Raw genomic sequence first — 72,089 nt, forward strand, 5'->3', positions numbered from 1 at the left:
ATAAAACCCTCTTAGAACTGAAAGCTTTCATCGACCTATTCCCTCTGGCTGATTTTTTCCCCAAAACTCTCTTTTCCCAGTGGTTCCTATTAGAAACACAAATAGTTTGCCTCTCTGCATAGTGAAAAATGTCATACTTACTTCTTTTAAAAAGACTATTAAGTTATTATTACGTTTTAATATGAGGATAGCACTACTATGCAACCTGTACAGCCAAATACATTTCACAGGAGCCCTTGCACTGCCTGGATTGTCAGAGGAATGAGAGTTGCCAGTAGCTCAGATGTCACTGTTTATTAGGCCAAAGGGAGCGGCCTAATAAGCCAACCAACACAGGTGTAGGGCCTGCCAATAACAGCAGGAGAAGATCTTTGTAGGGATTGGCACAGAGGATCCTTGCAGCCTCTCCCGTACTCTACTGTGAAAAATTTATGGGTAGAAATTGATTCTTGGCAATACAATTATGAAAGAATAAGGAAGATAGCACCCAGTGCCTCAGCAGGACGCCGAGTCTTTTGTTGTTTGTGATGTTTTGTGCCATTTGTTGTTGTTTGTTTTTTTTTTTGGTACCTCCTGAAGTCAAGAGCCCCAGGTGTGTCAATGACAGGGGTCAAAAAGGGGCAGCTGAAGCTCCATGGCTGGTCTGAGATGTGTGTTGTCATAGGGATCTCAGGAACCTGCTAGGAAAACCTGAGAGACTGGAAGGCCACAATGGGTGGCTACAAACTCCTTTGTGAACATAAGGAGGGAAGTAGAAGAGGAAAAGTTGCATTTTAAGTAACAGAAAAATCTGAATGTATGAAGGTGAGCTGAGACCACAAGAAGTCCAATGAGTGCCTTCGGGTCAGGACTAGTGGAGTCATCACCGAGGGGGAATTTAGGTTTGGTGTCTGTTACTCACCCCCTAATCACAATGAATGAATGATGAAATCTTTCTTCAGCTGCTGAAAGAACTCTTGGACCCACAGAACCTGGTGCTCAGGGGTGACTTCAATTACCCAGGCACCTGTGAGAGCAGCACAGCCTGGCAGAGCAGCTCCAGCTGTGGGCTCTGGCATGGCAGGGATCATCCCTCCAAGTGTCTGCTCCTTTGCTCTGATGCCTGCACTCTCACCAACATTTCTCATTTGAGCCTGAGTTTGCCCATCCCAGCAGCAGTGGGGGTGTTTGCACCCCGTTGTTGTGTCCTTAGAGCTCAGTGCCCCAAGTCAGAGCAGGCTGTGCTGCTCTCTGTGCTCCCTTCAGCTGACCTGCACTGTTCCTAAGGCACTGCTTGCATCAGGAGCACCTTCAGGGGAGCACAGAGAGCCCCTGTGAGGAGCTGCAGGATGTGTTCCACACAAACTACACCAGAATCCTTAATGAGAACCACTAAACTGTAAACTCTGAATTCATTCTTAAAGGGAAGGAAATTGCTGCAAGCCAGGGCACACGAAAAGCACAGGAGATTCTCCAGATTGAAGTATTTGCTATTTATTTTGTAACAACTTCTCTCTTACGCTCCTCCTCAGAAGATTTTAAGTACCCCAATTCCTTGTTAAGCTGCGCCCAATAGAAGCACCAATTTCTTTGTGCCTTTGCACTAGCGATTTGTAGCTGAGCCCTTCTCCTCCTTCACTCCAGCCTGCTTTTCCCAGGGGATGGAAGTGTCTCTGACTGCAAATTCCACGGCACTGCGAGCCCAGCAGGCTCAGTGCTGTACCCAGCCCCTGCCAGACTGGGCATGGAGCCTCTGAGCAATGCCAGCCTGAAACAGGAGACAAGCATGGTGCTGTCGCACAAGTCAGAGCTGCATTTCTTATTTTCTCTTACACAGTCAGTATTTTGTTAGCACTGTTGCTTGTGTCAATCATATTTAGGAATTCCCATTCATATGTGTGCTTTTCATTAAACACTAAGGTCATGGTCCATCAGGAAGATAAAGTGAATTAAAATGCTGTGCATTAGAAAGAAGAATGGGGTGGTTTCACTTGCTGAAATCTCGCCTGATTCAGCCAAAGATATTAAAAGCACATGAAGAAATGCTAGCTATAACCTTCTACTGAAAGATGCTGTTTGTATAGAACATTAGTAAACAGGGAAATGGCTGCATGGATGTGGAAAGTCTTCATCTTCACTGCCCAGTTGCTGAAAAGTAAAGAAATCAAAAGCAACAAGCTCCAGAAAAGTAGAAGCTTACAGGAAGGATGAGAGGGAAACTTGTCATGGAGAGATTGCAGATAGTATTCCTACCAGAAAAATGTTGGGAAAGTAATTTCAGAAAGATCCAGGTCTTGGCAGAGAGCAGAACAGGTAAGGGAAAGTCATGAGGGAACTTCTCAGCACCATGGCAAGCACCAATCCTTTCTGTGGCACCATGAACAGTGGGAAGTGTAAATGACATTCCCTAATTAGTCTATACTAAAAGACGTTGTTAGAGGGTGAAGAGGGCATGGAAAGCATCAGGGCAAACCAGAAGTGATCCAGAGAGCAAACTTGATACTGGGCATGGGGGAGAAAGGGGGAAAACACATATAAGAACAACTTATTGAAAAGCTATTAAAACAGCCAATCACTGTTAAATTGTGATTGGAGGAGGAAATATGCCCTGGAGGGAGTGCAAGCCACAAGATTGACTTCTTCAAATGTAGAGCTGTGGTGGAGCAATCAAATAGCCCAATGGCAGCTTTCCCCTCAGAGACGAGACAACCTGGGGCCATATGACCTCAACCTTTGATACACACAAGGAGAATTTAATGAGAGGCTTGCTATAGAATCTGGTGTCTAGAAATGACAAATTGCAAGCTTTGCTGACCCCTCGTGAAGGCAAAGTTTCAAACTTTCATCGGCAAAATTGAGCATCTAGGACGAGCTTGGAAACTGAGACATGAAAGGAAAGGAAAACTGACTGTAACCAGACACAGATTGACAAAAACAGCTCAATTCCACATTCTTGCTAGCTAAAAGTGAGATGGCAATGGAGGAACACAAAACAAACCATAAGAGCATCAACACATGATTGAGATGCCATCATTGGCTGGGAATATCAATTTGCTTTCCCCCAAATCAACACAGCTTGAGAAGAGGTGCTCTGGTGATTTAGTCATTGCTAAATTCAGGTAGAACCAGGAGGCACCCAAGTGTTCACAATCACAAGAAAATAAATTAGATTAAACTCTCCCAAGCTGTCACAGCTTCCAAAAGGGCTTACTTTGGATTTTGGCTACAGGATAAAGCACAGGCACAGCACAAAACAGAAAGCTTATCTTTAGGAGCTTGCATCTTTGTAATTGCCAGAATGTTAACTGTAGGAGATTGCAGCACTCAAAACAAGTCAGTTAATATTTCCAAGTGCCAGAGATTTTACCCAGATTTCTGACACCATATCTCATGCAGTTAATAAGTTTCATGCTGATTATTAAACTGAACAATACAGAATATCATGCTGTTGGCAAAAGTCCCCATTATCATTAATAAGATTAGAAATTTGCCTCTAAAAAGGAAGAAACAGCTCTAAGTAATTGATCCGTGCCTCCAGAAGACTAATAATTTGAAAAAGCAAGTGATTTGTCCCATCAGCCTCTATTCTACCTCCTATTCTAGCAGCAAAAGAACATTTCTGACAATTTAAAATCTCTACAGATGGAGCAAATGTTAACTTTGAGAAGGTTTTTTTTTTTTGCTAGATCAGAGCATGGTATCTGAAACACTGTCCCTTACAGCCATCATCACTGACAGCTCCAGAACAGAAAGTAACAGAGAGTCAAACCCAAGGATTTGGGGGGTTCTGCTGGAGGCAGAGCTTTCCTAAACAAGCTGAATCTGTGTGTGCCAAGCACTGAGCCTCTCTGGAATGTCAGGTTAGGTACCTGAAGGCAGGGACACCCAAAGTCACTAGCAAAGCTTAAAAAGTGTAGGCATAATTCCCAACACCCACACAATCTCTCTCTCAAAAAAACCCACACTGGCAAATTGAGAATAAATCACTCTACACAGAAAGTCTTAAATGACAGGATTTGGCTGCAGTGCCTACAATTCTTCACTGAAATGTTACATCATGTCACTTTTTATTGTCCTGTGTGCATGCAAATGTGTACGAGATTAGTGCTGCTGCTGCAGATGAGGAGATGAACAACTGCTCTTCCTAAGACTGAATCCTTTAAAAAAAATCATTGATATAATGAAATCTAATTAAGAACAAGCTTAGTGTTCTTTTTTTTTTTATTTTAGGAAAAGGGGAAGAAGCAGAACTCAGACAAATCATGTGCTAAAAAACCCAAAAAACAAAGAAACAAAAACAAAAAAAAAACCACCTAGAAAAATAACCCCTTTTCAGTGTCATCACAGCAACAAAGTTTAAGAAAGGAAAACATATCAGTAGCAGGATGTTTTAAAAGTTCTCACACTAAAATCCAGAAACAAAAACCTAGAGGAAAAGCAGATTTAAAGGTTCTGAAAGGTTCTGAGTACACTCTCAAACTGAGACCGACCAAACTGAGGGTTAACAATCAATACTCTTTAGGCATGTTAAAGCTTCACCTTCTAGCTATAAAAAAATCCAATGGTGGCTCCTATATTGGTATGTGGAATTTTGACAGCAGAGCAGATATATCTTCATCAGCACTTTGTGTCTGCCTGCCCCCTCACTTCAGTTCTTATTGTCATTTTGCAATATATTAATGATCCAAATCATCGAGTGATTCCAGTTAGGCTGCAAGAGGTTCTCTGAAGTAGGCAGCACTCCTTATAATGATAGATTGCAGGAATAATGGCCTCTTCACTGAAAGCAAAACATCAGAAAACTGCCTTAAAAATGGCAGAAGAGGTGGGACTGAAGATAGCAAGTGCTTCATTAGCAAAAATGGAATCAACTGTTTTAGAGGGCAGCATAACTTTATCCTCATTTCTGCAAGGCTTACTTGTGTATTAATGATCATGCAGACATTAAACATCACACACCTAGGAATGTAAAGTGTTAAGAAAAGACTATTAAGGAAGAGATGGACTTAAATGATCTTAAAACTTAATTCTTAAGAGTTTTTCTGTACACCTGAAAAATATACACCCAAAAAATATGTGTTTTTCTTTCACCGTAACTCCTAAACACAAACATGTAAGTTTAATAACTTAATTTTAGGGACTCTGGAGACAAGAGGAAATTGTACAGGTAATGAAGAGATTTCTTGAGCATGACCTGGACTGGAGCAACAACCTATCTCTCTGAGGCTGTTGCTGGTTTGGCACACCTTGAACAGTCTGAAACTTGAAGTGTTAAATAAAAATAGCATAATTCACAGGTTGATTAAAACAAACTGTGATTTTCTCCTTTCCTCTCCATTCTCCCTCCCTTTTATTTCATTGGACTTGCTGCAGAACTGACCAAATCTCATCCCTTTCAACTGCCCTGAAAAGCTCTTTAATTGCTTTCTGCTACTGCAATTAGTAAATGCAACATGGTGGCCATTATTATATTTCCAGGTGCTCTACAGATTTTCTGACAATAAACTGGACTGATGAAAACCATGAATGCACAAACAATCTGTAAAGTTCAATGCTTCCATTCATTAGGCTATCCGAGTAAGAAAAATAGCATTAATATGGATAAGTCCTTCAACTTCCCCCATTAATAGCTGGTCTTAACTCACAGGTGCCTTTTTAATCTCTCCTGAATTCCTCTAGAACCTAATGAATACATGTAATAATAACATCAATTCAGAATTTAATCCTGATTCTAGTCTGTCTTAAATTAGACCTCAGTCATTAAGAGATTACAGGATAGTGAATGATAGTTAATCAATGTGTTTAATTTGGCCCCATTATTTATTTGATACACTTTCTCACATAGTGACTATAAATCTTTCCCCCCCCAAGCTCGGCCATCAGAAGCAGTCCTGAAATATTGAGCGAAAAAATATTAGATTTGATGATCCTCTTAAGCGCAGGTTAAACTATAATTAATCTCTCTGCATGTGCTCAAGCCTTTCAGACCAATGCATATATGCACATATGTAATTCATACATAGCAAACACTTCAGGTAAGATTTATTGTGCTTTATTTTTTGTCTCTGTTAACTCTTAGCCCTATCAGTCAAGATTTCCCAGCACTTACCACAGCATTAGCCCTAAGCATCAGGAAATCACATTTCTTGGTGCCAAGGGTTTAAAAAGATTCTAATTCAGCTATTAAACTGGAGGCAGCGTGTGCCGGCCCCACAGCGCATTCACCCATTAATTCTGTCCCCTGGAAAAAATGACTGCCTCTTGCACCAGGCTGATAAAATGAGGAAACATGCTGATTATGTCTGTGGCAGCTATTCTTGACCCAACCAACAGTGACAGTCATCAAACCGCAGCACCTAGAGCGCTGCAAGCTGTGTGAGCTAACCCGAGACATCATTAATTCTAAACACCAGAGCTCTCGTCCAGATACTGGAGTTCAGAGAGGCTTAAAAACAAATCCCTTTGGTGGGTGGAAATTCTGTGTGCTGCTCATAATCACTTCACTGACGGCATTTGGAAGTTATTTCTCTAGCTGGACAGGCCAAACATGAGAAGCAAAGTGCCAGTGTCTTTCACTGGATTGCTCAAAATTAGGCCTCAGATTCAATTAATAATGTTAGATGGACAGAGAACAAATGGGTTGACAGACTGGCTCGTTTTTTAAGGGTTTTTTATCACGTTTAGCACAACAGGATAGAGGAAACAAAGTAGCTGTGAATGCTGCAGATTGAGTGATTTGTCCAGCCAGGATCTGAACATATACACGTGTTCAGTACAGGAAAAATATAGGGGGAAAACCAACACAGAGCCCTTACAACCTCATCCTATCAAGTCTTTGGGAAGACACTAACTATTCAGAGGGGTCTTGGGACGTGAATTTCTTGGCAGTTAATGCATGAGATATAATCAAGGAGGTGTCCCATAGGATTAGTGTACATTAAGCTTCTATTGTAGGTTAATGAAGGATTTGCTCCCCCAAAAAGGTCACGTACTTCATGCTGGTGTGTGCACTGTGTGACTTGCTCTTAGACAGAAAGTTACAGCTTACAGCATTGTCATGAGGCTGCAAAAGACACTCTTGGCTTGGAAGACACTCTTGACACTCTAAGGCTTGGAAGTACAGCTCTAACATGAAGGGCAGGGAAGGATGGAGGAGAACCAGCCCAAAGCCAGTGGCTTTCTTCTCCTTCGTGTCAGAGAGGTAAGGATTTAGCTGTATCATTATGATATAGCTGATACCAAAGCCTTACCTTAAGCAAAAAAAAATGGCTTTGGCACATTTATGTTCTCATCTCATGCAGGTTCATTATCATTATTTTCATTACAAGGTTTAATCATAGATCCAAAGCATTCGTAAGACAGAAGATCTCTGTATAGCCTCCCAGAAGCCAAGAGTATTTTGGATACAAAATGTGGTTTTTCATTAAGTGCTACCCTAAAATTTCTCATTTGTACCTCTCTGCTCATCTGCGAACAAAAAATCCCCAGGCAGACACACGTGCATTTTTCCATGGAGGTGAGTATCCAAATGGTATCCCAGAAAGTATTTAGGTTATGGACAAAATACCATGTACAAAATACCATGGAAGTGCACTATTCAGACTTTCCAGTTTGTGTTTCTAAAGACAAATGTGTTAAAAGCCAATGGCTGAGTCCTGCATAGAGGAAAACCACTAAATGTTCCTGAGTATCTTCACATCTTCATCTTTCCTTTCAGGCATAAAGAAAGTAACCAGATCTTCAGAAGAGCTCAGGATATTTAGTTTGGCAGATTGTTCTGAAATACTGGTAATAAATATGAGCTAAACAGCACTAAGCTCCCACAGTAACATTTCAGTCCATTCTGGGCTCACTGGGTACTCCACCAGTTTAATCTCTTTTTATTTCAATAAACACATTCTGAACTCCTTGAAAAATATGGCTAATTGGAATGGGAATAGAATCAACAATTCAGTACAGAAACATCTCAGGCAGACAAATTGTTTGAATTTTTAATAATTCAATTATTCTCCTTTAACCAAAATTTTGGGGGGCTGCTTTCCAGTAGCAAGCATTTTAGTTTTGGATAGTCTTGAAATGCTATTCAGATTTTTGTTCATTTTTTCAAAATGGCAGAACTTGTGTTGCCTTAGCAATATAATTTCATGCTGTGCTATTTTCACAACTTCTGCATTCATGTTTATTTGCCCACAGTAGCAGAGCTAAGAAATTTTTGCTTGCTCATTCTCCTTTTAAGAAATTTTACTAGTTAATAAATAAGGCTTAGCCTTGTTGCAGGGGTCCGTCCCTCAATAGTTACTATTCTCTTTCTGACTCAAAGACCAGCTGCAATGAAAACAATGCCCTCTCATTCCTCCCAGCACTTAAAAAGGTTTATAGATCTCCAGCCTCCTACAACTCAGCAGAAAACTGCTCGCACTTGACAGTCTTCAGAAATCAGCATTGTTTGCACCCTCACTAAACCTGTCAGGCACACAAGGTCAGGAAATGAGGAGAGCTGATGTCACCTGAATCATTACTACCTCTGCTCAGACCTCTTGCCACACTCCTCTCTTCCAGAGAAAGCCACTATACCCAAGAGTAAAGACTTTGAAGTCTTTTAAAACTGTCATAAAATAGTTTCTGGAAACTGTTTGGAGGACTACAAAGAACTCGAGCACTTCAAATCCGTAAACTCATGAATAGTTTCTTGCCAGAGTTGTCAAACTGCAACAGTGTTTTCCAGGGGGCTCATGAATATGAGCACCTCTGCAGTAGCCTCTAATAGGTGTTTTTATTTTCTGGATGTGATTCTACAAGGACAGCAATAATGAATTTTTCAAAACTATCTAGACTGTACCTACTAGTCATGCTAATTAAGAATCACTGTGCAAGTCTGTGAGACAGCTCAGAGAAAGCAGCTTGCTCTCCGAATAACATGGTATGTGTTCCTAAAAACAATATCCATCGGAAAAGAGGAAGATTGATTCCATCATGTGCCTTTGAGACAGAAACATTGTTTCTGTTCTGTTTTAAAAATCATAGAAGCTGTTCGTGACAGAATACAAGCAAAAGGCTTTTTGTGAACTGAGGTACTTTCTCTGGTACCTGTAGGTACTTGAGATGACCTCATGGACAGTAATCATAGTTCCAAGACAATGAAGCAGTTCTAATTAAAAAGGAATATGCTGCATGCCACTGGCTGCCACAACTCTACAAAATGCACTTACAGGTCTATATCTATAAAACCAGCCACAAATATATGATATATATATATATATTACCCTGGTCTCCATATGAGAGCAGCATCATTGCTCACCTGAAATCCTGATCTTTTCCTCGCTAAGTTTTCACAGAGATGAGCTTTTTCTCTGCAAGGCCTGGTGGGTTGAGTTTAGCATCGTGCTAACACCCAGAACATGTACCAAACACCAGTTCTGGTCCTGGCATCCCTGAAATCTGCTCAATTTTCCTTTTAACTTTACTTTGCCAAATCAAATCCATATTGATTAAAATTCTCCCTTCGTTCAACAGGAGTTTTTGAGCTGATTTCAGCTGTGGTAAGTTTAGAAACCCCATGAATTTTCTTTGGTCAGCTACAGTCCTCCCCTCCCCACTCTAAGCAGACCACTTTATAATGCTGCATTCACCCTTTTGTTAATGATAACGGTAAAAAAAGAAATCAATGGCTCAATTAACAATCAGGAATGGAGCTTCCAGGCAACAAGCCCCATGATCAATAACTTATGTTCAGTGAAATTAAAGGTACTTGTTAAGTCAAGTGTTAAAAGCTGCACACACTTAATATGGGAATATCAGTCACAAACAGTTTGGCAGTTTAACTTGAGAAAATCAGTAAGTACAAAGTTCCCATACTATGTTCCACACCAATGAGTAACTAATGAAGCATAAATATTCACACAAATTTATTTATGTAATAAATTCTCTAATCCCCCAATACACAGCAGCAGTGCTGAGTCGACAGAAGCTTTCACTTTTGTTGTGAGTTACACTTTTAAAATATGAATCCAAAACGAAGTTGGCAAAACCAAATTCGCAGCTTGCACAAAGGTAGTTCCCAGTGGTTTGAAGTAACATCAGTGCTCGATGGCCTGGCTGCTGCAAATGTCAAAATTTTCCATCAGCATAAAGGGATCTGCTAAGATTTCTCCCAATAAATTTCTCTGAAGCTGCCAAAACATGTTCAAATGGAATAAAATGCATTCATCTTATGGGACAGGTGAAAGTAAGGATTCACATATTGAAATCAAGAAACCTCTGCAGATGTAATCTGACTTATCCTGTTACAAAAATTCCTACCACATTTTGTAAGATGGTGGTTCAGGGGGAGATTTTTCAAAGGCATGAAGGACAGTGAAATGCTCAACTCTCAGTAGAAGCCTGGGTAAATCAGATGTCTCATTCTCATCTATGCAATCTAAAACCTCCCGCTTAACTTTTATACATCTGCTCTCAGTAGAGCTTTTCTTTGACAAGAGAACATTTAGAGCAATGTCAAAATTGACTCCTACATCAAGCTTGTGACAAAATTCATCTCATGGTCAATAGCCTTGTTTTTAGAGCTCCACTGATAACAGATGATTTAGCAGCACACTCCTACTCTGGGAACAGCCAAATTGAAGGCTGCTCTTCCGATTACACTGAACTGCTTCTACTCAAAGTGGGGAATATTCAGAGGATAATTTATCCTTGTTCAAAACTTTTAAAAATAAATAAAATAAATGAAGAGAAATCACTGCATGTCTCATTTTGCATATCAAGGACTCTCTCTTACTGCAATGTGCTGTATACTGCGCCCTTTTCCAAAGAGCACAGAAGCCTCATGAGGCCAGAGTTCCTGAAGCAGTAATAGAGAATATGGGAATGGGGCTGTGATGGCAGGTTGATTCTCTTTGTTTAATGAGTTGCCCCTTTCTTCAGTGGGCACTGCTGACTGCACTTTAATGGGTACCTAATCAATGAAAATCAATCATCTGAAATTGCACAGACAGTATTTCATCTCCATCAAAAATCATCTTCCTACATAGCTCCATTAATCTCTTTATCATTGTTTAACTCAAGAAGAAACTTCTGTTTTCAGAGATATCAGCCTTTGGTTTTAAATTGTAATTAAAGTTGTGCAGTGTTCGCTTTGCAGGAAGCAGTTAAGGCTATGGTAAGTATTTGGTTTTCCAGGGCAATTTTCCCATGCAGAAATAACCAATGCACCTTGACTACATGCAGAGGGATGAGCAACTGATAAATTTGAGTGTAAATAACCGTATTGCTAATAGAAAAACACCTCACCCTTTGATCTTGCTCAAGGAGCACATTCTCAGCCCTCATGAGCAAACCTCCTGCCTTGAGGGAATCAGAAGCCCAACCCCAACTGTTCCCAGGCCAGGCTGGGAGGCATATCCATGGCAGATGGGTGGGTAGCTTCTTTTCTACAGGCTACAGATAAATGTTAGGGTAGGAAGCAGACTGCTGTTTCTCAAAGTACAGGTCTTTCATACCTGCCTCTCCAGTAAGCCCTTATAGCCCAGCCTCAGCATCCCATAAACTTTTGGCTCAACCTGTTTTACAGGAGCACTTTGAGCCCTTACTGCACCCTATTCTACTGCCCTGAGCATTTTAATCCAAACCCCACAGTCCCTAATGTTGTTTTATATATTAAGAGTTCTTTTATCATTATAGTGCAAGGATTCCATATCACCAGACTTTCATACCTCTTTGATATTTCTCACAAGCATCTCCTCTAAGCACTGACTGTTCCTGGTCCTTGCAGTAGTCATCATCTGACTCCTGATCCCACCAATCCACTCTTTTATAACACTGTTCTTATTGGCTACAGGTGTGGCCTGTTAACATTAGGCCTGCTCCTAATTTTTAGTAATTGGTGCAGCTGCAACTCTTTGGGGGATAAGATTCCATTCTATACCACCTTCATACTGTATCCCCCTACACTCTAATCCTCACCCTCCTCCCCAGAATCAGGAATGCAGCAAAGGACATTTCCCAGCGTGGGTGGGGTGTGTTAACCCATAAACAGGGTGAAAGAGGCACAGTGGGCACTAAGAAATGCATCTCTGCTGGCTGGTGTGTTGGTGGTGCCTGCTCCAGAATGAAGGGTGAGCCTGGTCTGCTGAGAATACCCTGGTATGCTCAAGCAGAGAAGGTATTTGGAAAGCAGGTAGCAAAAGACCCAGAAAATGGCATATCTAGGTCAGTAGAAAGACTGGGAGAGCAGCAGGAAACCTGCTGACAGCAGGGAACAAAACCTCAGCTGATGCTTGTCACAATCCAGCAGGAATCCTTGCTCTGCCCAGTGGCTGCACTGTGGCCTCTCAGCACAGCTGCCCTCCCTTTTCACTGTGCACAGGCTGTCCTGCACAGCAGGGGAATTACCCAGAGAAAAAAGCATCCTCCAAAAATTAGGATTCCATAAGTAACCTAGTGGAGAGAGGTGCTTGCTGCTTCTCCAGTCCAGATTAACACAGCCCAGAAATGTTGCCTGCAGTGAAGATTTACAGTGGTATGGGCCATCACCCACAGGGCCAGTTCTGACTGCAGCAGCTCTGGAAAGACAGTATATCACAGAGAAGGAAAAAACAGCCCTGTGACACAAAGCCAGCAGTGGGTTCAGCTGTTGTTTGCACTGGGAGCAGCACTGATGCTGCCTCTCATGCCTCCTCTGCTAACAAAGAAATGGGACTGCAGCAGGAGTTATTACCCGCCTGCCCTTTTTTCACAAGCATGGGACAATCTGTGAGCTGCATAACTCTCCACTGTAAATATTTAAAACAAAGCTAAGCCATTGAACAAACAAACAAAAGCACTGTAAAAGAAGTGAAGCCTAATTCACAGTAACTGGATCTAAGAGTTTCCTCAGTCCTCAACTCCTTCACAGCACTTTCCTCTTGAACATGGAACCAGTACAGGGATGTTCCACATTAATACATCTAAAGGTGAGTTGAAGAGGCAAAAAAACCCAAACAAAACAAAAAACCAAGGACCCTTGCTGCTTTGGGAAACAAAGGACTGTCTTGAGTGACCCCTGGTTTAATCTTAGTATCATCCAACCACAACTACTTGACTGGAAACAGAATTTATTTCAACCAGCTTCTATATCCAGGACTATATAGGTCAGGATCACTACAACAGCCTTTTCTAAGCTTAAGATATCTAATCAACACAAGACAGAGTTTATAAACACTTGAGCACAAACAACAACCTGCCTTTGTCAATCCTCTACCACCATGATCAACAAAATTAAGCTAGACACAGCTTTTGTGCATCAAGCTAAGCACAGAATCTGTTTTTCAGAGCTATACACAATACCTTTGACTGACTTTGACAGCACTTTTCAGTACGCAGTGTTTGCTGATGTACATTGCAATACCTGCTCCAGAATTGTTCATGTCTGATAAACTCCCTGGGAACAAATCTCTCAAATGTGCCCTTCCCTGGAGGCAAGGGAGAGGTTATTTCATGCTCAGGTTATTTTAAGCTCCTCCTAATTGTACTTTTGAAAGACTTTTCACAATTTTCACTGATTAACTTTCAATTTTTTGGGAAAGCAGGGTACCCTTCTTTTCCTGTCCTTGTGGCCCTAGTGAGAAATATTACTCAGGTGTTTTATGCATTCATTTCCATGTTTCTCCCAGGAAATCTGAGGGAAAGCTAGCAGATGCAACTTGAGCAGTATCAAACCTTTACATGGTCTGTTTTACTGCCTGCCTTTCAAACAGCAAACAACAGAAGCAATTTCAGTTTTCAAAAATCACAGCTGCTCTTTGGGCTTGTCAACACAAGATGGCATATACTTTACACACATCTGACAAGCATGATGGATACTGGAAAGCAAGAAGCTTTTCTGTGTATTGGTTTCACACTGCCCCCTTACAGAACCGTCTTTCTGGAGTTGTATAATTTGTGGTCTGTTAGAAAGTGGAAAACCAGATTATCAAAATGCTTTTAAAACATAGAGAAGCCCCAGACTCAAACAGGTCCTGTTTTGTCAGGGCCTTTTCCCGGCCCTTTGCAGGACAGTCCCAGGCTGTTGGCATAACAACCTCCTCCAGGTACCTTGAGAGTGAGCAAACATCATTCCTGGCAAACCTCTAATGTCACAGAAACAAATCAGGATGTCAGTGCAGAAAATTGGGACCCAAGTGCAGGAGCCATAAATCTGTCCCATCCTGATTGAATGAGTTGTGCCCTGAAGGATTGCAGAGTGCTGAATGGCTTTTCCCTGTCAGCTCTCTGATGCAGGCTGAGGGGGAGCAGAGTTATGGAGAGAGGGTAGAGGTGAGCCCTCTAAAGGGCCCAGTGGAGAGAGGAGATGAAAACTCTGAGTCTAGACCAGACTAGCTGAGGAGAGGAATCAAACAATAGGACTGACTGGTATATTATTCAATACGATATACTTCAGATTGGGTTTTTTTGTAAACCACTTAAGGATGTAAATGCATTATGGAAAGGCCTGAAGAAGGAAAAGAGAATAATTTACTTCCCAGCAGACTTAAGCAGAATTGGTTAAACAGTGAAGTCTCCACAAAGACAATGTGGCAGTGCAGCTGTGAGTTAAAACAACAGCTTCATTTTTTACTACGGAAGAGGTATTGCTTATTTTAAGCTACTGTTCAGTAACTGATGGTTCACAGAATGACAAAACTGCTTAATAACAAAGAGCTTCTAGGATATCTCCTGAAATATTTAGTGAGGAATGCATGTAGAGTGCAGCTATCTGTTCTGGTGTGGGTAGTCAGAGCTGATCATTTATTTATTTAGAGAGAAGAGTGGGAAAAGCAATTTGGATCTGTAAGAGAGAATGAGAATTAAGCTTGAAAATTCTTGAATCACTTTGGAAAATAAGGCTTAAGTATCTATGTCACATAAGGCAAAGCCAGACACACTTGTGCAGCCCTGGTATTTCTACAGCTGATGGCAACTGCCTGCCTGAACACTCCCAGTGTCTTCCAGGGCAAAGCCAGGCATTTTATTTTAAACTTTTTTCTTAATTGGCTCAACTTAATCCAGTCTGACAATCTGTTATGGTGGCATAGCTAATAGGGATTGTAACAAACAGCAGGGGGTTGTAACATCTTAAACAAATGCATCTGTTCCCAAACTGTATTTGCATGTGATATTATTATGTTGAAAAATTGATCTTGCAGTCTTACTTCATGCAGGTTATGAGTTTTAGGGTTGATATTTTGTGCTTCATGCAGCCTCAGTGATGCTGGGTCTTTGGATTCTTCCTTTCCCACAAAAATACAGAAGAAGAATTCAGGAGATACTATTTTTACAAGTTTAAGAAAGCTACCCCTCCTGAAATTTGAAGTATTAAGTAGAACATGGCAAGTCAGTATTATTTTAAAAATTCCAGAGGGAAATACCGCTGGAAACATCAAAAACTCAAGCTTGTTCTCACTACAGGTAACAGAAATTTTGCCATTAACTGAGAAAAGGAAGTAGATTCTAGTAAGGCAAAAGGGGTATCTTTTGGCCTGGTGTTCCAACTGCTATGTAATAACTTGCATATGTCTAATGGAGAGCAGAACTGGCTGGAGAAATACCTCTGAAAGATCAGAGGTGTTATATCAGATTTATTGGCTCTCCAAAAATGAAACAATTCTTGGGAGCCACTGAATTTTCACCAATGCCATTGATCAGATTTTTCCTACCAGCTCACTCACTGCATGGCTCCTCTCCCAGACATCTTCTGTGGAGAATAAATCCAAGCTGGGCACCCTTGAGCTCCCAGGAACTGAATTTCTTCAATTTCAGAGAGGCAGGTGTTCTTGAAATTAGCTATAAATATCTCCAGTGCAGCTTCCTGTGTAGAAAAGCACAGAAAGTGGTATCTTGTACTCTAAGGAGAGCTGAAGGAGTCTGAGGAGCAGACTAAGCAGTCTAAGGAACTTGACCAGTGACTTCACAAAAAGTTACTCGTATGACACATGAATGCCAGGTTAGGATGCCTAAGCTTGGGGATGCATTGAATAAACAACACTGTTTAACACTCCTATGGCACTGCACAGGTCCTCAAGCTGCAATATTCTCGTCTGTTGCAGACATCTTTTTATGGAAAATCCTTTCCTTAGGATTTTTCCTCCTGAGAAGCTGAGAGGCCTCAGGAACAAAATGTAAACAATGATTATCTGCTGCTGTGGAATGCAACAGGTGGATCTGTGATTGGCCCATGTTGGTTGTTTGTAATTAATGGCCAATCACAGCCCAGCTGGCTCGGACAGAGAGTCTGAGACAGCTGCCTTTGTTATCATTCTTTTCTATTCTAGTCTTAGCTATCCTTCTGATGAAACCTTTTCTTCTATTCTTTTAGCATAGTTTTAATGTAATATATATGATAAAATAATAAATCAAGCCTTCCGAAACATGGAGTCAAATCCTCGTCTCTTCCCTCATCCTGGGAGACCCCTGTGAACACGGTCACACTTGTCAGGCTCCTCTTATCAAACCAAATCCCTCCTTGTGGGCTGGGCACAAAGTGCTGAGCTCCAGCTGCAGCCACCACCAGGGATGTCCTGCTGCATGAGCAGGATGAACAGGAATGGTTCTTTACCAGCACCCTCTGAAAACCTATTGGGCTGCACAAACCCTTTTCCTGGGTTGAAAAGAATTAATTGTCTTGAATCATTCTGCATTAACAAGGTTGATTTACTCAACACAAGCCAATTACTGGGCACAGTAACAACAGCTCTGCAGTCATCCCAGTGCCTCCTTTTCTGCTCCTGTTTCAGTGATTCTCATCTCCTTTTGTACATGACTACTACAATAAGATGAAAATTGGTAAGCAAAAACCTGGGTTTTGAAAGGACAACGTACAGAAGCATCTTTGTGCAGTTTCTACTTTGCTCATGGAAGCCAAAGCCTTGCAAGGTACCTGCCAAAACTTGAACACTGTGAAGGTGAGGCTGGAAAAAGTTCAACAGAGCTGAGCACTAAAACACTCGACATGAAAAGATGATCTTCCTTACTGTGGCAGCTTTTCTGTTTTTATCTTCTCCTCTATTTTTCCTCTGCCAAAGATGTAGAAACTTGTTTCAGATATGCATTTCTAGTTATTTTATTATCAAAAAGACACTGAATGCTATGAATTCTTGTTTATTTTCATAAATTTTTAACTTGACATATATGCAATTTTCTTGTTTTGAATGGTGGAACAGAAGAAAAGATATGAAGTGATGAGTGTGCACACAAGGGAAAAAGAATGGACAGACAGGAAGATCCCTCAAGGCCAAAGGACTCTTCCACTGAGAGATATTATCTTTGAAAAGCAGGTCTTACACCAAGATATTTTTATGTCACTTTGGCAGCAAAAAGGGTTCTCAACACAAAGAATTGGACTCCTGAGAACAAATCCTGCAAGAAGAGTGTCAGTAATTGATGAAACCATGTCTGAAGTCTCCTCCAGCTTTGCAGCCAGTACAGGGGTTGGATTAAAATGAAATCTGAATGTACTGAGCTAATGGCTTTTCTTCTTCCCTGGTAGAAAAATTCCAGCAAAGGGGCAAAAACAGATGACAGGCACTGAGATATCAGGGAAAAGAAAAGCCTTTGTGTTTTTTCCATGTCCAAGTTGAAATCACAGCACAGCACTTTGGTTTGCATTTGTTCTTTGGCCACAGCACTGCAACATTATTTGGGAACCTGAGAAAGGCCAACCCCATTCCAGCCCCACTGCAGCTGCAGCTCTGGCCTTGCCCTCCCCGAAGCAATTCTGCAATGCCTTGCCTACAGAATATATTCAACACTGTAACACAAAGGGATCTCAAACTCCCCAGAGACTGTCCCCTGAACCTGCACCCTGCAGAAGAGTGGAGAAAGAACACAGGAGAGGCAAAAGAAGAACCTGCAATGCCAGCAAAATGATTACAATTTAGAAGAATATTTCTAGAATTATTTTCTTTAAAAACATCCAGGAAAAACAACAGATGTACATAACAACTTTTAGAGATCTGCATTTTCTCAGTTTTATTATTGCTTATTCCTTTTAAAGAACAACACACATGCTCTACAAGATCCTTTTTTTCCTCTACTCTAATCGCTAGAAAATCAGAATAAACTGCTTTCCTTCAATTAGGTTTAATTGACCAAGGGAAAAAAATTTTAAAAATATATAAATATATAAAAGTAAAGCTGGATTAAAGGATTCTGCCTTGACTTTTGGAAGCTTCATTCACAGCAACTACCTAGCAAGTCCAAAGTGCTTTTCTGCCTCAACTAACCTCAATTAATTACTGCCCAATTCTGATATAAATATATGATGAGAGAGGAACTTGAAGGTTAAGGTACATTCACCCCAACCTGGACATAGCCACGAATCTGAATGAACTAAAAGCTCCCTTCAGTATGGAGGTTTCAACTTAAACCAACAAAACTGTGAATGCTTCTTTGATCTTTTTTCTGTCATGATCTAATTATTAACACACAGACTCTGATTCCTGTCTTAGTTACACTGACTCACACCAGCAGTAGCACCACTTGTTTTAAATCAAGACCAAAAGAATGTTCTGTAGCTCTTTTCAGAATCATGGCATTTTTGTGTTTGGAAGGTGTGCTGGATATTTTCCTGTGACCTATAATTGGAGCAAAGCACCAATTTTTATGATATTGCAGCTTTAAAAGAGATTCTAAGACTCTCAAAGGTTTTATCTGTCATTGCATGGAGCTGTGCCTGAGCTGAGCAGTCCTGCATAGAGCAGGAAAAAACACTGAGGGTTGGTGGCCATGAAGACACAGCTCTCACTTGTAATTTGGTAATTTTTTTCCTCTCTGTCATAGAGCTCCTATAAGATAAAAGGTTTTTGACATCAGTTTTCTTGGTGATTACATGGATATATTCTTTTTTTTTTTTTGGAGAAGCTGAAATGCGTAGAGGCTGTACTCTGAATAACAGCACAAAGAAACGTATTCCCTGAAAAATCAGCCCCAAAGATCTCCACAGAGGAACACAGAGTTGGTTGTTACTTCAGTTTTTGGCTGATTTCAAAGCACATTAGCTGCCTGTGCATGGTGCCTCTGCCACCTACTCTTGGTCAGTCTCTTTCAAACATGGGACTAAGACAAATGGCCCAGGAAGTGCCAAGCCCCATCCCAGCTGCTGTCTCATTTATGTCAGATGATGAAAATTTTCAGGGCTATGGCTGGGATGACCATCTCAGCTCCATTTGCAGTTACTTGATCTCAGAACAGTTCACCATCCATCTCAGAACTGTTGTTTCCCTGTACCTTGTTTTCTTCCTTCCTCTTTCTCCTGGAAAAGTGTCATTTTTGTGTTTGTGGGAAGGTAGAGGCAGTGAGTGACTCCCATAGGTGGTTTGTTTTGATTTTTTTAAAATTTTTATTATTCTAGAGCAGGGCTTTTACATTTTAAAACAACCTTTTTTGTTAACTTCTGTAAGACATGAAGGGAGCATTTCAACCACTTCCACAATCTTCCTCTTCCTAAAATATCTCTGTGTTATTTCTTCTACATAAGAGTTACATCAAAACTTTCCCTGAGCCTCTCCAGAGTACTTTACTCAGAAAAGCAGCTATCAGATCAAAAAGTACTTCTGTTTATTAGTTCAATCTCCTTCATTAGATTCCCTGAATCGTGTGTTTTCCCACACAAACAGTGATAAAAAAATCTGCTAAAATCCACTGACAGCTGTGGCTGTGATAGACTTTTCCTTAATCCGATTAGCTGCCGCCTCCCTGTTCGCACCAGTTTCTGTGAGCAGTTACCATATTACACTACAATCTGCTGATTTCATCTGCACTGGCATCAGGCAGCATTCAAAGAAAGTCTGGCCTCATAATAACAGGCTTTGAGAGCTGGGAATCTCCTCTCCACACATATGCACAAGCTGCTGTCTCTCAAATTGTAAAAATCAGACTGATCCAGGAATTCAGCTCTGAAGGAACAGGGCATTCCCACAAAAAGCCACCTGAAACTGATGTCACCCAAACAATTCTCTGCTCAGGCTTGTCTTTTTTTTCAGCTCTTTCATTGTGATGCTTAAATTTGCTGAGATGCTGAAAGAAAAACTCATCCTTGCTTGGACTGGTGGCTTGTGGAAAAAAAAAAAAAAGAAATGTTTCTTCAAATTGGAAGGGAAAAAAGCAGCTTATGTTTGAACACAGTAATCTTACTCATGTCTGCTCAGCCCCTCACTTGTGAGTGCTTGCATTCACATTTCTTGCTCCCAGCAGTCCAAAGGGATGCACTGAGTGCTCCTTCTCTGCACGAGTGCACCAGAAAGGAAAGGCAGGTTTTCAAACTCCTTCCTCACTCACAGCCAGATTCTGGGGGAAAAGGCCATAAACAGTTGAGAAGAGGGCTTGAACAGACCTTGACTTAACAGAGACCAGGGGGCATCTGAAGAGATACAAGTTTAAATAGAACTTACAGATTTGAGGTGGATCTTGAAAGAAAATTCTTCTGATCATAATGATTTTGCCCTTCCAGCCTTCAGCTAAAAGTCACAGACGTAGCTCCCCAAAAAAATGATACTTAATTTTCTTTCTCCACCTACCAATTTTGCAAGCTTTTTTTTTTAATTTTATTTTATTCCTATTGCTTAAAAAAAGAAAAAATGGCAGAGCACCGAGTCACAGAGGAAATTTTGAAAGAGATATGGAAATTATGGCTCATCATACAGTATATAAATGCTGCAAGATGCCAGTTTAATGGTTAGGAAATAGGCAGCAGACTCATTCCAGGGAAAAGGCAACGTAGTCATTGTTCCTGAATGGTGTAACAAAGATTTTTCATCCTGTACATGCCCTTGGTCCCTGAGCAAGTAGTTTTCTTCTGAATCCAAGGAGCATGGCTCTATCAATGATCCTGACATGACAGCATTTACCTTTACACTGTCGGGGTTTTTTAACCCCAACCGGCAAAACAAAAAAAAGAAAACCAAACCTGTTTAATCTTCAGAACTGTCTACTCATAAGAACCTTTGGCTTTGCCAGTTTGAGCTTTTGAATTTTTCCCAAAATTATCAAAGAGAAAGCTCCACTGAGAATGTTCCACATTCTAATGCAAGAAACAATGAGATGCATTTATTGCATGTATTGATTTATGCATTTATTGTTTCTGGGCAATGTCTTGGCCCTGAGCAGCTGGGCCCTCAACCTTCCCAGGAGTTCAGGTGTGGCAGTGCAGTGATGAAACTCTTTAAAACTTCACTTGCAGGAGAAGAATAAGCACTAGAGCAAGAAGGTACAACTGTACTCAGAGGATCATTTAACATTAACAGTTTCTTCTTTGCCATTTCCCACTTCTTCCAAAGCAGACCACAGCTCTAAAGAGATTACAACCTCAAAATTCAAGTCTAAGTATTACATGCTATCAAGCAGGATGGTTTAACACTGTCAGCATTTTCCTTGTCCTAGTTTTTAGCAGATTGAGAATTTCAGCACCTTTGATATCTGCCATTTTAGCTCTCCTAGAAAAGCAAACTCCAGCAAAAATGGCCCTACCAAAGTGTTTTCTAGCTAGGTCCTAGCTGGTAGTTTAAGAGCCTTAAAATAAATATATTATGAAGCTGAAATCTCTTATGATTACATATTATTATTATTACATAATATGCCTTATTATAATATTGTCTATAATATACATTATTATAAGGATATTATAGTAAATAATTATTATAATAATGCCTTATTTTCAGTAGGGAAATGCACATAAGGTACCATTATAACTCACCAAAAATGTTTAGACTAATAACTAGATTTAGACTTGACACTGAGCTTCAAGTATAGAAGAAGAAATTGAAAATTTCAGTTACATTATCTGTTGTTCTTGGAAAAGAAACTCTCTTATGAGCATGCTTTTTACTCAGGATCTAAACAGAGTCATTGAAACAACACCAAACAAGTACTGGAATTATTGTGAGGGCAAAAAGTACAAAATTGGATACTTATTCCCCATGGGAACATGGGAAACAAATGAGAAACTCAGAAATAAAAAGATATGATTACAAAAACTAAGCACTAAAATTAAATGCTCTGACAATGGAAGGTTTCAAAATCATTTGTTACTTTTTTTAATTCCATAAAACAAATTTGTATTTGAGAAATGAGATTCTCTGAATAATCCAAACAAGTCTTTCACTGTAGCAATGATTATTATCCTATTTAAATAAAAGACCTATGTTTCTGTAGTAATTATCATACCATATCCCTAATTAATTATTACTCAAAATATCTGTTAAAATTCTTGCCAACCATTTAGAAACAGGCACAAATTATTCCCTTTGATCAGACTTGCATTGCTAAAGGCAGATTAAAAATACAGAGACAGTCTGGAAAAGCCTTACAAAATTGTCCATAAAACCAGAATTGTGTTAACTACTGCATGAGCCCTTACTCTGCATATTCACAATTTGATTGCACATGAAGACAATTACTGGTTTTGGACAAGAGGTCAACCCACACCCTCAACATTAACTTGCATACAGTTCAAAAGAAAATAATTGCCCTCTAATTTGAATACATTATGAAAGAAATTAAGGAGAAAAAACACCACAAGATTTGTGAGCTTCGAATTGTGCTACAGTTAAATAGGCAATAACAACTGCCCAGATTCTGCAAGGCTGAATTCGACCTCTGGATGTTTAGCACACTGCCAAGCAGTTAACGAAGAGAAAATCCTGGCCAGAGAATGTGATGCTCTGCTCCTGGTCCTTTGGAAAACTCTACGGATCTTTAATTCCCATGAACAGAATCTCATTTTTTAAATGATTCCTGTGAAAGACCCATGACAGCGAAGATAGCTGCTTTTCACAATTCAAATTTGTGATGCTGCTGGACTCGGTCTTCAAATCTCTAATGTTTCTTTCACTAAACCTCCTCTGGAGTTGCAATTTCTATATCAGGATCCTCATTTCTAAAAGAAATACAGGCATGCTCGCTGTGCATGTTTCCACAAAAGCTTTGAAACCAGTTTGAGAAGGTACTAAATCCACAGATGAAATGGGTAATGTATGAGAACTCAGTGCCATCATCCTGTCAACAGCTTAACACCCTTTTGCAAAATTATTTTGCCAATTTCCATGCAGATGGTCCCAGGTCATTAAAGAATTTCTGATAGTCTCTTAACTGAGAATAAGCAGACTAAATTGAAACATGAAGCATGCTAGACATGTATTGATATCGAAGAGCAGTTGCACCTACCAGGGTCAAACTCATTTCACTCAGAACTTACAGAAAGTGTGGAGGCATTGGAGATGTTTTCCTGCCTATGTCAGATTGCAGGCGCCACTTGGCACTGTCAAACCAGCCCGAGTTGGCACTGGTGCTTGGGTCTGGGAGGCACGCTGCGCAATGTGGAATTTCAGGAGCCAGCGGTCACTCCGGCCCACAGGCCCCTGAACACCAACGCTGGCCCTTTTCCCAGGGAAACAAAACTCACCATCCCCGGTTCCTGATGGCAGATTGCAGGAAGCGCTGGGAACTGTCAAAGCAGCCCAAGTTGGCAGTGATGCCAACTTTGGTCCGGGAGGCATCCTGTGCAATGCAGAATTTCAGGAGCCTGCTGGCTGCTCCAGCCCACAGACCTCTGAACACCAACACCACCCTTTTCCCTGGAAATCAATACTCACCAGTTCCTCTTCCTGATGTCAGATTGCAGGAGGCACTTGGCACTGTCAAACCAGCCCGAGTTGGCACTGGTGCCAGCCTGGGTCTGGGAGGCATCCTGCCTATTGCATAATTTCAGGAGCCAGCCGGCCACTCCAGGCCACAGGCCCCTGAACACCAATGCCAGTCTTTTGAATCCAGGTTTTGAAAATCAAGGAAAATATGCTTCATATCTTATGTCATCCTGTTAAAAAAAAAAAAAATTACCCTTTAATTTTTTCAAAAATACTTCAGTTAATCAAAAATACTGTTGTAGTCTCACACAGGTTAGATCAAACTTAAAACCAACCAAAATTGTCAAGAATACTGATCCACATTTATGCCCCTCATTCTCTTGGTACATATTCAAATCAAAAATCCCCCACCTATCATAATATAACCTATGGAAAAATCCAGTGAGATGTAATCCAAGGAACAAAGTAGTTTCCTAAATTATATTAGGCCAACTTTTGAACTAAGTAGAAAGAACTCTTTCTTGTATCTAGTTCAACAAAACAAAACCGGAACACCTCCAAGGCTCTCTGGAGGTCCTGCTTAATTATGCAGATATTTTAGGCTTTGTACTTGAACTGCACAAGAGAGCTGCAATGGATAGATCTGTATTTTAAACCTTGATAGAAGATGTTACCACAAAAGAATATTTTAATCAGCTGCTAATAAAGTGCTTGAGATCCTGAACTGCAAAAATAACCAAGTACAAATTTTAGAAGGAATATTTTCCTGTAACAACTGTTGCAGTGCAGTAATGAAGCCATGACGTTTGTTTCAATATAGTTACCCATCTGAATTATTCTAGAAGCAGGCAGGACTGCCCTACAAAACCCAAACAAAAATTACCAACAAAAAACACACCCTAAACCCAACACAGATTAAGGGGCTTCTCCCTCCACCCCCAATATATAACATGTGATGCTAATGGGAGTTTTGTGCACTTCTAGAAAAGCATAAAAAGTAATTCCCATATGCTTCAGTTGCCAAAGGGAATTTGTTGCATTCACTGATGTTAAATTAGGCCATTGTGTATACACTTCAGAAACAGAGGCAGGCCATAAAAACTCCTACAGGTTATTACTTGAGCATTCATTCCTCAGTTCATCTCTTTGCTGATATTAAAGTCTGAACGTTGTTCATCAGAGAGTGACTGATAATAAAGGAGTGATTGACAAACTTATTACTTGGCTTTAAAAATAAGTTCTCCCAATTCAAAAGATTCTTCTCAAGTCTAGGGAGACATGGCTTGTTCTTTGTAGCAGAAGGCTGTAATTGGAAAAAAAATATACACAGGGGGGAAAATAGGCTTGGTTTGTATTTAAACTGTGCAAATAACTGGATAGGTGGTTCTTAGTTGAAAGTATCTAGCGTGGCTTAGAGAGAGGAGTAGGAGCTGGGGCTGGGAGTTCTGTTCCTTACTTCAGCATCAGTCTGAGTAAGTGGGGTCACTCCATGGCATGCTGTCCAGGAGCTGCTGCTCCAGTAGAGTCAAATGTGCGCAGCAGCACAATGAGATGCTCCTTACTTGTCACCTGGGGCCCCATAACCCCTGTGCACTTCCATTTAAACCCACCATGACAAAAGCAATGATCCCCCCCTTCCCTGTCAGTCCTCTTGCTTGTCCCCAATCCCTTTTTGCTGCCAGTGGCCAGGGAGCTGCATAGGCGCCCTGCTGCTGAGTGAGGGCAAGAAGGGCTGAGCACGAGGGTGTGCTGGGACCAGCCTTTGGCAGCAGAGCTCAGGTCCATGCCTGACTAATGTGACTCCATCTGTGCCTTGGGGGCACTTCCCAGATGGTCTGTGCAGCCTTAAGGCTTCTCCTGGTCATGATTTCCTGTCTTTGGGTGAGGACAGGACCCTGCCAGCAGATAACAATTCCCTGGTTATACTACACTTATTTATCACCTTTTTAGCTCTCTGAGCATCTATTGCATGGTCAGAGAAGCAACAGTGCTGTCACAAGGAAGCAAGAGGCAACTGCATGAGCTGCAAGGCCAGCCATGCCTGCATTGGAGCAGCCCCAGAGCTCCGACTGCAGAGGTGCAAATAACCCTTCAGTGCCAAAGGCCTGATTGAAGACTGCTTTTGATTCATTGGGCTCCAAATTAAGGTCAGACCTGCTCATTTTTTACTTTCAGTGAACTTTTAGCCTCAGGTACCAAGCAGCAAACACTCCAGATATTTTGCACATAGACTTCACTTCAGCAGCTCCTTCTCTCAAGCACACTGTTGCAACAAGGTCACCGAGATTCAGGTAGAGGATGGAGAATTCTGGCTGGCAAAATCCACAGCCAGAAAGTGCAGCATGTGCATAGGTGTTTGCAAAAGCACAGGCAGTCTTCGAGTCTCCTGACCTTGAGATATTTTCCTAGAATATGCCTCTAAAATTGTAGGCACTAAAAGCAAAACCAGCTGAAAACAAAACCATATTATTAGAAATTGTGTGATTGGATAATGCCAGCTCATTTCATGAGCTAAGTTCTATCCTTTCAGTCAAAATAACCAAGTAAACAATCTTTCTCAAGTCTCTCCCCCACTTCCCATTTTCTTTTAATTCTGGGCCAAGCCCAAATCCCCTGTCAGCCGTGTGCAGCTAACCTTCAATTCCTGTCAGCATGGTTTACCATCAGCCTGAAATCCTCAATCATGAACCTACACACTGTTACCTGAAGCAGCTGCTTTTTTTCTAGTTAACCTTTTAAACTATCAAAGCTCAATTTTTAGTTAGGGTCATCTTTCCCCTTCCCTGATCCCCTTTTCTCCCTCACCCAATTACTCACAGGTGAGCTTAAAAGCATGTTAAATAGATTTTTTGGCCCATCCTCTTTGACTCACTGGCCTTTAAATAAGCAGTAAATATTTTGCTATTTAAGATAAACCATTGCCTTTCTGCATCTATTTGTCTACTTATACAGCTGCATTTTCTTTTCAGTTTGGATTATAATTTACAACTTGGAACTTGGTTGCATAGCAAGAACTGAAACCATCTTCCTGTTTGCTCAGGATTCTGAAGGAATGCCAATGTTGCCAATGGTTTTTTAATAGTGTCCTGCCACATCCATACACAAAACTATAAAGCACCTCATATTACCTCAGACTGCAACAATAGAAAAGCTATTTCTAGGGAAGTCTATAACAATGCTTTGCTGTCTAGGACTCCAAAATTACAGCTCCATCTCAGCAGCATGCTTCAGATTTTACTCATCTGAAGAAGAGCCAGGCCAATTCAATGGCACAATGCAGCTTTTTGCAGTCACTACAAGGTGTGGTGCGAACAAGGTTTCTGACAATGAATTAGCCTCGGAAAAGAGTTTAGTTTTGGCTTGGAAATCACCACAGATGAGTATCTTCCTTTAATATAGGTTAAAAAGAAATTATATGTTTTGAAAGAAGTAGAACCCTTGTCCTGTCTTATTCAGAAGGGAAAAACAGTAGGCAGCGTTTTACTTGAACCCCTGCCCAACCTCTGACTTGTCTTTTAGGTGACTTTTATTACTCACACTAATAAAAAGACCATTACCTTGAAGTTCAGGTACACAATTGAGATATTTCCAGATAGTTCAATGACATTCAAAATAAGTGGAAAAATATGCATATTGATTTTCCGTTTTGACAGCATTAAGATTTATTTACTCTTGATGTTTCAGTGACCTCTAGTTTGTCTTGGTCAATACATACCTCAAGGGTTGATAAACCTTAATATTCACCTCCATGAGAGTCAATATCCACTTTATAATATAAAAGCCATCCCATGGGACAAACATTAATATTGTCAAATGGATTCTGTCCCTCACCTCTTTCTTCTCTTAATGTGAAAAATGACCGAGCTTGGATCATTGGCAAAATTGAGGGGAAGGAAAAAAAATGGCAATGAATTCTGACAAACTAAAGAATGTGCAAAATGTATCATTGACCTTTATCTAAAAGGACTCTGGATGAAATAATCATCCAGATCTGGGCATTAGAGAAGAGTCAGGCTGGGTTTTACAGGATAACTTCAAACTTGTTCTTGTAGAAATTTACCTACTACTAAAAACTCAAGGTACAACTCACCCATTTCTAACTGTCTTCTGGTGATGCTCTCCCCAAAAGGCACCAACAGATGGAGTGGGATGTTGAGGTTCTTCCCAGAATACAACAACAGCTGGATGGGGTGTTGTTTTCCTAGTACCAGCGTTAACTTCTGGTTGATCATGCAGCTCCCAAAAATTCATTCTGGCTATCATGAATTATAATTACCAGTGCATATTTGGGAGTTTCCTACAGAGACAACCACAGTCCAGAACAGAATATAGGAATATTGCAATTGCATCTCTCTTTTAATCCTTCAGGTTGGCTGCTTTACCACTGGGGGTATCTTAGGCCCTATAGGCTGTGCTCATTCTTGTGAAGGAAGTTAACCAAGGGACAGAATAAGTTCCCACGCTACAGAAGAAGAGTGTGAAGCCAGTTTGGACTGACTGCTATTGCCATTAAAATATTAGGTTTTTTTCCAAAGCCTACTATAGTAAACATCTGGGAATTCTTCTATTCAGGTAGCAGATACTGTGAGGTGAATTTTTTGGTTTGGTTTTTTTACAGAACTGCTGTCTTCCTCTGTGAGTGATGAACTGGCACTAGGCCAGGCTGACACACATCTGTGTGTGCATCTTTTAAGTTGAAGAGAGTTATCAATGCAACTGAACTTTCTGATGATTAATTCCTACTTTTGAATTTTCTGGTGGGGAAAAAATCCCCTGCAACAGCTGCAGCAGCCCAGAAAGGATCCACTGCAGGAACGTGGGCAAGGGGAAAATGTGTCCTGGTGTCCAACAGACTTGCAGATGCCAGAAGAGCTCTGAAGATTTTAAGAGATGATTTATAATTTATATTAGGATGGTTATAACTTATACTGGAAACTGGACCAGTGCCCAGGGCTGGGCTAAGTGTCATGAAAATCTCTGTATGTCCTCCCACACATTTCATTGTATGCTCATAAACTGCTACATTCATGTCAAAAAATGTAAGATTTTTAGTAAAACACATGGTGTAGAACCATTTCCAGTTCTGCTCCACCACTAAAAATCTTAGGCAGTACATTTTTTATCAAATATTCTTGCAAATTATTTGGGGAATTTCCAGATCTATTTTTACTATACGTGTTAAAGCAGATAATTTATTTCCCAGACAAATTAAAGAACTAATGAAGTTTTCAGGAGGTCTATTTTAGTTGCAATCTTACTCTTAACTTCCATTAATAATACAGAGCACGAAAGTCTTCAGTTCATTTTTATGCTGATTATGGCATTTTGTATTCAATGGGTACCTCTTGGTCAGCAATAATGAAGATGTAACAATAGAAGTGAAATAAAATTCAGTGAGTATTTTCAGGTATGCATTCTTCACTTGTAATTAAAGCTCCACTAATCTCTTTTAGAAGGAGTATTACCTGCAATATTGCTAGCACCTCACCTAAGTAGAAGAGCTGTAAATCAGATAGTGAAGCAAATCTCATTTTAAAACTACTTGATTCTATGTAAAGCTATTCACTAAACTTAAATACTTACATTGATTCTTCAGAGCAAGAAGGAAAAGAATCAAATCTGAACTGCACTTTAACAATAAGTCCCACTGGACACAGCTGAAGCAAAATCTGGCTTGTGAAAATTGCCAAGTCAATGCACAACATTTTCTATTGCCAAAAGCTGGGGTTCTGCTCCTCTGCTATGGTCCCTGACTGAAAGCTCTTCCAGAACTATCCTTGTGATTAGGAAACCTCTGTTAATCTCCAATCTAAAATTACTGATAGCCAGTTCAGATTAATTGATTTTTCTTATCAGCATTATTTGGTGCAAATCCTTCTTTCCTGGAACAGACCCTGAGCTGTTCTGCAGGGTTATTTTCCTCATTGCCTTAATTCCTTTACTCTGCATCACATCAGATTTTCCAGCGTCAGAAAGAGAGGCCATTCATCCCTTCCTTCTTGTAACAGCACCTTGGGCACCTCCTCCAGTTTCTTTCACTTGAGGCCACAGCTGCTGAGTCACAGGGAGAATTCCTGCTGGATTCTCCTCCTGGACATCAGTTTTCATCACCAGGCTTCCACAATTGAGGGTTAATTTCTGTCCCTGTGCCACTGATCACACACAGACACAGCAGCATCTGAACTTTAACACGAATTTTCATCTATCTGCTCCTCTCCTTTCAAAGCACACCTTTGAATTGTCTATATATGTTCTCTATCCGGTGTTAAAGGTGCTGCTACTTTTCAGTTGAAAACCAAAAGTGTTTTTTTGTTGTTTCAATGGTTTGCCATTGGGCTGGGCTTCTTATGTGAACAAACTTACATAAATTAAAGAATCTTCTCCTAAAGTTAAAAATAATTACTGCTTTTCCCTGGGGAATCCAGCACGTTTGCCTCAAATACAGATTTTGATTTTGTGTTACTTTGGAAATGACCAGGTTATACCATAACAAAGCTTAGAATTTTCTGTGAAGCTAGGCTTGTCTCTCAAACATCCAGTTCCTCAAGAATAGGTGATATCTGGTGATTTGGCTCCTTTTTGAGACACAGAAAACTGAAGTTCAAGGGTTTACACTAAACCAGAGTGAGAACATTTGTAAAGTATGACATTTTTCACAGGATAAGATGTCATTTCCTGCCCAGATCCACGTTCATAATCTCTTTTTGGCACAAGAATACAGGAGTCTGAAGAAACACTTGTAGTTATTTTTTGTGATGTGTATTTCTGAACACAAGCTCTGACATTAATCTAATGTATGTCCCTCTGCATTAACCAATCAACAATTCTTGAAATATTGCATTCCCAAAACTGAGTGCTGGAGGTTAGACTGTACCTAAAATGTCTGCTGATAATATGTTTCTGTTCTTCTCGCTTGGGCAGGTAAAGTCAAAATATTTACACTATTTGGTACATAAATTGTATTGTACTTGGAATCATTCTGAAGTTCTGCAGCCCAGATTTGTTCTAGAAAGTTATGATATTCAAAAAAGTTTACAGTCAAACACTAAAATATACAAACACCTGTATATATATAGATGCAGTATAGATTTTGGTTGCTGAATGCTGGTACTAGTGGCCAAAATATAAGAAAAATCCTAAATAGAGAAATTTTTTCCCCAGATCACTTTAACAAAGAGTCTGGAGGAGTTTAGAAACTCAGTAGTCCACAAATCTGCTGCCTGTGTAACTGGTTCCCCTACAGATCTGCTGCAGTCTGCTTGCTCTCTTCTCTCAGAGCAATCTTTAAGGATCCAATAAATCCAGACACCACTGAGAACAGCCTCCAACCTCATACTGAAGTCAGAACTGTTCCAAGGAGAAGCAGCTTAACAAGAGAAGACAAAAGCTGCACAAAACATTTGCACTTCCATGCAACATCTCTGTCAGAATGTAAAAATCAGGAAATGGGACCAAAACCCCACCACTAAACACAGCAGACATTCTCACTCACAGTTATATACACTCGATAATTAACAGGATAGATATTAACCCAGAACTTTTAGAGAATTCCCACTTGGCTTTCCATGGTATCTCATTAGAAATAAAGGTGTTCATGAATTTCCATCCCAGCTGCTCAGTGTCCAGTGCTTTAGAGCACAGGCACAACAGAAGGACAGAATTTCAGTTTCCCATCACACTGGTGTGGAACGTGGCTCTTCCAGCAGCTAAATCCCATGGAGGGATGAAGATGGCAATAATTAACTTCTCATCCAAACCTCCAGACTTTTGCAGTCCCTTCATGGCTAAAGACTCCAGGCAGGTTTTGGAGGGTGCATTCCTCCCCAGCAGAGAGTTGGGGGAGTCCTTTTTATAGCAAATCCCCAACCCCCAGGGAAGGAAATGCAGTAGTCCGTAGGGCACAGTGCTATGGGAAACACAGCCTGCAGCATAACCCACAAGCAGGACAAGAACTGGAGTTTTCACTTTAAGGAAACAGCCAGAAATCTGCATTTATACCATGGAACCAAATGTACAAAGGTGGCTAAAAGGCACTAAACCATTTTTGATTAGTATCCTGGAGGTGTGATACAGACCAGATTAAAATACCTACAAATTTTCTATACAGGACTTTCTAGAGATACCAAACAATAAAGCAAAGTAGCTGACATTAAAAAAACACAAGCAAACAGAAAAGCTCCCAAACATCCTCAGGAACAAACTTGGAAGAAAAATATTTAGACTCGTACTCAGTATAGCAGGCTGAGTTCATGCTGGCACCATCTCTGCTGCTGAATTATAAACCTCTCAGAAACCAAGGCTATAATTACAGCCGGGTGACACTTGAACTTTCCATGGCCAAACATTTCACAGGACATAATTTCTGCATGAGATTTCATGGCACATTGTAAAGCCTTGAACTTCTTCCATCATAGTGGAATTTTGTGATCCTTTTTTGCCAAGACATAAATGAATAATTATTGGTAAGTAATGACAAAAATTAATTACTTTCCATTTTAAGAGCAGAATCAGTAAGAAAGCTGAGGCAAAGGCTGGAGAAGAGTGGCCAGCAGTGTTATCTGCAATGTTTTGTTACAGTGAGTGATAGCTCCTGATTTAGAGGAGAGGGCATTTCACATCTTCTTTTTTTTCAATCACATCTTTTCATTAGTGGTGACTGAACCTCAAACCCAGCTGGAGATGGTGCAGGTGAGCACTTATAAGCATGGATGGTTATCTGGAGCTTATCTGAACGACTTTTATCAGCAATATTGCAATGGGAATTTCAGAAGAACAGCTTTTCTGGTTCTTCCTTTGCCTGATTAGGTACTGCAGGAGCTTGTCTGCTGCTGCATGCAAGACCCAGCCTGCTGCCTGGCTGCAGTCAGAATGGCAACAAAACCAGTTCATTTCATCTGGTTTCCCAAGTGTCTTAGGGGATGCAAAATTAGCACTGAGGCAACATCGCAGTAAATATAGCTATTCTTAATTTCCAGGCAAAAATCAGAAAGATAAAAAGGCTCAAAAACTACAATCAGGTTTCTCTAACTCTCCTTTCCCTCCTGTTCCCCTTTCCCTTTTTATGCCATAAAACTAGGAAAAAAGTAAATTCAGATCAGGTATGGGAAACAGCTGCTAAGATTTAGCACAACTGGATTGAAAAACAGAGGAAAATGAAAGCCTGGTTATTTGGGTCAGTGGAAATTGGACAAAGCAAATTAGTGGAAAACAGAATATAGAGAGAACAATTTTGAACGGGCTGGAGGGTAAATACAATGACTGAGGCAAGCATGCATTTCCAGTGTGTTGAATTCCCCTGCACAGCAAACAGCTTTTACCAGCATCAATGGGGACAACTGGACAATCAGATGCTCAGTTAATGCTGGTTTCCCTTCCTGTGGCTCTGCCCACCCAAAGCAGCTCCATCCATTCATGGGTGCTGCCAGCTGGCCCAGGTTTCTCAGAGAGAGGGAGGGCTGAGGCTCTGCAGGTCCCTCCCAGGGACCAGACTCCTGCCACTGCCACCCGTGGCTCAGACACAGCAGAAGCCCCAGGGCTGCTCTGACCCATTTCATCCCACTTCTAAAGTCAGCACAAAGTGGATCACGCCTCTGACAAACAGAGGCAATAAAATTGTTTTCTTAAATACTTTTAAACAGGCTTAAGTCACCTAATATATTTAGAAATTAAGCACCTTGCAGTACTTCCCTTCCTTTTTTATTGGTTTTTTTCCCCTTGTTTTGTTGTAGGTTGGTTTTTTTTTGAGGAAACACATCAATTAACAGATATTGCCAAAGGCAGACTTTTTGCTCAACAGATGTTCTTTCACTCTAAAAAAGCAGAATACATTGCAGACAGAAAAATTCTCCCTCACTATAGGCTGGAGTTAGATAACAGAGACCAGAAAGAAGTTCCAAGAGTGATCAGCCTGATACTCATTTTGTAAAAGTTCTTTTCCCTTTACATTGATTTTTCTCCTCTGAAATGTGAAATGTAGTTCAAAATATCCCATGTGGCATGTCAACTTCATTTACCCACTGCATTTCTAATATGTTTTCTCCATACTCTTCTATCCCATCACAGCAATTGCTGTATGCCACAGCATGCTATCATGTTTTATGCAGAATTTCACAGTGAATTCAATGGTGACTAATGCTTAAAAAGAGCTGCCACAACATGGTCCTACCTTCTATTATAAAAGCACCTACCTGGGGTGTGAGATCTGGCTCTTAAAGAGGAACAGTCCCCTAATTTCTATCGTTAATTTCCAAGTGCGGGAGGAGACCCAGAGCAAAATTCAGCTCCAAATACCCATCAACGAGTCACAATCCAGATCTGGATTCAGATTTAGGGTTTAGAATAACCTTTAAGTTATTCAGGTGTTATTATATCCACACCTGCAGAACAGGTACAGATTCCCTGGCAGGCAAAACTCAGTGAGGTTCCCCCATGAACCAATGTCACTCCCTCTAACACCTTTCATGACAAATCCCACTTCAGTGGGAGAGGTTGAGTTACTCCCCTGTGTAGAGCAGGAGCTGACAGTCTGTTGCTCATCAGTTTGCTGCTGGTTTTATCTGCATTCCACTAAAATCTGAGCAATCACAATTAAACCCCATCGACATGGCCCAGCCAATATCAGACACTGCAAACCATATAATCCCAGTTTATAAAAAATATTACAGCTATTAAGAGAACAAACATTTTCACATTTGTTAATCACATCCAGCAAGACCTGCAGCAGGGTTTTGCAGTGCAATAAATATTCAGGAGCTGGGAACTGGCCATGTTACCAGCTTTGCAAACACTGCTCTTTGGAAAAGTCCTTTCCAATGGGATGTAGGTGGCAGTGTCTTTTCTTCACTGACTGTGAGGGAGTACAAACAATTAGCTCAGTTGGGGATGAATCATCCTTAATGCTTCCAAACAGGAATTTGCCAAATTATATACAACATTGATTACGTTTCCTAGTGCAAGAAGATACGGTTTTAATTATATGACAATTTTTCATTCTTATTGCACAAAATTGTTGCTCCAGACAAAGAATGTCAACTGCTATTGTGACATTCCCTAATTCTTGTCTCTTATCTCATATTAGCAAAGACCCCTGAACAAAAGGGAGAGTGACTACATTGACTTTTTAGTGCAGCAGTATTTAAATAACAGGTAAAATTTAATGCTAGCTGAATTTAAACAGTCTCAGCAGGTTCATAGCAGTAAATCTCTCCTCAGAGTTGTGGGAACACTGAATGTATACCTTTCTATACCAAATTTTAATCTAAGAATCAAATGTGGTTCCTGCCTTATCATCTTTCTCTGTGCCCCCCTACTCTGACAAAATAGAAACAAAGATAAAGCTACATTATTTTGTCTACATCTGTTCTTGATGTGTGTGGGGAGGCAGGAGCAAAACTTCTGAGCTACTCATACATTTTTATGTCTTTAAGATTTTGGAATCAGTTGCTCTGCATGGAAAATAACAGCTCTCAAAATAGTTCACTTTGTTGGCAGATAAATTGCGTTATTTGTGTCTGTAAGGTGAGAAAAGGCTGATCTCCTGGACATCAGAGAGGGAAAATGGTGGCCGTTATGAGTAACTGCTTGTAGTAAAAAACAAAAGGAGGCACTGTCTGCATTCCAAAATGTGGAAGTAGATTACAGGGTAGGGAGCTGCCACTGGCATCTGAAGATGCAGCAAAAGGAAGCCACAAAGAAATGGAAACTCAGAAAGAATGATAGTCAAGGAAGAAGAAATAATGTGGTCAAAGAGAGAGAGAGGATTGAAAAACCCAGAACTGAACAAGAACATAGGCAGCAGGAAGATGGGATCCAGTTCTAGTTTAGGCTGTGTGCTGTCTGCTGTTGTATTCCAACAAAAAGTGAATTTACTGAAATTTTCCTATTCAGTTGGATAAGAAACAAGGAATTACTATATCAGACATATTCACCAATTCTTAAACTTTTTAGATGAGCTCAGATTGACCTTCTAGTGTTGAAAGGCACAAGGTACATATTACTGGCATTCCTGTATAGAGGTGGAAACACATGCAGGTGACATTCATCATGCCTTGTTAACTGCATTTGTAGTCTCCCCATGTGATATCAATGTCTGAACTCCCACAGAGTTGGATGGGAGCAAGATCAGGTCTGCTATCTGTCACATCAGTAATTGCTACATGCATTAAAAATTAACCATCTAATTTGAAGGAGTGGTTTGTGAACAGAAGCTTTATTGGGTTGAGAGCAACATTTCCAGCAAGAAACATGGTTTATCTACTGCTAAATCCACTGCTTCCCATTACTGTTCAAATGAGATCTCTCTCTCCCATCTGCAATATATAATCTACAAAGTCCCTGCTCCAATGATATTCTTTTAGAAATGAAAGTTTAGACTGATGTTTTGCTTGAGATATTACAAAGCTTTCTATTCCCATCAGTAGAAATTCATGTCCTGTCAACACAAAATTGACTGTTAATGTACTCAAATGATTTAGTTGGGAGAAAAGACAACTAATGCAATTATCCCTGAATGGTTTAGATATTAATGTCTCTGGAGCATACTAAGTGCCCCAAAAGCCAATTGTAGCTTCTTAGAAATAAACCTTTAATCCTCTGCACCCCTCTATAAGAAAGGAAATCCCGCTGGGGGCTTAAAAAGAGAGAAGCAGCCAAATTTTTATCCACATTACTAGAGAAGAGCTTAGTTTACACAGGCTATTATTTTCTCCTTGTTTCTGAAACTCAGCAACACACTCAGAGGTAACAAAATGCACTGACCTTTTCTAAAACATTTTACAACTTCATGATCATTCATGCCATTCATACATGTAGATTACCAGTCTCTAATTAATATTCCCAAACCAAAATCAACATAATCCTAAAATTTTTTTAGGATTCCTAAAGACCTAAAAATGTTTATCCCCTTTCTCTGGAACCTCTTAATGTCAGTGTTTTAAAAAACAGAATCTTGGGATCAGAGCAGAAGATGGAGTGAAGAAGGAGGCAAATTAAGGCCTTTATGTTGCTGATACCCTTCATTGTGCATTTCACACATATATGTGTGTCCTATGCACTTGGGCAGCAGCAGCAGCTGTGCGCAGATATTTGAAATAAAAGCTCCCAGAGAAAGCACCATACCTCTTAATTTGCAGTAGGCAAAACAAGGTGGAACCAGGCTATGTGCAGGTGGTTTGATTGAATCAGCTGCTAAAACTCACAGCCAGTTCCCAAACTGTCTACTTAACACTGCCTCCAACAAGCCCTGCTGTCCCACAGTGCTGTGCCATCTGTGCCTGCTTAGTGTGCAGCTTTTCCTCCTCCTCTCTCACATGTTTAGATTGTACCCCAAAGCCTGGATTTCCTGGCCCTCCTCCCAGGGTAGCTTCTTGTTACAGTGGCAGCACACAGGAACAGGAGGAGAAAGGTATGTCAGCCTTATATCCAAAATACAATTTCTGCAATGAATATGTTTCTTCAGGCAATTCCTTACTCTTAGCTGCTCTGCTGGATTTTTAGGATTACTGTTTTAAGTTGCAGTATATTAAACTGTCACTTTAAAAAAAAAAATCCTAATGAAAAATGAAACAGCTGAAATTGATGAGCAGTAATAAGAGCTCATCACCGTGGAGATGAAAAAAAAGTCAGTGGTAGCACTGGGCTGCACAGAGCACACTCCAGCAATTCTGTGTGCTTGATTCCCAGTGCTGTAGGTGAGGGGAGAGGAACTCCAGGATTTGATCAGCTCTTGAGCTGAAGCAGCTGAGGATTTCTTCACCTGCCTTACACAGTCTGCACCACAGAGTTTTTATCACCCCAGAAACACACGCTCACCTGCCCACTGTCATGCAGGATGGTACTGCTCTGTTTCCCAAAGACACAGGCATTCCTACAGCCCTTATGCTTCTAACTTTAGGAATTTTGGAGACCTAGCAGGGAGAACATCTCCAGAGGATGTCCATGCTTCACTGACTCTGAAAAAATCTGCAGCTTCAGGCAGAGCTCACCCCAAACCACAGTTCAGCCCCAAGGCAGAATTCCACAGCAAAAAGATTTCTGTCAGTGTATGGTTTGAGGTTGTGGCCCACTGGAAAACAAGTGGCTCCACAGAGCAAGTCTGGCCTCTGAAATTGCCAGAGTACCTCATTTAGGAAAAAGGAGAGGTCCATGGGATCCAAAAGAATGTAGGTTCAAATTCTATCATATTTTTCAAGTATAATTTTTCTTTGTATGCAATGCTCCTGTGGCTTCTTGAAAAATGCTTTAGTTGACCATAGATAATAAGGAAATAGTATCTCTGAATTAATTTTGTGTTCTTCCTGCCCTTATAGTTTCCCACTTTCCCACCAGCAATATTCCCCTTATTACTAAACACCCTCTAAAAACTCATTACTCAATAGCAGCAGAAACTTTATCATTTTATAGAATGTACACTGAGGAAATGCAGACTTCTCAATAAGGCTAAACAAAATATCCAAGCAGATGATGGCTAATCTTTACATGCAGAAAGCCACTGCAATAACTGTGTAATGATTTACATTCCTGAGTAATGCCACATATTAAATTCAGGCAAGCAGAATTCTGAAATGGTCAAGTGAATGCCTCTGGACAGGTTTCATTAAACAAAAATGAAGTATAAGGAGAAAACCACATGCCTGGAAGACATTTGATTATTCTATAAAACCTGTGAGTAAACTTGTCCATGAATTAAACTTTAGTGTGTTTTAGGAGTGGTAACTTGAAACAGATCACTTATTGACCAAACTGTGCTTCCTTAAAATCAGCAGTGGACACTCATTACAATCAATGAAAACAGACTGGGATTAACCCTGAAGATTCCTGGAGTTCTTTGTATGTGGATTATTACATGGCTGAATAAAATAAAGAGTTTTGATGGTAGTATAAGCAAAACAAAATAGATTTGTTGCCAAGACAGCTGTCATAATCTTGAAAAATAAGAGTTTATGCCTTCAGTTCATGTGAGGGGCAGAGCAAGCAATCTCTTACATCCCTACCTGCCAAAACAGGGATAATAATGTCCACATCCCCCTGCTTTCTGTCTCTCTTGTCTATTTAGACTGTAAAGTTCCAAGAAAATACCTATTTATTTTGGATGGTAGAATGAAAATGTTAAAGATTATATTATTAGAATAAATATATTTTTAATGCTTTAAGTTGAAGATGCATTTAGAAAGTTCAGCTGTACTAAACCAAGCTTACGTTTCTGAAATTGTTCTCGACACCTTCTGAGAGCAGCTTTACCTCAGAATTAAGTAATTTCTACTTTTGCTTTTGGTGTGCCAAGTTTATAACCTCTATGCATAGGATCCCTACAATCCCATGTGTTATTTACAGCCTCTGGAGAAGATCAAGTAGCATTAAAAAGTTAGAACAATTTTCAAAAATTCAATTCCCACACTGTCAAATCTCATAACGTACCCAAAGCCCCCATCAAATACTTTCTCTCTAAATTTTTCTTAGGTTTTTTTTTCAGAGCTAAAATTTATTGATAACTCAATGACTTTGACTTGGGCAAACTTAAATAAAGGTGGTAGGATGATAAAAGAGAGTGTCACATCCCAACCCCCCAAAAGGGACGCAAATTCAACTTTTAATCACAGTCATTAAAAGTAAAACAAATGCTCTAGCTGAGTTGGGGCCAGACACTAATGCTAAAGGGATGAAACAAAATGTTAAGATTGTGTGAAATAAATCAGAGGAAGTCATAGATCTGAAATTTACTTTTAGTATGAGTGTAAAGGAAAGCAGAGAAAAACAAAACATGTAGAGCCAAGAAAACTCACTGTACCTCACAGCAAGATATCCTGACTTGGCAGGATATCAAAAATACAAATAATATTCATTCTGTGCACTACCTTAACATAATCCATGTTATGGTTAACTTTATCTTGCTAAGGTTGCTACTAAGAGAATGCATTAAAGCCTGATGGCATTTCCATGTAACTTCATGCACGCTTGGCTTGAACAATGTGGTGGTGAAGTTATTCTTCTTTAATGCTATTTGTGGCGTTTTGGGGCAAAAGAAAATTCTTCTCAACTCCTCAGCTAAACCCAAAAAGATGGGGGTTCTGTCCGAGACTTTTGCTGCATTAAGGACAGCAGATATCCCTGCTCAAGGAGGTCACTGTCTGATTCATTCCCGAGTTCCATTACAAATCAGTTATATGAAGAATGAGGTATTGAAAGCAGATTTTAAATCTAATTGAGCATAAAAGGTTTGCCAATTTCCAAGACTGAGCTGAATTATATGAAATTCAACACCCACTAAATATTATTTCTCTCAACAGGCTCCAGGAAAGAGTTTTAATGATTTTACTTTTTAGACTGAGCCAGCAGATACCCAGAAAAGATCAGTATAATTGCTATTCCTAATTTAATGTATTTTAAATTATTTCAAGTATTAAATGTCTTTCACATTGACAACCAGAGGATACGGGGCAGAGGGAAGTTGAAAAACAAGATCCCCTTTGTGAACACAGGCCCTGATTCTCTGCTACTTTGCTCCTGGTTCTGGGATACTAAAGGGGGAAAAGCTCTGCTCAGCATCACTGAGGCCAGTAACTAAATATTGGTCACCTAAAGACAAGAATCCAGGGATCCTCAGAGTCATCTCTGCTATCTAATGGTTGGCAGAAGGGAATCTGGTAAGAGTTGTGCAAGTTTCTATCCAGGGCTATTAAGGCTTTAGAAATTCCCCGTTACTGGGAGCCAGCTCTGTGGTTCACTGAGGGCTGCCTGAGGCAGCAGAGGATGCATGAAGTCCTTGCCCATAATCTTTTCTGGGAGCCTGGAGCCAAACAGGCTGAATTCCCTTGGAATACAACTTAAGTCCACCAGGTAATGGTGCTGTTTGTATGAGGGCAGGTTTTAATTAACTGGAAAGTCTAAGATTCAAGATGTTCTGATTTTTGAGTCACTTCTGCTTGTAACTTAATGCATCAGCTTGATAACATTAATACTTAATAAGCAATATGCTTATCATCCTGGGCAGAGTGGAAACGGGCAGTATTGTGAATTTCTGCTGCCTATTGTACATGGGAAATATATGAGAACTCATCTTTTTGCTTATGGCTCTGGAATTGTATACTCTGCTCGGCGCTCGGTATTTCACTTAGCAAAGGACAGCACTTTATAACTATTAAATGCACTGCCTTAGGGATGTGGTAACCCATTGACTTGACAAGTCTTTTAAAAAATGCTATAGTCAAACAGCAAGGCAGGATACATAGGATTTATCTGATAAGCTGAAAAGTCCCTAATGACCTCAAACACTTCAGGCAACGCTAAGTAAGAAAGTCATTTTGATGAACCTGCAAATCACATATGAATCAGGAGAGAATTTTTGTGTCCAAATATTTTTAAAGGCATATATTTCCACTGTGTCTTCTTTTTCTCCTTCTACAATTCCCTTGACATGAAAATATAAGAAATCATTGTGTTAACTGATCTGAATTAAACATTTCTTCCACTTTGGCTCCGTACTTCCTTTTTTTATGGCTTCAATGGGAAAATGGCAGCCTTCACTCAATTTCCATTTTGATACCTTTCAACAGGACATGTTTTTCTGGGTTAATTTAAATTTACAAAGGGGTAGACAAAAATGATGCTTTCCCACATGACCATGTGGATGCTGTGCTAGTCCTGAGGATAATTTTAGCTATATGGTACATGCAGAAGTGACAGGAATAAGCGACACGCTCTGTTCAGGGTGCCAGTGCCTGCCAGTCTGCTATTCCAGCAATATTCTGTAATTAATGTTGAGTGAGCAATAAAGAAAGACCCAAGAGAAAGGCAAATCTGCTTGTTTTCTTTTCATTATGGATGACCATGCAAGAGGAAACCAGGAATATTCTGACAGTGCAGCTAAGATCTGGAAACTGTACATCTGTTTTGATCATTTGGATCCCAGCATTCATAAAGATGAGCAGTTTATTATGCTCAGTGCCATTTGTCAATACATCTTTCCCTGTTTGTCCCTGCTGAGATTATGGCTGCTACAAACTTAACAGCTGGCACTAGCGCTGACAGCCCAGGGCCAATTTATGGAACTCAGCTGGTAAAATACTGACCACTTGTGACACAAAAGAAATGTGCCTGTCCCAGCCATCCAGCTCTCTGCCCTTCTGGTGCCTGCTCTGCTCCTTTTGGCCAGGCTGCTGCAGGGAATGGCTGCTGCCAGCGCTCCCAGCTCCAGCAAACCAGCAACACTCCCGGCCCTCCCACCAGCCTGGAGGCTCTTTGCCACTCGCCTCCCCCCAGTTTTCCTTCTGGCAGATGGGCTCAGCTGAGTTTTGTGCCCTGGCTGCACCGTCCTGACACTCAAATGCCCACTTGGAATGCAGTCGGTTGGACTGTGCTGGGAGCAAACATCCTCCTCCTCCCTGCCTTGAGAGCTGCATTTAAAGTCCCAGGCTTTTCCTGCTAGAGGAGCCTGGTTTACAGTTGAAAAAGGAATATTGTGCTTTAGGATGTCTTTTTTTCTCAGCTGAGCAAACCTAAAACTATTAAAAATGTTCCCTCCTTTTCACCCCTCACTGTCCCCATGGGTGGAATTTCACTGAGAATTTGCATTAGGGGTGAAAAATCATCCATTTTACAGCTGCGAGGGTCATGCAACTCATTTATTACCAAGAGGATAGCTTGCTTTAGAGACCTTTACAGACCTGTGTTCTGGTGGGATTTTATGGTGGCATACAACAGATAGAGCCCCAGTTGTGCCCGTCCTGCTCCTTCCACCCTTCTTGTTTAGAAATTCTAACTTGCTATGCTCCACCTTCTGTGTTCTTGTTTTGCACATCAGCATCTCATGCTTTCAGATCCCCAAACATCCTTTGCTGGCACACAAGATGCACCACATGCCCCTGGCTGGCACAGTTTATATTTTCTGTCCCCCTCATTCCAGCTGGAGCTGCGTGTATCAACAAACCAAATCCCAGCATTAGTCAAAGTCTATGGGTTAGATTTTTGTGATTCAAAGTCTACAGCTTTCTTATTGGCTGAAATCTTGGTCCAAGTGAAGCAAACCAGAACAGTTTCAATTAAAAGCTAGGAAACATTTGTGGGCCCCATGCCTGGCATGGTGCTACTTCATCTCTCTTTGGAATGGAATGTTTCTTGTTCTTATCACTGCCAAAGCAAAAAAAAAAAGGACAAAAGTACACGTGAATTCACAAGTCAAGCTCTCAGGCCTTTTCTTGCCAGTGCCTTCACCTTGGTGCATCTTTGAGTAAAAGGGGCACAAGGACACACAACTCCTCTCATCACAAAAATATTTTATATTTGCACTTCACCTCAGTAGATAAAACTCTATAAGGCAATAGGAAATGGCATTGTTTTGTGTAACATGTTTCTGTTACTTGTCTTACTTCTGGGGAAGGAAAGTGCTCTCACAAGGCTGATGGGACCTGAATCCCTGTTTGATGCTGGAGGATCCCAGCTCCATGAAGAATTTTCAGTGGAATTGTGCTTGTGACAGCTTTGGAGCTTTTGGGAAGGTTTCACAAGCTCAACTGTTCAATAAATCATCTGTTGGAGCCACAACAGTGCTCAGAAAAGCTTTACAAGTTGGCAACTTGTATGTAGTGCAGCCACTCTGAATAGGTTTTAGAAGCTAAAGGTCTTGCTTGGGCAGATAAAGGGTCATTTTACTGAAAAAATGGTGTAAATTACAGAGATAAGACAGAAATTTTTCAAAACCACTAGTTTTTAATGTGGTTAAGTCTATCAAATGCTTCAAAGTGAGAACAAGCAAGTAAGGCCTTCTGTGCAGGAGAACACAGCTTGGATCTACAAAAGTTATTTTGCTGACCTGCATTGCAGGCAGCCCATGGGCTCTCTGTTTATATGGATGGCTTCAGTTCTGTAGTTACCTGAGCCCTGTATCAGCAAGAAGGATTTACTTTGCCCCACTGAGGTACATTGCAAACAAGATCTCACTATCCTCACAGAAGAAAATCAAGAATAGTTTGAATTTTCCTCTTACGTCTCTACAGGAAAAAAAAAAAATCCAAAAAACATATCAATATCAGACTAATAATCATTAAACCAGACTCAAAGTCTCAAACCATGTCCACCAAGCATTTATAACTCACAGTTTGTCTCCTACCAAATACACCTAAAGCTTATTTTACACAGATGCTGTTCTTGCATCTGAAAAATCTATGAAACTTGTGTGAAGTTAAGCCTGATGGAACCTTAAAACAGACTTCCAAAACTGAGCAATTCAATCACAGGGTAAATGTGTGTGCAAATCTCAGGTAAAATATGACAGCTTTGCTTTCGAGGCTTACAGGATGATCAGTCCATCAGTGATAATTAGCTGAGGTTAATACCACTAGCACTTGGATTGTAAGAGAAGGCAAATCACTAACTGAAAGATGAAACTGGATATGGGCATAAGCAGAGCAGTCTTTCTGAATGCCAGCTGAAGAAGAGAATAAAGTAATGTGTTAATCTATATGAAAACAAAAGACACCTTCATTAGTGTTCATTCCAGGAGTCACTGTGTGACACTGCTGTTGCATATGAATGACTGAATAAAGCAGCTAATACAGCAGGACCAGATTCCCCCTTAAACTAATTCTAATCTCAACCCAACAGTCTAGAAGTTGGTTATTTTACACCTTTCATTATTTATTGCCATATACAAGTGATAAAAAGTAAAAGTCTGACATTTTTTATTCCAATATTTTAAAAACTGCTAGGAAAAAAAAAATTCTGATTTCCCCTCCCCATTGCTGCTCATCTGCTGCCTTCATTTGGCATATGAACTGCCAGCAGAAGGTTTGGCAACGCGAATTTTTAGTGGCATGCAGCTGCACCACAGGTAGCTACAGAAACAAACAGGTAGAGCTCTTTTCACAGCAGCATTTCTGAAATTATTGGGATAAAAATATAGCAACACAAGGATTCAGGCCCAGAATCCAAACAGCCCATTCCCTCATCATGGCTGTTATTCACATGAGCAGTCCTGCAGACAGCCAGGAAAGCTCTCCAGTACCAGGCAGGCTTGGATCTCACTGCCCTGTCTGGAATTGGTGTGCATGGGGCAAAGGGCACCAAACAGAGCCCTCACCAAAAAGAACAAAATCCACTCTGCTCCTGCCTCCCCCAGCAAACACCTGGCAGAACTGTGCATGTGAAGCATGACACTGTACATGCAATTTTGCTGTTGGGACAAGAGAACAAACCCTTTTTTGTGACAGATGGGAGTTGTGCTGCTTAGTGCAGTACTGGGAGACACTCAGTTACACACACTTAGGGTACAGTGACAGAAACAGCACATGGACCTGCCTAGAACAGGAGAGGCATTCAGCTTAAAGCTTGAAGCATCTCCTCTGAAATAGTCTTGTTCTACCAGAGACATTTATTAAAGGCAGAAACATGGTCCACACTGAGCCCTAGAAAAGACGTTGGTAATTTAGAGGGGGGGGAAAGGGAATTCTGACACATGCTTCCAAGGCAGAAGTGTACAGGCAGCCTTCAGATTTCTCATGCTGCTCTACACTCCTGATACACCTCCTGAGCTATTTTTTAAATGTATGTACATCTTAAGGTCTAAGATCTAACATGAATAATAACTGAAATGATACATAATTAAACATTTTGCACATCAATGTGTGATATTGATGGTTTAAATATTTCATGACTAATATGTTCAGTTAGGTTTAAGCCAAGCTACTGAGTTATTTCTCCCTCACCTCCACTGCCCTACATCAGAGAGTATTGATATTGCTTTCAACACAAGTTGAAAAGATTTCAAATGTACTTCCTGGAAAGGTAGTTAAATAATTACTGCCATGCTAAAGAAAGGAACTCTCAGACCATACAGGAGAAGGGAAAGGCATCTTTTTCTACTAACACGCGGCAGAAATCAGCATCTCTCTCGTGCTCAGTTTTCAGCACTATGAATGCTGGTGATGGAGCTCTCCATTTCCAGGACTAGTAGCCCAAGGTAGCAGCCCTCAGAGCCCCTGGACCCATATCCTATATGTCATAAAACATGGTGCCTTCTGTAATGCCAGCATTTATTTGAGCCCATTTACTGCACTCGGGTTAGTCATGTCAAGATCAAGGCCTGCAGCCTGAATAAATCACGGGTTCAGCGTGTTCCCTCTGCACTGCTCTGCTGCCGAGCTACCAGAGAGGGAATTGCTCCTCAGGCTCAGGGAGAGAGATCTTTATTTTTAGTGCTGAGGACGAGAGGCTCTGTCCTTGCTGATGACTCATGTCTGAAGGTTGTTACATTTGCAGCCTGTCAGAGGATGTGCTACACATGAAGAGCAGGGGAAAAAGGTCCAGTGACGGCAAAACTCCTCTTCAGGATGCCTGACTTTTTGAGTTCTATTCAATGGAACTTTTCCCAGCATTTCCTTCTAGCTTTTTCCCTCCTCTCACGCTGCATTTTCCATTGTCTTTAAACTTGCAGTGCACTTTGAGGCATCACTCTGAAATGCTTTTTGAACTATCATGTTTATTATGCACCATTGTATCCAAAGCACTTTTATTCACAGATGAAGGCATTTCCCCTTTTTTTTTGGCCTTTTCCCAGTTTTATCCTATAAAACTGCCAGCCCCAAAACATACACAAGAGTTTCTGATACTGTCCTATGAAGTGCAGCAGGATGTACAATATAGGTACAAGTGTAGTAACTCCATAACATTAACAAAAAAACCCCAAAACTTCTCTCCCTAAATAAACTAAAGAAAGAATATTTTAAAAGTAGTAAACTAAGTAAAATTTTAGGGTTTGTTTCTTTACATTGTCAATTCAAAAATTACAAGAAAAATAAAGTGTCCTAAAAGTTTTGTGTTAATTCTTGTTACTGTTTCTTTTAATTACTCTTAATAAAATTTTCTTTATAATCTTTTAAAGTTTTAAACCTACTTTACCTTTCTCCTAATCCTACATCACAACAAAAAAAAAAAAAAAAAAAAAAGTGAATACATTCTAATAAGTACACCAACACCAAAATAACCAACACTAAACGAACCACACTCATCAGTATATTAACCAGAAAATCTCAAATTAACAGACCAAAACCGCAACACCCTGTTACAGCACAGAAAATGCTGAGGGCCAAACCTCAGCATCCCTTGCACGTCTACAGCCCTTTTCAGACCCTCAGTATAAAGCAGGCTGTTGGGAAGGTAAAAGTTATACTCTTAGTTCAAGTTAAAAAAACAAAAAACAAAAAAAAACCATGAAGAACACTAACATCACAGTTCTGCAAAAGTTTATTTTCAAGACCTTGTATTCATTGTCAAACTGCTCATCCCAGGGGTTTTGAAGGCAATTGAAGAAGGGAGGTACCAAATTCCTTTGGGCAATAGGATTGAGGAACTTGGTCCCCATGTCAGTACTTTCATGTCACCTGAAACACCCATGGGTACAGTCCACTAAACAAGGAAAACCACCTCAGACAGCCACTCTCAGCACTAGTTAGGGAGATACATGCATTCCAAAGGGATTAACTGGTCTGTGATCTGCTGCCAGAGCTGGTATCATACACACTGCATACTGTGCTGAGTGTGCTGTCCATGGGTGACCATAAATATCTGCTGTAATAAGGGAGATACAGTCAGTTATACAGCTGGGATAGCAACAGAAGGGCACATTCACTGAAAAAAAATCAATTTTAATTAGGAAGACAATTATATTTTCTCCCAAAGGTTGCCAGGGTCTCAGGATTTATCTTTTAGGTGATGGAGAAGTAATCTTTTGCCATTCTATATCTCCTGGGTACCACTGAACTGTGGAACTATTTCAGGTCCAAGGAAAGACCATGAGGTCCCTCAAGGTCTTATAAGGAAAGGCAATAAAAATCACTGGCACATCATTAGCCTGTCCCTGCAACAGCAGCTTATGATTACATCTTTTGATTTCTCCTAGCAAAGGTTTGTCCAGCTTCTTCCCAAACTCTGCAGCAGTGACTGGGCCTGCACTTCTGCCCTCATTCCTATAGAGAGCTGAGCTTTGTGCAGGTAGGTGGCTCTAGGTTAGAGACCATCTTCCCCCTAAAATAGGCACAAACTACACAAGCTCTCAGATGGAGACAGCTGCCTGGCCACTGGGAGGTTCTTTGGGATTTTTATTAAAATTTTTGTTCTAGTAGGTGAGAAAAGAAGTTATCCAGATATTTCTGAAGAACAAGGAGCCAATTGCTGCCAAACCTTTCCAGTGTAATGAGGAAAAGTCAGCAGCTGAAATGCACAGGAGGTACTTGATAAATGTTTCTAGATGCCAGTGCTTGCCTTTGCTTTACTGCCCCTTCCTTGCTTTCTCTGCTCCGCCCTGATCCCTCACTTTGCTTCCTGGGCAAAATGTCAACAGCCACTACAGCCTTGTGCCTCTTCACATCCTTCCCTGAACGCTCACCTCTGCCAGAGTAACCCCCTGAGCGGCTCTGTCAGATTAATGAGGTAGCCTGCAAATAGCAGCCAGTCTTAATTTCCCTTCTCCTTCTCCACTACTTACTAGTAAATACCCTGTATGTAACAACCAAAGCTGGACCCAGAGGCCCAGGGTCACCTGGTACAGTCTCATCCTTGACCCTTTTTCAGCTAAGGTTTTGCTCTGTGGCATTGCCAGGCCAGATCTTCCTCTATTTTTGTGTGTACACAGTACTCCATAGCCTTGGTGCAAGGTACTTTTGAATTATTATCCCCAAATTCCAGGCAAACTACTGAAAAATCAGAGTTGACTACAGACACTTCAATCTGCTTTGTTGAACACCACCATTTGTAATAAAAAAGATGAGCACTGGATCCTCCCAAGCAGTACTGGAAAAAGATCTGTCAAACTACTGCCAATGTTCACATCTTCCTCTGCTCTCTACAATGGATTTCTATTACAGACTTCAAACATGCTCTGCTCTGAAAACAGCCCCATTGATGTCAAGATGTCTTCAGCGTATAAAACAAGTGCAGGGTACATAAGAGAGAGGCACAGCGTGGCTCTGGAGTTTTGCATATTCTTGCAGCAGTGTTCTACTTTTTGAGATGTTGGAATTGCCAGTGAGTGGCCCAAAGCTGCAGGACCTTCCAGGGTGATCAATCAGTAATTTCTACATGTCTTATTTTCTCTCTGAAATATATCCCATTATATATTGCCATGGTGATACTGCTGTGGTTTTGTTTCACATCCTAGTCAAATCAAAGAGGAATGCTTCAGAAACAATAAAATATTCCCATGGCTTTTTAACACCACAGCAATTTTAAGCTGTGCAATGCATACTCTGCTATTCACTCATCTCCCAAAACAGTGAAAACCTTCTTGTCCAGCTGTCACAATTTTGATCCTGAATGTGCAAACTATTAGCAGTTCAGGAGGGCTGAAAACTCCTTGCTGACACTGACACAGCAGCAGTGGCTCAACACCCCAGAATGTGTGATCTGTGCTTATCAAAGCCAAAGGTCCAGCCCTGAGCAGCATCACTGTGAACAGCACCTTGGAGCAGCTTCAAACCTAACACTCTTCAATAAGTGTAGTGCAGCCATTGGAATAAATGCAGAATATCCTTATGTTGATAAAACATATACAATGAATATATTTCAGACAGAATATCTGTTTGAATTTTAATAAGCAACAAAATAAAGCTCAGAACTGAGACTGAAAATGCAGGAAGTTTTTTCCTCTCTATCTTGGTGATCTTGGAGAGTCCAAAGTGCTGTGAAAGCCATGGAAGTAAATCCGTGGAGGGAACTTAGATTTTAGAGAGACATTTGAAGATTAATTTCAGTTGTAAATAAGAAACTTGCTTATTCTTTTCTGTAGAACACAAGAACAAGCCTTTTTAAAATAGTGTTTTATCACTATAAATTCTGGAAAGCTTTCTGATTAAATGCAATTGCATTCAGGGATGTTTTTATTATGCGATTTCAACAAACAAACTTGAGAGCAAAACTCAATTTAATTTCAGGAAGCAATGAGACAGGGTAGATTTAATAGGAACATATTGTTCCAGGCATGCTCTATGCCAGCCTGCAGACCTTGAGCAAAGCCAGCCATCTGAGAGCAGCAGGGGAGAGAATGAGAGAGACAGAGGGAGGTAAAGAATGAGAAGGAGGGGGAGGACAGCGCAGAGAAAGAGACAGATAAGAGAGGAAAGTTCCTGTCAGACTTTCCTGTGATGAGAGAGAGAGGAGTTGAACACTGTGGGAGAAGGAGATATGAGGGAGACTCTGAGCTGACTGTGTATAAAATAAAAACAGTACATACAGCACAAGCCCAAGACGCTTTCCAACTTCCACAAAGTCAATGCAAAGACTCCTCTAATTCATCTGGTGGCATTGCTCAAGCTGCCAGTAAATAAAAACCAGTGCCTGTCCCTCTCGTCTCCCTGCCTTCAAATCAAGGAAGGGGCTGTTGAGCACAGAATGTCACTGTCTGTTCCTCCCTAATCAAAGGTGACAGGGAGGGAGTTCCCCTGGAATGCAGAAGGATTGGTTTTAGCCAGGTGTGCTCCCCATGCCCTGCTGGCACACCCCAGAGAAGCAGGACAGGACCCAGTGGGGCAGGACTGAGCACACACAACCAAGAATGTTTTCTAGAGCAGGCTGTAAGGTTTCAAGGTCTTTGAACAACACATTCTGCACCAAGAACTTTTCAGCAAGTTCTAGTGAAAAGCAGAAAATAAAAGTATCCCTAAGCCCTTTTATGGAAGGCACCAGCTTGTGAAAAGAGCTCCAGTGCATCAGCTGACAAACTTGTTGCTGTTTTTTGTTCTTCCTCCCTTCAGCTCCTGTCTCCTGATCACTTTGTTTATTGAGCCAGGTTGTAAGAACTTGGTACAAACCCTGTGACATTGTATTTAAAAACATGCCATATGTGTACTTGGTTTGAACAACACTGCTAATGAGAAATGTTGACCACAAAGACTTTGCCCTGATGATTCTCAAAACATAGCTCAAGTCCCTGGGATAGAGGATGTTCAGTCTGATATACAGTCATGGGATGAGAATGAATTTTACCAGCTGAGCACCTGCAAATATCAGCTGGTATAGCAAGATATACATTGAATTCCTCAGCATAAGGGGCTCTGTGCTTTGGGGAGCCAGTCTGTGTCTGTACAACCAGTGCTGGGCTGGCTTGTGGGACACTTTGGAGTCAGGATCCCTTCACATCAAATCTTGGCTCTCACAACATCTGCATATGTGAACTTAGGCAAATAGTTGTTTCTATTCATACTAACATAAATTATTCCAATTGTCCAAACCAAATACTTGGCCAGGTTATGGAGCCCTCTCTTGCTCAGAAACTGTTTTGGTAAAAGGCTTGTAAGAAAATCAATTTTCTCCTCAGGATGGTGAAGATAAACAAACTTTTATAACTAAAGCAGCACATTTCTAAATAACATAACTCTTTACAATTTATGTTGATTTAACTGGAAGGACATTTAAGGAAGTTTTGGATTCTTTTGGAAATTCCTCCTTCGAGCAAGGAAACTTTATATGCAAAGCTGGTTCTCTATTAACACGTTCTCAGTTGCTACGTGGTTATCCCACGATGTGCAATGATTTATGAACACAGATAGGATTAACTCCGACCTTGTGAAAGCCAGCAACTTCCCTCTTCCTTTTCTCCTCACCTGAATAACTTACTGGACCCCTTAAACAAATTAAAGAAATAAGTAAGAGTGACTGGAAACACTGCTGGACTATTTAAGTAAGCCTCAGAGAACTTCACTGGATAATTTATTCTTGTGAGAAACATAATGATCACCCAACAAGTTTGGTTAGGAAGGTGGTTTATCAGGCCACCTTGATATACTAGGGCAAAAAAATACACAGAACACCTCCTGATGATGGATTGCAAGATATATTAATACAGAAAAGGATTGAGATTTACTTTCAATAGTAGATTAAGGTGCTCCAATGCAGCCGAGACTAGTTCTTTTAAAACAACAGGGACTGAATTTCTTCTAGATAAGGACTTAATTTTTATTGAAAACCTACCACCTTCAAACTGCTTGAAAGTTGAGGCACTATAAAACTGTCAAATAACACCATTATTAAAAGCTTTATTTGACAAATCTTCCACTGCTGGGATAACTTGTGTGTTTGCCTTCTCTCTCACATGAAATAAAATCATTCACTTATGCAAACTGCTGACAGGAACGGAAACAAATGGGGTTCTCAGCACAGGGTGAAACACACTATCCCCTTTCTGCAGCTTAATGGAAACCAGAGTTATTCATAAATCATAAGGCAGTCAGACCAGAGAGCTGCTCTGCTGCTGGTTGCAGACTACTTGGGGGAAATGTTTGGGGTGGGCTCAGGAAGCTCTGTGTGGTGTTCTGGAGTAGCTGGGAATTTTCAGGAGCAGCATCTGCATGAAACTGTCCAAGATATCTGAACTGAACAATATCTGACAACCAAATGTAGGATTTATTTTAACCTCATAACAAAAAGGTGTGAGTAGCTCTGCTAGATGGTCTGATAGTTAGCCTTTTATCTGTGACCAGTGACCTTTTGCTAGCACTTGCTATCGATTCATAGATTTTTAAGGCCAATAAGGACCTTTACACTTTTCTAGGCTGACCTCCAAATTAACATAAGCTTGTGTGAGCTTTCTCTTGTGAGCACCACCTTAGAGCAGTCAGGTATGAGCAGCTGATGGATAAATGCCTAACAATATACCTGCCATGCAGGAGGGATTGAGTTGCAAGCGAGTCACAAACATTTGAGAAGATTTACCAGCTTCAAACACCTATGAAATACTCCCAAATATCAGGAATCTCTGCATCTGGAAAAGCCTGGGGAAGTGTCTTTCTGCTACCCTTTTTAAATAAAAAAAAGGCTTGAGCTTCCTAGGCAAACCTCCAGGAAAGCTGCAGGATTATTAGGCAAGTAGGCAAATTCCTTCCTTGGGACACCCCCCCCCACCCCGAACACCCCATTTTTCAGCACACACTTGGCCAAGAGAGTTGCCTCCCTCAGAGACTGATTTCATCACACATCTGAATTTTGTACTGGGGCAGCCTTTATGTGGTGTGGAAAATCCTGGTGATTCCTGAGTAGTCCTGGCTAAATTGTGGTGCATAAATCTGGGGCAGTGAGGCAAAACAAGGCACCCCCTGGGCTCTGGGGAGTCTCCAACCATTCACAGGCAAAGGCAGAGTGAGAGCAGGGGAAATAAAGACTTCCTCAGATCAGGCTCTATTTTAAATTGGAATTTAATAGAGAATTGAACTAGCAAGGTTAGAGAAACTAAATAAAACAAACTAAACAAAATTCATTTTCTCTGTTGTCACAAAGAGCAGGAAAAAAAACCCCAATAAAAGGTAGAGGGGATCTGAGCTCAATCACACTCAAAGGAGTGAGGCTGGAAGTCCAGCTGAGCCATTGCAGGAGCACCAGAACTCTAACACACCTTCTGTAATGAATTCTGTCAATCAGAGCAGAAAGTCCCACTTGAAGTTAATGTTCCCTGAATATTTTCCCCATCTATTTTAAACTATGAAGCCTGGACCACTCCTTGGAGATCTGGGAAACATTCTACCTATTAAAAACATTATTTGGCACAAGTGATAAAACACTGGCAATAATAAAATTACATTTTCAGGACCCCATTTCACAAACCTTTGCCATGTTCTACCAGTACATCACACGCACAGTCATTCTTATTGCTTAATACCTTGAGTTTTAAAATTTATCCTCTACTTTCTTACCAAATAATAAGTTGATGGTTTTTTTTTATTCTACCCTTGTGACAGGCCATTCTGCTTCTGGCTGTACAGGATTAGCTACAATTTCTATCAGTAATTGGTAATCTAGATTTTATTTCTGCTCTGCACTGCATCTCTAAATAAAAACTGAGTTGAATTCCATTGAACTAGATTCAGTAAGTCCTGCAGGTTTGATAATATAAATTACAACTTAGCCCAAAGATATTTTTGGGTTTGATTAGCAGAGAAATATGTACATGCTCTTAAACACCCTCTGTCCATGAAAGCAGGAGAGCTTGTGGGCTGTAAAAGCATCATCACAAAGGTTAGTGCATGGCTGTGGGTAGATTAAAACACTCTTCTCTGCAGCATTTCATAAACAACCCACAGCCCTGCTTCTCTCCTTTCTTTGGTTCCCCTAAGCTTCAATTCTCTTCCCCAGAATTTACCAACACAACTTCTGCTCCAGGAACAGAGCCAATGCAATACAAGTCATTCCTTCCCTTTTAATATTGTTTATTAAGGATGTGGAGGGGCAGGTTAGGGGATGGACTGTCTGATTTTTAAGATTGACCAGAAAATTGGGAACATCACTAAAATAAAAACTTAGGAGGTCAATTGCTCAACCTAATGAAAACACATAATAATCTGATTTTTAGACTTAAAATAACATTTGGAAGCACCAGATGAAGTCAAGCCCTGGATGTCCGGTATTCGAATGTCTCTCAAACAGTGCACAAGTTAGAGGAGAACATACAGAGGGAAAACTGAGTGTGGAAAGGGAGGAAGGAAGGAAAACTGAGATGCAAAGGGTGGAAACAACTCATCAAAGACAAGGATAATAAACCAGAGAGATCACAGATGTCCTGAGCTCCACCACTATGAGTCATCCTTTTTCACACACCACTGAATAAGTTGATGAAATTAATAGACTTGTAAAAGATACTGAATTTGTTGGCATAATATTCTCCAAACATTGCTTAGGAGAGAGTATTTTGCCTCGAATTACTAATCATTTTATATCTCTTCTGGAATGATTATAACCCCATTATTTTTTCCTTTGAAGCAGAGCTACCTCTTCTTGTCTTCTCTACTCCCTTGCCACATTTTCACCTCAAGGAGCCCCTCAAATATTACTTGTTTATTGCCTGTATTTCACTTTTCACTGCAAGCCTGAAAGGACTTAATGTTTCTGTAGGTCAGCCCAGCCTTCTCTGAAAAACACCAAGAGTGGTGTCACCTACCCAGTGAGTAATTTGAATTGTGGCATCCTCAGGACCCCCACTCTGGTGGGTGATCTTGTTCTGGGCTCTGGGTGGATGCTTCTGAAAAATACGTGAGTGAGAGAGAGAGAAAGGGAGGGAGGGAGGGAGGGAGGGGAAGGAAAAGAAGGAATGAAAAATATATCCAAACATTAGACTCCATTATTTTAATGGACCTTTTCACCTACTCTAAAGTTTCAGATGAAAATAAACAATGATGATGGAGTAAATGAACGTGAGAGGGAGAAACACTGTGCAATGAAATGTTGTACATAGGAAGTCCTACTGTGGCAACTGAGTATTTTGTTTGTTCATTTATTGCAGACCCAAGAGCCCCAAACTCCTGTGGCACTTCAGGTGTTTGATTTTCTACTCCTTGGCTTTAATTGAGCCCACCCAGAAGGTTAATGCTTGCTTTATTCCCACATGTGCCTGCACGGGGCTGAGTCCACAGAAAGCTCCTCTGTCCCCCCTGGGAGCAGCCAGAGGGACCCGAGCAGGCCTGAGGCCTCTGCCCCAGGATGTGGGGCCAGAACTTTCCCTCAGCCTGGCAGGCTCCTGTCTCTAAGGAGGCATCAGGCACTGAGAATGTCCAGCCCCCTGCTGGAGCAGCACAAGGAATGAGCTGGGAACCCCACCAGCTCCTTGGGGGATTTTGCCTGTGGTTCTCCGTTGCTCATTCCTCGTGCTGTCAAGCTTGCAGAGAATATAGATTTTCTCAGCCTGATAACAGAGATGGAATGGTAATAGGTAGTAGGAGATGAGAAAGTGTTAGAAGAGGAGCATTTTCAAGAAGTGCAAACTTAGCACTATTTACTGTGGTGTTTCGTGATGACTGACTGAAAATTCTTACTCAGATATAATGCCGTGTAACAAGAAAAACTTGTAACAGCTACAGCATTTCTGGAATCCCTCTGCCAGGTTTTGTCAGGGGTTGAATACTTCAATTGGAAAAACAGGAAGGAAGATTTACAGGTAATCATGTTGCCAAAAATAGAGGACTACAACAGCTGAAATATTGGAGCAGAAATTCCAGACAAATCTTTGTCTCGCAAATAACTTTACAATTTGTACCTCTAAAGAACAGACAGAATATTTTTCAATTCATGAAGAGCTGTATGTGTGAAACAATAAATATTTAGTGTAAAAAGCAAAAGGAATGGGTCCTTTTCTGCTGGACAGAAATTGAGCACAATTTTTGAATCTCTGAAGATTCACTCAACCTCCACTGCAACCCAATGTGCTCTGTGGCTCTACCAGAACCTGGCACAACATATCTGAACAATCAGAAATTAATATACAATTAGTGTTTTAGCACTAATAGCATAAAAGACAGCCTGAGTAACAATTCTGAAGTGGCAGCTTCTCACCTGGGTGGGTCTGGCAAAATGCATATTCCTGGCATATTAAAACATCTCCACTTCTGCTGCACAGCTGAGGGTGCCTCTGTACCCAGCTAAAAGGAGACAGCTCCCAGCTATCAAAGGCTGAGAGCTGCACACCGAAGTGAGAGACCTGGCCTTTGGTGGGAGAGGATTATTCTCTGAACAAGGATCTTGCAAAGCCATCCTTGTCATGCTGCTACTCTGCAACACCCTCTGAAGGGATGGCAAAGCAGGGCCTGATGGTGCAGAAAAAAAAACCCTTTAGCACATTCCCATCTTTTTGGTCCAGACTAAAGCAGAGCTAACACTGAACTGTGCTCTCTGAGCCACGCTTTGCTCCAGTAGAAAACATAACCCCAATGCAAAGGAATAGCAAGAACAACTAAGGGAAAGAGGAAAAAAATATATATATTGCTCTATATATATTGAGAATCTTATTTTCTGGGGTGCAGAATGTAGAACTTGTCAGTCATATTCCAATATCTATTTCTGATTGAAAAACAGACCATGTCTATTGATGCAAATGCCTTATAAATATTTCCTTCTGTCAGCAGATAGACCATGTCGGTATTTCCTTTTTCTTATCTGCTAAGTGCATTGATGCTATTTGTCCATAATTTACCTCTCAGCAGAAAATGAAAGCAGCACTTACACACCCAAGAGCTGATACTACAAACTTGCACTTCTGTGTAAATGTATTTACACAGACGTGTTTGTACACACTGAGCATCACAGACATCTCTGGGAATTCCAAAAGATTCTGTATTTCACACATTATTTTTCTTCCCTAGGAAAACACCAAAATGGAATCTCTTTCCCCCGAATCCCACTCTTGGCCCAGTCAGGACTCCATTCTGTTGTTTCCCTGTTTGCAGAGTACAGAGGCTGTCATGGGAATAATGGGAATGATTCAAACCATTCCTACACCAGCCCAGAGCTTCTTTGGCTGTTGTGCTCTCAGTGACACAGGCAGCACCACTGGAGTAAAGCACTTAGAGGTGCCACATTTTAATCCCCATGCCACCTACACTTACATTTTAATCCCCATGCCACCCACACTTACTCCTACTGATGTGGTTCTGCAACACAGCATTGAGGGCTCCTCTCACTGCTGCTGCCACTGAAACTGCCATGCTTTTAACAAGGATAAGGGTTGTGAGGGCATGCCCAGAATTTTACCTGCTTGGTAAAGCTTTACTGAAGATTTTCAGCCCTTGTGTCTCCCCACATTGGTTTTGAGAAGGAATGTAAATTGTTTGTGTTCAGTGCTGCACATGAGGATTTGAACCCCAGAACGTTCCTGCCTTTGTGCTTGGACTGCTGAACTGCTACCCAAAGAACAAAGAAAATGAATATGATGGAGATACTCAGCAGGTCAGCAATATCTTTGAAGAGAGGGATTTAACTTAGACATTAATCAGTATATAATTGCTTACGTAGCATGCCCTTCTTCACTATTAATGATTTAACATGATGATTTACCAAGGCACAGAGAGAATGCCTGGATGGAGGGAGAAAAAGCACAGAAATATAGCCTGTGGTATTCCCTGCCAGAGAATGAATCTACCCATGCAGGAGTGTCAAATTGATAATGAAAGATAAAATGTATGGGGAGCCCAAGAGGCTACTTTACATATTGCAGTGAATAATGCTGCTGCTCCCTGTGCCCATTACACTGGATCAGCTTGCAGACAATGACAAAAAAAATATGGTGATCCCACTTCATTCACAGGAATTGTTTTCCACTCAGGATAGCATTTCCAATGAGCAATTCCTTATCTAGACATGTGCTAGTGAACAAAATAAAGCAAAATCAAATAAAATACATGTTGTAAATAAGACGTGAGTACAACAAGATTTCCTCTTTTAATATTAACACCAGGCCTCTAACTATTTGCCTTCCTAGAAATTGCTGTGTTGATGGTTTGGCTGAAAGAAACTTCCCATTTAAACAAGAAATTTTTATCTGCAGAGACTATTTTATCCTATAACAGTGGTTTTCAAGTGGTTTACTCTTGGGCAGTTGAGGATTATTTGTAATTAATCCATAAAAGCAATCCAAGAAACTGAAGCCTACTATCAATAGGTTTAAATTTCCTTAGAGGAGTTTGGATCTCCAGACTAGAAAGTTCTTAAAAAGCATATATCAAAGATGGTTGAAAAAAACATTGATGTAGGAGAATACTATGTACAAAATGTTCTGTTAAATCTGCTGGTAACTTAACAGTGGGATAGTTTGCTATCCCTAGGCACATGACCTAACAATTAGCATCCCAAATTTCTGTGGAAAGACTTAAAAAATATTTAGTGAAAACTGTGAGAAGAGAAACATTTACAGGAGATCTCATTTGGATCACCACAAAATTCAAAATCTCTGAAAATTTCCCTCATTTGATGTTAGAGTTATATTGAAAGTAAAAATATTCAACAACAACTTGAAGTTTTCTGTCACAAGAACCACAACATCCATTCTCCCCTTTTCTAGTGGGTAACAGGAGCAACAATAGCAATGTTGAATAACATTGTGACTGAGCGAAACAGAATTCATTCTATGTTATATTTGCATAGAATCAAATGTAATTTTATTGGTAATAAACTCCCATATTGCACATCAAAATTCATTTTAGGATCACCCACACACTCTCTGTGATTCATATCCTCAAAAAACCCCCAAAACAATGCAAAACAAATGAAACTCTAAGCTACCACCTATCATTCAAAACATTTTTCAGCTTTAGCCCCAAGTATAACCATAGAGATACCTTGTGTGAAAATATGATTTTACTGTTTATAAAATTTTAAGTCTCTATCATCATCTTAAAACAGTGGCTTGAAGAAAAAAAAAAAGTCACTATTTCCAAGTTCCTTTGTTTTCAAATTTGCATTCTGCTTGCATTTATGGATTAAGAACCACAAAATTCTAAAGTAAATGGGGCAAAATTGTTTATAATGAACTAAGCTGTTGTAACATCCTCCTGTAGGATGTTACTGTAGGAATTAATGGATCCAAAAATTGTGAGCATGAGGCAGTAGGTGTTTCACACCATCTCAATTATCCATGGTCCAGTTTCTGATCAGTGGAGTGGTACAAACTGTGTGGGTTATTTTCTTCAAAGCCAATTAGGTTTTAGTTCCTGACAGTGGAATGAGTCTAAGTGCCCAGCACTGTGTTTATTGAGTGCAGCCTGCAATCCCTACTCAAAGCACTCCAGCTGGGGCTGGTGGCTGCCCTTGGCGCAGAGGAGCTGCAGAGCTGCACTGCCCCTTGCAGGGTCCTCAGGAATGCTGTGGAGGCAGAAACATCCCCCTGGGAGATTCACCAGGTGTGGGGAGCTCAGACTGGTTCAGTTACCTGGGCAAAGCTGGGCTGAAGGGGTCCCTAATGAATCAACCTAGTCTGGAACCTGTCACCTCAGCAATCCAGCTGTAAACAAGGGGGATTTGTTACAAATCCCAGACAAGCTGATATGAAATGAAACGCAAATGCAAGCACCTAATGTTGGGCTCCACAGGTTGCCTGAGCTCTGGTGCTAAATCCCTGTTCACAGCCAACCCAACCTGCACAAGACCAGCACTTCAAACCCCCTGCAAACACAGACACCAAGGCATGGCTCGTGTCTGGGTGCTGTGGGGCTCTCCCAAGGGACTGAAGGAAGCCAGCTGCTAAAGGGAGCAGATCAGAGGCTTCCTGAGGGTCTGCATGGCACCAGGTCCAGCTGGCACTGTTCCTTCACACAGGGATTTGCACTACACAAAGTAGAATTCCTGCCTGTGCAAACATTGGTGCTGATCCTCACTGTGCTTTCACTGAAATTCAGTGAAATTCAGTGCATTCAGTGAAATTTCACAGTTCAGCCAAAGCCAACCGAACTGGGCTAATAAATGAAATGCCCACGTGAGCTGGGAGAGGTTCTGGCATTATGGGCTTTGCTGGCAAGATGGAGCTGATGAGTTTAGCTTTAGCTAAGAAATTACAGCACTGGAAGTCACCCCCCAGCACCTGAGAATGCTTGAGCTACAAGAGCATTTGACAGTTAACTCTGGAAAAGACATGACACAGTGATTAAAAGCATCTGGCCAAGACACGGCCCCTGGTGGCCTCTTCCTCTGTTAGACTTTCGTCTCAGAGATATGGAGGAAATGGAGAGGGAGAGAAAAATGGATATAAAACTGCTGACACTTCAGAGATGATATTTCTAACTTATGAAATCCTAAAGCTCCTTTCTGCTAATACACTCTGCAGTGGTTAGCATTAGATCCACCTGGGACAATGGACAAAAAAAGAATTAACATAGCTGCTTCTTATTCCATCCACACAATCTGTTTCCATTTTAAAAGCAATTTTGTAAATTTCTCACACTCCTTTTATTTAATCAATTCTGATGTAGAGTATTAATTTCTAAATTGCATGAATCTTAAGTATTTGAATACCCCTGTGGTCCTAAACCCTCTACATCAGTCCCGTGCATTTATCTTTGTTAGTAAATGACACAGTGCATAAAGAGTACAGTTAAAGAGTAGAAAGATCACAGCTGCTGTCGTATTAATATTTAGAGAGCAGATTTAATAAATACCATATCTCACTCTATGTTATTATCTGCATTAGTGCTATCAGGTTTTAAGGGAATTCACGAGATGGTTTCTTATCCATCAGGTTGTCAGAAGCAGACAAGAGGAAAATCAAATGTTCATTTACTCACATCTGGTGTTCCACAGGGATCCGTGTTTAGACCCCTACTGTGTTTATCTGTATAAATGGTTTCTATCTATCATCTAAATCAGAAGAGTTTATGTGTAGAGCAAACAACATCAGATAAATATCCTTATCCACTAACTTGGTATAAAAGTACAAACCAAATGTACACAGCACATTGTAATTTCTGCTATATACTGAGGGTATAAAACCCTCTTCCCTCTTCCACTTTTATTTTTGCTCGAGGTTCATAACTTGATTTGCAACCAATTATTACTTTCCCCTTTTCCTCATGCCTTTTATCATTACACTGATGCATAGCTTCTCTTTCTCTTGTACCGTATCAAGGAGCTGGAAAATCGGTTTTAAAAAGTGTTATAAATAGGTAACGCTGAATATAACATGAAAGAAAAGCAGATGTACCCCTGGAAATGAAATATTCAAACCAAGAGATATATTGCATCTTGCTGCAGGGGACCTGCCAGGGAGGACAGAGGCTGTGGCAGAGGCAGGGGATTGTGCAGTGCTTTTTGCTAATGCTGCCATTATTATTCTCCTCTCTCCACCTGATCTTTTTACGACGCCAGCTTCCCTCCCCAAGGAGGAGCTGGGAGATTTTTTTATGGGAAGAAGGGAGCAGAGAGAGACCATAAGCGAATGGATCTTTGATATCAACAGCCATTTTGGCTCGCAGTTTTTTTTTACGTGAGTTACCTAAATTGTTTTACTTTTATGCAAATCTGGGTAATTAATGCATAAATATTGAGACCATGAACACCTGTGATTTCAGTTCCCATCTTAAACAGCTCTATGGAGCTGCTGCTCTCTTCCCTTCAGGCAGCTATATGAGGTGCATATAAGAGCCATATCCTTCTGCAAAGACAACTGGGTGAAGGACATTCAGGTATTGTCCTGTTTTAAAATACCTCCCCATTGCACAACGAGTCTTGCCCAGCATTAATGCAAGACCCAGCTCTGTTAGGAAAGAGAGTTCTAGGCATCCCTCTGTCCTCCATCTCTTTAATCAAGACAAATAATAGTCAAAAATACCCTGTTTCTTAAAAAAACACCAAGCCCCTCACCTCCAACCCCACCTCACCTCACTTCTTTCTCTCTGCCCTCTGATTTCTATTTTCTAGATATATAATGATATACATTAGACTCATTCCACTGCAATAACACAGGACCCTAGATTTGGCTTTAAGCAGCACAACAGACACTAACCTGCTCTCTAAATAAGAGTTCCCTGCTGATTGTATCATATCAGTTAAAATAATAAATGCCTGATTCATTGTTTTCTGCCATCCGGGCACACAGTTGTACATTTGTTTTAACATTCAATTATTAACAGGAGTGCTATTTGGAATGTCTCATATGCCTTATTTAAACATAAAATAATTATTAATCTCCCCCAATAAAATACATGTACACTAATAAGCAGTCTGTGCCTTTCTTGAATCTTATTTTAAGAAGGATGTAGTTTGAAATAATTAAAAAGCAATACTTTTTAAGACTGCTATAGGTAAGAGCTCCATATCTGCACATATTTTACCCTGAATAGTTCTGTGCAAATCCAAGAAACTCCTCAACACTGGAGTTATGCTTTCCAAAAAGATGCATAAAATCATTCGACCATCTATGGGCAAAGACCTTTCAATTCATATGCTGCCAGTAACATTTTGCTACACATACTTCTGATTATTATCCCGTTGGAAAGTATTACAAAATGAACAAACAAAATATAGAACACAATAATTAACATGCAGAGGAGGCAGAAAGAGAAAACACTGTTAATATGACTTTCTCTCTGCAAAGAGAATGAAGTAGAAATATTTATCTCAGCGCAGGATGGGTAAATGAATTAAAAAACCAACATATGGGTGAGGCTTCTACCTGTAGCAAATAGAAAGGTGAAGCCCCTGTGAAGGATGATGCAAGGGAAACAGAACTCACATCACAGATCTGTGCTAAGGAAACAGAATTTTATCTGCTTGTGCTCTAAGATGGCCTTAAGAATTGAAAATGTATCTTGCAAACATGCTTTACTCGTTTTCTTGGCTATGCTAACATGCCAAACCACAAAGCGATGTGCATTGCCATAAGCTTGCATACCCATGATGTTACAGGGAGAACAAAGATAAATTAATTCAATTATTTCAGGGAAAGATATAAATTGTTCAATAATTAAGATAGCCCTGCTTTTATTCTACCATTGTACCAAAGTTTAAGACAGAATTTTAAGAATCAAATTTAAAGCTTCATTTATCTTCAAAATTCACACATTTGAAGCCAAGCAATGCTATCAGCTCCTTTAAAGTGAGCAGCAGAGGTTCAGGGATATCAACTATTTGACCAAGAGCCTTACAGGAAAATTGAGTGCAGAAACCAGTCTCCAACACCTCAAACTTACACCTGGACTTGACTGCCCTGCTCTACTGACTTCCTTTCGTCCTCCATGGCCAGAAAACTCCAGGGAACTTTCCAGGGAAGTGTTATGTGTGCTGCAATTGGACTCGGGCACCACAGACAGCAGGAACACTCCAAAAAACATCAAGGCTAAGGCAAGCTTCTTCTTGATGTGTATCCATACAAGCACACACACAGGTTCCTTCTAAATATACAGAATGCTCAAAACCAACATTGTTCCAATAGAATATTTTGCCAGCTGAGATACTTTCCAATTCAAAGTTATACCACACATTCCACATACTCTTCCTCTCTGACAGAGCTGAATAAACATGATCCTGAAAAGCCAGTTCTTGTTTGAAAGCAATGTACAGATGGCTTAAGTGTGCAGTCTCAGAAATTACCAAACTTAATAGTACCCCTGTCTTCATATATGCCAGACAAGAATAAGAAACATGTAACAAGTACTTTCTGTGCACAGGAATTGTTCTGTACATTAAAAAATCCATTTTTTTCTTCTATTTAGCTTCTGAGAGTGGGCATCTGTGCTGTACTGATGTCCCTTCTCAAGTGAGGCATTTCTCATTGGTATTTAGCTGGCCACACCTGCTCTTAACACTCATACAAGAGTACAATGAAAATGGGTCTAGATTTTCTCATTTACAATGTGCCTTCCTCAAAACTCATGAAAATTTCTGTTTTCCTTTCCAATCAGTGGCATCAACAATTTCGAGGATACTGCAACAACAGTTAAAATGAATATGCATAAAGCAATAACTGGTGAAAAGGATCTGAGATTTACCAAAAAAAAATTAAGGCAAAATTACAGTTAGCATCAAATTAAATACTAAATGTAGTGATGGTGCTTTAAGAATTGAGAAGGATTTTATCCCAGTAAAACACACAAATCTAAAGTGTTATTTAAAAGCAGAGCTTAGTAATGACTGCAGTTACAAATGGTTAGGTTTTATGCTATATATTTGATTGAACCTGTGTTTAGTGAGGTATGGATCATTGTTTTTATATAAGTGGCAAACTTCACTTATATTTGGAGTTGCATCTCATTTTTAGGACTCAGATGTATTATACTACTGGTTTTCCACGTTACAAAAAGCTGTGCTAAACTTTGCACCTCTCAGCTTACACAGGAGGTGTGGGGTGAGCCCTGTGTTCAGGTGTATCTGGCACAATGTCACTGCACACGGAGCTTTTCAAGCACACATTTCCATCATCAATAATGAAACTGTAACCTGTATTTCAATTCACTTTATACACTTCAACAAGCTCACTAAGGTCTATCTGTTGGCAGTATGCAAAGCACATATTTTGAATTCCAGTTTGCAGAAATGCCAGACTGCAAGCCTCTTTCTAAGCCAGGCATTAAGCAGTGACCAGACAAAGTGGGTACAACTCTGCTGAGGGCACAAACCTCCTCATACTTTCACTGCCTGACTAGACAGATGCAGATTTAGATATCTGCCACTTAAGCAAGAGAAGGTACAGAATTTTTTCCTGTGCTGTGAGTCAGGTTACACCAATTTCGAGCACCTCTGGAGCTTCCCCCAGTGGTGATTGCTCATCTGGAATACTCAGCAGCAGCAACAGCAAAGCAATTTCATTTCCTCCCCCCCCAATTCACGTGGGATCTGTCACCAAAAGCAATTCTGACAAGTGCTGGGGAGGAGCTGCAGGAGTCAGAGCCAGCAACTCTCACACGGCTTCATTACAGCCCCTGCTTAAATTCACACCCGGGACACCACTATGAGATGTTGCTCCTGAGGGAGAAACTGCATTCAGGGCATCTTTTTTCCAGGGACATTTCATCCACCCCTCCTCGAGAGCTTTAAAATAAAGTTTTCTTCAGAGGCACATCAAATCATACATCAGGGAGGCAAACTGGCTTTGCAGCCTTGCAGTAATCAACAGGAAGGCTCGATGGTGAGCACCATCTCTCATGTACTGATAAATTGGTTTCTCTCCTGTTTTCATTATGCGCTACTGGAGTTATGTTCATTGAAGTTAATGGGAGTATTTCCATGGACTTTGGTGTGTAGTAGGTCATATAATAAGTTCCTCCATACGTTGTAGTCTGAGGGCCAGAGCGGCACTTACTCATTTTAAGCACTATTTTAAGATTTGATGGATGACTTAGTTCTGTTTTCCCAGTTTTCCAAGGACGCAAGGCAAAAACAAAGCTAAATACAAAATACTTCATGGCATCCTCCTCTTTTTTCTTGGTTGGTTGTGCTGCTGTTGGGGGAAAAATGAGAATTTTGTACAGCCGATAAATCATTTTGTCACCTTAATCTTTTATCGATCTCAATAAAAATTGCATTTTCTTTCTTAACAAAAATTCACCAAGAAGGACATCACATCCAGAGATGTGTATAATGTAGGAAGTTCTCATCATTTAACATTCTTATTTATGGGACAAGATATGGATTTTTGTGGAAAAATCTTCAACTGTTTTTGTAAGGTGATGCATCATATTTTTAAAGATGTGCTTGACTAAAAGGCAGGTTGTTTACCAACTACACTAAGTAGTCATATATTATTGTGAGGTTTTATATAAAGAGATTATAAAAACACTTTTTCTGAAGCAGTAAATGGGAGGGAGTAGAGAGCTTTTCCCCACTAAGTCTGTCCTGTCACTTCAGGTTGGTAGATCACAGTCATTTCATCTTGTTTCAGATGATCACACTGGGAAATCTTCGGGAAAAACAAGTAAAGAAAGGAGAAGTGATTGCTAAGGGGGCCCTGCAGTTCCCCACGAGGATCAATGTGACACCACACTCCCACTGAACGCACCAGAGACAGAAACAAAACACCTTGATCATATCCCATGCTGGCACTCTCTTTCTGGCCATCTCTGAGAATCCAAAACCCGTGCTGGAGCAGCAGTCTGAGCTCCCACCAGAAGCACTCCGCTAGAGCAGGATTTCCTGTCTCCAGCCCAGCACAGGATGGACTCTGGAACCCATGGAACCAGTAACTTTTGCACAATCACACACCAAGCTCCTGACTACAGACATGAGCCCCACCAGTCTGACACACCACAGACGAACTGTAATTAATTCCAATTATTCTTCACCATAATTGTTTGAAGAATCTTCAGGCCCTTCTCCTTTCCACAGTCTGGCAGCACCTTTAATGAAGGCTTTAGAGCACCATAACTCTGTAACCAGGATTAATATGTGCTTGCACTAATTGCTTAATAAAGGTTTCACTATAGAGTAAGCTAAATGAGGGCCAGAATCTTTCCCATTTCATTTCATAACCTACAGGACTACACCCAAAACTGGCTCCAAGAACTGACTTGCACAGTCTGCAATATATCCAGGCTGCCTTGCTGCCAAGGCAAAGCACAGGGAAAAGGCCTCTGCAGTCCATCCTTGCAATGGAATTTAAAAATGCAGGCTGAAAAGTCGCCAGGACTCTTGGGCCTAAGATTTCTATCCATCAAATCAAGACAGAGTCTGCACCAAGAGTCCCCTCAGTCTCTTACAGAAGGAAATTGCGTGGTCAGATAAGCATGTCCTTAACATCAAAGATTCATTGCTCATAAAATTATCATCAGAACCATCTCTCACGTGAGACAATCCATTCTGCACAGCAATAGCTACACCTTTGATTTCCTCCAATTATGGGTACGGGCTGGTTTGGGAGGGTTTCAAATCCAATATCTCCAACAGACCACAGCACTAGGCTTTCTCAGCATATACTGCTGCATAAAGGATATTTTTTTTCATTTTAATGTTAGTCCCTAAACCACTTTTGTATCATTGTCAGAAGATTAACCTTAAGCTGAAACAAGGACTATTTCTTTTTATCAGACTCTTGAAATTCTTCAAATATTCATCTAGATTTAGAGATGAAGATAGAAAATCCTCATGTTTTTTATGTTCTGCTATTCAGTCTTTGCTTGTTCATAGTCTGGGCACATACTGTTTTAGACTTTAGAGAAAAAGAAAGTTCTACCACTGCCCACAATAAACCAGAAGGCACTTACTCCCTGCTCATTCCTGTAAGAAGTGAAGCTGAAGAAACACTTTCTCTGTTCTTTATTTGTTTTTCAGGGTCAGAAATTCAAGGCACATTGCACAGGCTTCTTATACCATGGCTAGAGGTCAAATCTCGTAATACATGACTTGTCAGTATCTTTTAGCACAATTGATAGGAGTGTGCTGCTGACTCTTGCATTCCAGACTGAGAAGAAAATGTCCAGAGCAACCGAGGTTATATGATAGATTTCGTAAAATATCACCAAGTCTCAGCAAGAAAGATGGTGTTGGAGGCTAAGAGAAAGGGCTGCACATCAACCTTACAAAATGCCAGAGTTTTGATTGATGTTCAAAACCAGTCATTAACAGCAGTGACTCCTGCCAGCCACAAAAATCTCTACCTACTTTAGGAGGAACTCATATATGCAGCAGAAGAACTGATAGACAGATACCCCATCCTGACTCAAATTAAAAAGAAAAAAAAATTAATGCTTTATTATAGTTTGTAAACATGTAGAAAACAAAGGTGAAATTCTGGCCATCTTGGAGTAAATGGAGAAATTCTGTCTGCTTCTGTAGACACACAACTGTACAAAATGCTGTATTTATGAGGGGACAGGAAGAGCCCAGAATGAGTCTATTTTTTCCTAAGTAAAAGGAACAGATATGTTCTCTGTTAATATGGAGGACTGGCTTCCAGTAACTTGCAACTGATCTACTCTCTGCTAAGGTAATGTACAGAGGTGTTTCCAGCAGAAAGGGAAGGCAAATGCAAACAGCAGATGTGGCAGCAGTCAGAGACAAGGACTGGGGAAGGAACCCAGGATTTAGTGCTGGGAAAAATGATAGCCATTGTTTCTTGTTTGGAACTCAGCTTCAATTAGCTAATGATAATAAAATCTTTTTAGGATTCTGAAAGCTTACTAAGGACATATGAATACCCAAAAGCAGGTGTTCTTCCTTTAACTGCTCCATCTATTTCCCTAGCAATCAGTGGTGTAAATAAATCTTACACACACACACACCTTCAACAAAATCCTCCCCTCCCCTGCTTTTTTTCCAGTTCTGCTCAGGTTAGAGCACAAGGGAGGATGGTAAATAATCATCAGGGAAAGGTGAAGCTACATACACATAATACCAAGCCGTTTTCTACAGAAAACAAAAAGGGTTTAGAAAACTATGAGGAAAACATTAAAAAAACTACACATGGTTATGGAGGATCAGGCTCTTCCCTTTACCCTACTGGAATCCTGGATTACCTTCACTTGCATGAGGACAGCAAAATATTAATTAATGGGAAAAAAGGGAAGATCAGTCAGCAGGGAATGCTCTTCAATGTACCCTGCTTAGTTTCAAAACAAATAATCTTTGGATATAAGACAAAGTCTACTATGACATTTGATCACAGATTGGTATTAGCATTTCCTTTGTCTGCACACCTACAAATTCCTGGAGAAGTTAATTTTCATTTCTGCAACTTTCCTTTTACTATAATTCCCATTTAACACAACTTTTCAAGAAATTGCTTTTTCAGCCTTCCGTTATTTTTCAAGGACTCTAAATTTTCTTATAGATTATATTATCAAAGTGGTGTCACTTCCTATCAGCATGAACAGATGAATGTAAGATTTTACTTGATATAGCAACATTTTCTATTTAAAAATATTTTAAAAAATCCCATACACAGAAAGGAGACCACCTTTCCATTATACATACTGTAGAAAAAGATTATAAATAAAAATATGTTTAAAAATCTATTTAGATTTGAAAAGCAAAGGCCTGCAGAACCCTTCCTAATTTTACAAAAAAAGTTGTATTACAACTTTTGTCATGTGACTCCAATGCAGTTTTCAACAAGTTAAATGTGAAATGGGAGCAATGGAAAACAGGGTGAAATCCTACAGCCAACTCAGCTCCCTGTCAAGCAGTCAACAAACTCACACTACATGGCAGAAAGTGTTACAACACCAAACTTAGGGAAATATCAAGGTCCAAAAAGCATCTGTTGTGCCACCTGATTATGGTGTACATCTACTAGCACCACTTTTACCAAAATGATGGGTACAAAGCTTGTGAAGAGCAATCCTTGGGTGGTTCTTTCTGCTCTGACAAAAATTATATCTCATAATCATTGCTTTATGATTGCCTTCCAACACAAGAAACGTACATATTTCAGAGCAAAGTTCTTGTGCTTAGGCAATTAGGAGGAGATACATATAATGCCTTTTTATAAGAACACAATTAAAGAGTAATCACACTTTTGTCGTGGCTGACAATTAGCAGCCCTCCTCCCCCAGAGACATAATAGAACTATGTCGTTATCATTACCAAAACCTTAAGCCCACTGAGGGAGTATTAGATCTATGCAGAAAAACAGGTTGGGAGAAATCCTGGCTCCACTGAAAACAATGGCAAAACTCCCATTTTCCCAGCTCTAATTAGCTATGGTTAAATTACAGTGAACATAGAGTGAACTCTGCTAGAGCTGATGAAAGAAGAAAAGCAGATCTTAATAGTCAATGATCCCTCCTGAGTAGTGACTCCAAAGAAAGAAGTTCAGAGTACTTTTTTTGAGGCAGCCATCCTAAATCTTCCATTGTCTCCTCCTGGAAGCCTGTTGGCTTCAATCCCCTGATAAAAACAACAGAATCAAGGTAATGAGAGGGAACCAGTTATACAATCAGGTGGAACATCAACATGTGCTCACAGCATTTTTGTTGCGTGCATTTTTAACCCTCTAGTGTGATGTATCTTGTATTACCCCCCTCCTTCACAAGCCAGGCACCCCAAAAGCAGAGCAGCCCTCTTCTGGTCTATCCTGACTGATAAAGGAAGTGGCAACAGGCTGGGTTAAAGGGGACGGTCCAGCTTGCTCCCGATTTCACCTTTCACCTGATATTGCATGAAAAGCATTAGTCCACTGTTGGTGCACAGAAATGACCCCATACCAGCATCATAAATACCCTGGTAATGCTGGTATTTAGCACTTCCTAGTAGGAAAACCAGGAAGTAAAATCAGAATACCATCATATTGTGTTGCCTATCTCCAGAAGAGGAAAAGACAAAGTTGTTGAGATATGCAGAGGAAACAAACAATATTCACCTGAACAGGCGCTGTGGGAGAGCACCAGTTCATATGGAGGAACCAGAATGGAAACCAGCACTGGTTATCCCAATAGCAAAGAAGATGATCACTGCAAGAGCAGTGAGAGTTCTGACAACTTTCCTTCATGACATAACTCTCATTTAAAACTCTTCAGTTTTAAATGGTTTTATTGAGTTTACATTTTTATAGTTAATTTTCCACATCCTCATAACAGCAGACTCAGACCAGATGAGATGATTTTCATCTGTAACTGAGATTTCAGCTCCTTGTAGCCTGCAAAAAAAAGATGCTGTGTTCATCCATCTTTTTTTTTTTGATAGAGATACATGCTGAGAAGATTTGATTATTCATCTCTCTGTTTTTAAATACATCAGCTAGTTAGCATGGCCCAGTAGTCTATCCAGCTGCAAGTCTAAGAGGTTCTGGCACAGAAAGAGAAATAGATTGGGCCCAGCAGGACCTCCTAAAGACACTGCTGTCTTGTCTGTCCATTGGCGACAAGAGTGACCTGGTCACAAGGCTCAGTCTGCACATACAGCACCATAACAAACTGACAAATGCCATTTTGTGGAGGTGTGTGAAGCCCAGTCCTCAAATATTCTGTTCTGTGTTGGCCAAGCAGATTTGGACGGTGGCCAAAAGACGAGAGGCGCAAATTTTGGCGAGAAGCCAGAAGACAAGAGGCAATTGACCCAGCACTTTTCTGTTCTTTCCTGGGAATTGCAGAGCTACAACAGGCCACAATTGCTTACAAATGTTAGGATTGTTTTCTCTACCTGTGCATTGTGTAAAGAGACTAATGTGCTTTGACCTGCAATTTGCAAAGGGGTTACAACTACCATGGGAGAAGCAAGGCGCAGTGCACAGGTTCAGAAGTGTTCAGGTGGAAGAAATGGAAACAGCTGAGTTATACTGCTGCCTGCAAGGGATGTGATGCTCCTAAATCTTTCCTTGTACACAGACCCAAACAAGGCTAGCAGTATAAGAAAAATCTTGGACTGATTAATGCACAGCCTCACGCAAAAACCCTCAGAGCACCTGGCCTCTGCTTCCAAACGGGGCTGAGTTTGTGGGACACCCCAAGGCTTTTGAGTTTTCTCTGAGCAAGTCCTTTTCTTGAGCTGTGCCACGAATGGACTTGGGAAAAAGGGGTGCCCAAACTCCCTGCTCTGAAAACAGGAATTTGGGTGGGCTGCACCACCCGGCATTGGGCACACAGGCAGCTCACACTGTTGGTAAAAGGGGCAGAGAACACTAAATCAGTGTAAGGAGCCCTGCAGCTGCACAGACAAAATGCTGGCCCCAGCTATTTACCTTCAGGGACTTTTATTAATTTCATTCTGCCCTCAGCTGTGTCAATATGCGGGTGCAGCTCCATTGCCACTGGTCCCAGCACTGTGCTCTGGAACAGGTGTCAGGAAGCAGCATTTGGGATGCCACCTTCAGCTGGGGAAGGGCTCACACACACAGAGTGCAGGGCAAGGATGTCTCACACAGAGTTAACAGCAAGCACAAGGCTTTCTCAAACCATTTGATTTTGTTGCCCTTTTATAAAATGCAAATTAAAAAAATTATGAAACAGTAGGCAATAAAACCTGAATTTTTAATACCAAGCAATCACTGAACCTTTGCACGTGAGTTTGAAGGACTAAATAATCCCATTCTTTCTCACAGCACAGACCCAGGAGAATTTCTTTTTCTATATTGCTTTTATAACAGCTATCTATCTTAGTCTGGTCTTGTTGATATATTTTAAGGCTTTTAATTTGGAGGCTGTTATTTGCTCAGATGTTATCTTCAGCATATTAAGTACAGTAAGCTTCCACCAAGTCATACACTGGGTGTTTGAGCTGGGGCAGAATTTCTGACTTAAATACCCGTGTACAACGGCAGAATAAATAAATAAAGAACACCTTCAAGGCCTCCAAGCACCTAGTAACAAAATCACTCTAACCTTACAATAATGCTCTGCTTACAGTCCTCCCAAAATGCAAGTCATTTGCTGG

The sequence above is a fragment of the Camarhynchus parvulus genome, chromosome 14 (assembly GCF_901933205.1).
Source record: "Camarhynchus parvulus chromosome 14, STF_HiC, whole genome shotgun sequence".
In the NCBI taxonomy this organism is placed as follows: domain Eukaryota; kingdom Metazoa; phylum Chordata; class Aves; order Passeriformes; family Thraupidae; genus Camarhynchus; species Camarhynchus parvulus.